The sequence below is a fragment of the Thalia democratica genome, chromosome 3, assembly GCF_965202585.1.
Source record: "Thalia democratica chromosome 3, ktThaDemo2.hap1.1, whole genome shotgun sequence".
Lineage (NCBI taxonomy): Eukaryota > Metazoa > Chordata > Thaliacea > Salpida > Salpidae > Thalia > Thalia democratica.
The window spans coordinates 49,087,918-49,160,006 of NC_139167.1; the positions used below are offsets into that span (position 1 = coordinate 49,087,918).

The 72,089-nt window shown below is 24.8% G+C and overlaps 3 protein-coding genes across 7 annotated transcripts in view; 2 read left to right on the forward strand and 1 right to left on the reverse strand.

Moving 5' to 3' along the window:
- The first annotated feature begins 3,538 nt into the window (after positions 1 to 3,538).
- LOC145831979 (heme-binding protein 1-like) lies at positions 3,539 to 5,214 on the forward strand. Its single transcript, XM_082939336.1, has 4 exons — positions 3,539 to 3,665; positions 4,158 to 4,293; positions 4,472 to 4,655; positions 4,891 to 5,214. The coding sequence occupies exons 1-4, from the start codon at positions 3,561 to 3,563 to the stop codon at positions 5,078 to 5,080; spliced, it is 615 nt and encodes a 204-aa protein (XP_082795462.1). The 5' UTR covers positions 3,539 to 3,560; the 3' UTR covers positions 5,081 to 5,214.
- A 5,264-nt stretch (positions 5,215 to 10,478) lies between these two features.
- Positions 10,479 to 20,449, reverse strand: LOC145831663 (acyltransferase PGAP2-like). The gene is made up of 5 exons (XM_082938975.1): positions 20,257 to 20,449; positions 16,908 to 17,066; positions 13,757 to 13,862; positions 11,158 to 11,358; positions 10,479 to 10,819 (listed from the first exon to the last, which is right to left on the reverse strand). Exons 1-5 carry the CDS (start codon positions 20,419 to 20,421, stop codon positions 10,689 to 10,691), a joined length of 762 nt encoding a protein of 253 aa, XP_082795101.1. The 5' UTR covers positions 20,422 to 20,449; the 3' UTR covers positions 10,479 to 10,688.
- A 27,764-nt stretch (positions 20,450 to 48,213) lies between these two features.
- LOC145831288 (terminal uridylyltransferase 4-like) overlaps positions 48,214 to 72,089 on the forward strand; it is a 29,505-nt gene continuing 5,629 nt past the window's right edge. For 3 of the 5 annotated variants that reach the window (XM_082938479.1, XM_082938481.1, XM_082938482.1), the window contains exons 1-27: positions 48,214 to 48,374; positions 48,803 to 48,843; positions 51,960 to 52,008; positions 52,575 to 52,594; positions 53,103 to 53,186; positions 55,098 to 55,163; positions 56,056 to 56,222; positions 57,648 to 57,752; positions 58,610 to 58,784; positions 58,988 to 59,134; positions 59,407 to 59,573; positions 59,823 to 59,960; positions 60,841 to 61,000; positions 62,134 to 62,312; positions 62,794 to 62,946; positions 63,472 to 63,619; positions 64,217 to 64,274; positions 64,339 to 64,372; positions 64,728 to 64,768; positions 65,412 to 65,620; positions 65,833 to 66,047; positions 66,206 to 66,358; positions 66,716 to 66,919; positions 67,828 to 67,923; positions 70,493 to 70,639; positions 70,986 to 71,156; positions 71,789 to 71,903. In XM_082938479.1, the coding sequence (XP_082794605.1) occupies positions 48,223 to 48,374; positions 48,803 to 48,843; positions 51,960 to 52,008; positions 52,575 to 52,594; positions 53,103 to 53,186; positions 55,098 to 55,163; positions 56,056 to 56,222; positions 57,648 to 57,752; positions 58,610 to 58,784; positions 58,988 to 59,134; positions 59,407 to 59,573; positions 59,823 to 59,960; positions 60,841 to 61,000; positions 62,134 to 62,312; positions 62,794 to 62,946; positions 63,472 to 63,619; positions 64,217 to 64,274; positions 64,339 to 64,372; positions 64,728 to 64,768; positions 65,412 to 65,620; positions 65,833 to 66,047; positions 66,206 to 66,358; positions 66,716 to 66,919; positions 67,828 to 67,923; positions 70,493 to 70,639; positions 70,986 to 71,156; positions 71,789 to 71,903 (3,394 nt within the window). In that variant the 5' untranslated portion in view covers positions 48,214 to 48,222. The remainder of the gene's footprint in view (positions 48,375 to 48,802; positions 48,844 to 51,959; positions 52,009 to 52,574; positions 52,595 to 53,102; positions 53,187 to 55,097; positions 55,164 to 56,055; positions 56,223 to 57,647; positions 57,753 to 58,609; positions 58,785 to 58,987; positions 59,135 to 59,406; positions 59,574 to 59,822; positions 59,961 to 60,840; positions 61,001 to 62,133; positions 62,313 to 62,793; positions 62,947 to 63,471; positions 63,620 to 64,216; positions 64,275 to 64,338; positions 64,373 to 64,727; positions 64,769 to 65,411; positions 65,621 to 65,832; positions 66,048 to 66,205; positions 66,359 to 66,715; positions 66,920 to 67,827; positions 67,924 to 70,492; positions 70,640 to 70,985; positions 71,157 to 71,788; positions 71,904 to 72,089) is intronic. The other 2 variants (XM_082938480.1, XM_082938483.1) reach the window with 2 other exon arrangements.

Sequence of the window (72,089 nt, forward strand, 5' to 3'; positions counted from 1 at the left end):
TTGAAATAGTCTTTATTTAAATTCGTAATCTATTTTTTAATGGTTATGTGTTATCTATAAACACCTAGTAGTTTATTTGTCCTTTCAATTAAGGTACGAAACTGTTAGGAAAAAATAATCTTAGTAATATACATAGTTTCAATAATTTGAATAAGAATAGAATTCTATTTGAATAAGATTTTAAACAACTGAAGATCTCGTCTTAAAACGAGTGAAACATTGTTTTGTTTAATAAAATTGAAAATTTATCATTGATCAATCTCCTTTTATTTTATTTAAGTTGAGAACTTTAATTGCCACCTTTAAAGTATGAAGTACGAAATATATATATTTTATTGAAAGACAAAAAAAGACGCTCAAAATGATTGGTCCTAGGACCTGGTGAACGAAAAAACCTTTCGGTTATCGAGTTGCACACCACGGATACCTTTTAACGTCTTGTCCAAAAAGACAATAAAAAATACAATAACGTTTTTTAGATAACATTGTAAATTAACTTAATTAGAATAACATTAAAAAGTTACTTTGCGTCTATACATAAAGTTGATTAAAATAGTATTAATATAAAAAGTTACTCACTATTGGTATAAGATTTTTCTCTCTTAAAATAAAAAGCCTAAAGTGTAAAATCAATGTCTGACGCTTACTAAGAGCTAATATTCTATACCCCATACAAATAAAACGGACCAAAGGTATAGTTTTTTTTTCAAGCAGTTCAATTTTATCTTATTTCTTATTGCTTTAGAGCAGTGTTTCCCAAACTTTTTTGCAAATGGCCCCCTTTAAAGAAATTGAAAAAGCAATGGCCCCCTTTAACAAGATTATTCATAAACTACGATAAAAAACACCGAAGACCTTTTTTTTTTTTTTGATCTCCAACTGCAACTCGAGAATATCTAGTGTAAGTTTCTAAACTAACATAAAATACACATAAAACTTTTTTTTTTTGCTCTTCATCTGCAACTCGAGAATATCTAGTGTAAGTTTCAAGTTATGGCCTCATGGCCCCCCCTCTTCCCCCTTTGCTGCTCTTGGCCCCCTGAGTATCTGTCATGGCCCACTTTGGGAAACCCTGCTTTAGAGTGAGTTACTACTAAAAAAGTAATTTTTTAATAAAACTTAGTTTTTGTTAAAAAGTTAGTAAAACTTGACGTTTTCTAGTTTGATTGAATTTTTCGTAGCTAAATTTTTATAAGTTAATTTAATTAAAAGAACTTAGGTTACCCAGTTTATTTAAATGAAAATTTATATAACGGGTTTTTTATTGATTTTGATATTAGGGCTGTGTTGAACAAATCTAAAAACAGTTAGGTATTACTTTTCTATTTATTTAATTTTTATTTAATTAAAGATAACTTTTTCTGTAATCAGAAAAACACTTTTTTTTCACATTCGAACAGATATTTCTTTTAATGATTTGTTTCATTTTAAGTTTTTGGACTGCGTCGGGCTAGTAGGATGAATTTTTTTAATGATATTTATTTTAGAAAAATATATATTTTGCATATATTTTTACTGCAATCTAAAAAAAAAATTAATTTAATTATTAGCCGAAAAGTACTTTTATAAATAAACTTTTGTATTATATTATGTTTTAAGATAGATAAACTTTTAAATAAAAACCATAATTTTTTCACCATATAGCTGTAAATCTGTATACTTTTTGTTTTAAAAAGTTTTATAGTTGAAACTTATTTTAGTTGTACCTACTGAAATAAAATCTGCTGAAATAAGCCCTAATGATAAAAACTAAGTTTTGTTATGTTACGTCAGTATCGTTACACAGTAAACAATCGAAGTTAAATGACAATATGAGACACAAACAACTATCTATTTGTTTCTAGTTTAAATTTTTTCCTTAGTTCCTAAAAGCAGCCTAATGTTCCCTAGTAAGTTTACATAATATACCTCGTCTAAAACAAACTCTTTACACTTTTAAAAAGTATGGAAGTAATTGATTTTGCTTTTTCTTATTATGTTAAATTAAATTTAAGTGTTTATATTTTGTATGTCCCATAAAACAGTTAAAAATTTTAGAAGAGAACTATTGTTCACTCGTGCAAAATATCGAATATGTATTGTTTTAAATGTTTTATAAGTTTGTAGTATAGAAAAATAACTATATAAGAAAAACTTTATATTTATATTTTAACATAAGCTAATAACGCTTTAAAAGTTATATTTCAGTTTCAGTTAAAATAAGTAGTATAAAAGTTACTTAATATAACAATAATAATTTTAATTCAAGTTTTTTTTACTACCTTACCACAAACACTTAGGTCATCAAAAGTATTTTAAAGCTATTTACTTTTAGGGTAGCGTAGACACAAAGAGAAAGCTTTAGAACGTAAACCTAGTTTACAAAAAAAATTTGTTAAAATTTTTCATAAATATTATACGTATTTACAGTAAGGAAGGGAAACGTTACTAGTCAGCGGATAAGATTTACCAGGAAAAGTTGTTCGAGGGCCGGAAATGATAAAAAATTATTTGTGGGCTGAGTAATTTAAATAAGCTATATAACATATAAAAAACTATTTAGAAGCAAAATTACAATAAAAATAGTCATACTTTAACCTTTACAGTGCGCTGAAAATAAAATTAAAAGAGCATTTTAAATAGTTGTATAAAAAGCTAAAATATTTTGATTTTTTTTCTAAACTGGTTTTAAGCCCGCAGGCCTTACAGTACCCTCCCCTAAAATAATCAAAAACAAGTTATCATAAAAGTAACTATGTTATAATTGATTAGGAAAAAAATATTATCTATTGATTTTCTTCTTAGACGACTATTTTTTGCTCTTATTAGTTTCCAAGCAAATTTTTTTTAAATAGTTTCATATAAAGTATTTTGATACTTAATAAGGTTTTGTGGTCTTCAGTAACTGACTTTTTAAGTTTATGTAATAAGTAAAACTATTTATAATGTACTAGGTGATTCAACCATACAAACTCCGACTAAAATATCTTAAGCAATTATGCGTGAAGAAAATAACTAAAAAAAAGTTATTTTTTGTTTAACATATGATTTTACAAAGTTCTACATATGACTTAGTAGTCCTGTAGAAAATTAAATTACAATTTAAAGATTAAATTATAATTACCAATACTTAATTTTAAAAGCTAGTTTGTAGAACATGACTTTTGATTGAAAGTTTATTTGTATCTTTTTTATTTGTCATTTTTACTTTGCAATCGGTCACAAATTTCAATAGATGACATTGCATCAGTGATACGAAAGTTACAACAACATCGCCTTGTCTGAGGATAGGCTTATAAAAATATAAAGATGAACGAATTAGACGACAAGTAGAAACAACAAGCATTACAAAACAAGCTTTATCTACTTTGTTAAAAACTTTTAACAGACAAAAGTTGCAACACCTTATGCAACAACAATATAAAAAATTCTTTTGTTACAATCTTAAAACGCGAACCCTTACAATAACAGTGGCGTTTTTTGAAACGTGATTTTTCCACTAAAATTTACTATATATACCGATGAAGCTTTTTGAACAAAGTATCACTTTACAGTATAGTTCAAGACAACTTGAAGATATCATGAAAGTGACTGCAATTTGTCTCTTGCTGGGTTTAACCACCCTCGCAAACGCTGCATCTACTTACAATGGATTGGAGACTCCATCTTATGAAGTATTAGAAACTGTGAGTTAATAAACCGAAAAATTAGTACCCATATTCATTACTATAATAAAAAGTAAATTTATAACTATTTTTTAATATAATCGTACAAATACTTTATTGAGGTCAATTACAGTAAAAAACATATACGCTACTATTTCGAATTTAAAAAAAACTAAAGGTAAATTTTATTAAAAAGTGATTTTATATTATACAAATAAAAAACATCACTTACTTTCACCTTTAACTCTCACCTACTAATTCAACAATAACAAAGAACCAAAGGTTTTATTTTGGTATATGATGCTGACATGAAACAATGTATCAATTTTAAATGTATCTGCTTACTACCATCGAGCTAAAAAGTCTATGGGTTTTATTAAGTGTCTAATTGTAGCTATTAGAAATTATTATGTCAAAACAATTTCGTTTTTTTAAAACTAACTTAGCACGCTTGCTTGAAGCAGTTATTTAGACAAATGCGTATTTAATGTTCAGTAATTGGTAAATAAAAAGGGGGCTGGATATGAGTTGAGGAGATATCAAGCTGTAACTTTAGCTAGAGTTAAAATGAACGGAACAACATATGAAGAAGTTGAAGCAACAATGTTTCAAAAACTGTTCGGCTACTTATCAATGGGAAATGATAGAGGTTAGTTTAATATAATGTTTTTTAATGACAATTTTAAACTGTTTAAAAAAATTTATTTTAATAAAACATACTTACTTTTTATTTCAAATTAAGGTTCCTTTTATAATTAAAATTCTATTTTTTAAGACCAACGTAGTTATTCCAAACCAGAAGAAAAAATATTTAAAAACATCTTTAGGTGAGAAAATTGAGATGACAACTCCGGTTGTGTCTGCTTTCAACACAAGGGAATGTGCAGTTTGCGAAAATCTTTACGAAATGAACTTCCTTATTCCTTCAGATTTTATGGCGAATCCTCCAATGCCTTTTCTTGGATCTGGAATTGAAATTGTCAACCAGCCAAGTTACGATGTTTACGTACGGTGAGTTTAAAATCGATTAAGTTGTATATTAAAAAAACTACATAAGCAAAATATTTTTTAACCTTATTCATCTGTTTTTGTTTGTAATACCAAAAAATCTTGTACATTTTTTTTACATTTCTAGCCTTAACAAGTTACACAGTGTTACTATCAAAGCAGCTTAACTTTTGGGTAAATTAAACTTGTCAGCCTAAGTAAATGAAAAAAAAGCTCACACAATTTTATAAACCAACAGACAGTTTCAATCTTTCATCTTCTTCGATGAACAGTGGATAAGGGAAGGAGTCAAATTGCACACATACCTGATGAACGCAGGCGTCGATCGCACCACTCTCGAGACTTCGCAGTTGCTTGCTGCCACCTACGACGGACCTGGAGTCTGGTTCGGACGCAGGAACGAGGTGTGGATCATCAAGAAGCCCTAAGCATTTTGTAAATCAACTTTTTGTATTAAAACCTGACTGAGTTATTTTTATGAACAAAGCACTAAAAGTAGTGTTAGTGTTTCTTTATACCGCAATTACTTACAGGTTTCAAAACTTAATTTGCATACCAAATAATAAATTATATATAGAAAATGTTTGTTTTTTGTACTTTACTTAATAATACAATAAAAGTTCAAACTTTGTAGTACTTAATTTTTTAGCTGAGATTCTTTTAAAGTACTAATAACCTTAAATTCTAAACAGAATTGCATCTAAGTTCTTTGACTGCTTTATTATAGTTTATAAAAAGTATATAACATTTTTATTAAAAAAAAACATATCAAACCTCGCCCATAAGTTTTTGATTAGCTTTTGTCAAAAGTAAAAGTTATTTTTTTGCTTTACGTATGTTTTATTTTGTTTTTAGTTCATGGTTATAGCGCTCAGCAACATATTAAAAAGCTAGTATTTAATCTACAGCTTTATAATTTATTAAGCAAGATATAATAGAAGAACTTATAAATTAGTTTTAAGTTTGTTTACATAAAATAAATTAAATATATGTTGCTAAAACATATAAAAAAAATTCAAAAAGATTATATTTTATTCTTTCTAATAAAAACAACAGCAAAAAAATTAAAACCAGTTAAATTTAAAATTTATTGGTAAGTTACGTTACAGTTTTATAAAACTGTAGTAGTGTAAATTACATTTAAGATTAGAAAATAAAAACTTAAATAGGTTTTTCTTCAGTTATGTATAAATTATTTTAAATGTAAAATCTTTAATAGAGTAAAAAATTGTCATAACTAAAAATCTATTTTACAGAAATCCAACGCTTATTTATGAATTTCAAAACTTGCATAAATAAATAGTTATTTTGAATGCACGATTTAAGATTATTAAAAGATAAAAATTTCAATTTTAAATTAATAAAAAAAAACAGTTTACACAGGATGATGGTTTGGATTACCATTTTATAATTGACAAAATAACACCACTATGTATTATTTTGATTTCGGTTGCAATTCATATTTATTTTACTTACTTTAAAAAAATGATAAGCTATATCGTTTAGACTACTTTGTTAATTTTAATTATTCACGTGGTTAAACAGCTCAAGCTATTTATAGCTTCTACATGTAAGTTTTTTGTTAGCTCTAACAGAAACTTTTATATTTTTTTGAGTTAACAAACTTTCATTTTTATTAAGTAAGTTTGTATAGTTAGTTTGTATGCGTCTACAAAATGACTTAAAAAAGGTGATGGAAGGTTATAAGCGACTTCATAGTATAATAAGTTTATTAAAATATTATTAATACATAAATTAATAAACATTTTTTACATCTTTTTAGTCGGTAACTATTTTATTTTTCATAAGGATGTATTTCGATAAATTTATTCAATGTATTTATTTTTATAATTTTTTCTAACAAAATGTTTTGTTTACTATACGTATTTCAAAACTGGCTTAACCTGACGCACTGGAAAAAAATATTTTTAAAGTATAGGTCTCAAAATAGTCATTACCAATAGCTTTAAATACTAATTATGCAAACTGTATTAAAAACCGTTACTAAATCACTAGGTTTCAGTAGAATTATATTTATTATCTATTAAAACTTGATAACTTTAAAAATACGAGTGATACTAAAAAGAAGCATCGGTTATTTAAACAATATTCGCCTAAAAAAATTATTAAAACTTATTCTAAATTTCTGACGACTTTCTTGAAACAAGCAATCATCATATTAACAACTCGTCTTAGCTTTTTAACATTTCATAGAATATTACAAACTAACACTTAAGACAACGTTTGCGCAAAAGCATAACTACAATTACTAGCGTAATAAATATTATGTACAACTAATGAGTATATAACTTAAAAATATATGTATGATTACATTCAACCTTAAAGTTTAAAACATCAAAATTAAAAATGTTAGATTAAAATAAACTGCTTATTTATTGCTCTTAGATTTTTGCTAAGCAATCTTAATTCAATAATTTCGTAAGGTATGTAAGATAAGTTAATTTTACAGGAAATTAAATATTTTTTAAAGACGAAAACTTTAAACAAAAATGCGGATGAAAATTCAAAGACACCAAAAAAGATCAAGCACAGTTCTTAAAGCTAAAACTATATTTAAATTATAAGTCTATCCTAATGATTTTATAAGGAATAGCTTGACTCGCGATTTTTTATATTATTAATTAAAGAAAGCATCAAATTTTAAATCATCATAAGAAACTAGTCTGACTTTCTTATACTCAATGACTAAAGTGTGTTAAGGTTTAACTACATTGCAAATAGTTTACTTTTGATTTAAAATAACAATTCTGGTTTTTTACTAGTGATCTAACAAATCCAAAATCTTAACCCGGTTGTTTTAAAGGAGTATCATTCATATTTTATGTTTCTTCTATGTTTCAATAAAGCAATCACACTAAGTTTTAAGCAAAAATTCATTGAAAAGAACCAAGTAAATAATCAAGCATAAACAAATCTACAGTGTTGTATTAAATTAGAATTTAGCTATACTGTTAAGTTACAATATTGACAAATCTCTTCTTGTTGGTACAAAAGCTACACGAGTTTTTAATTAAAAACAAAAATGTTAAGTTTTTACTTGGACTTAATTGGCATATGTTTACCTTAGTTAGATCAACAAACGAACATTGATTGATTGATTTATGGTGTTTTCATCCATTATTTTCGACACACCAATATATTTATGTGAAGTATTTAAAATTTTAAACACATTTTATAATTACTTATTAAATTGCTGTTTATGTAGTTGTTTTCAATAAGCTACAACAAATTGGGCACCCTCTCAATCCGGTAGGCGAGATGTGGTAGTATTTTGTACGTAATAGACCGAATTTTTTGATATAGACTTTTGTTGGACGCTTTAATTTTAAAAACTAAGAAGCTTTATAAAGTAAGTTATGTCTACAAAGAGAGCGCTAATGATAGAAATCAAAGGATATCAAAGTAAAATGTCACACTTGTTACTTTTTATAACACATATTAATTAATTCAAACTAGGCAAGGTTTACAAATAAGAAAAGCTCTAGAGTTAAGAAAGTAAAAAAGACAAAATTGTATTGTACATAAAACTAATAATAAAAATAAACGTTATATTTATCATTACTTATTCCTATTTTAAAATTATATTTTTTAATGTTATTGTTCAGAATTTTTTAAACTTAGTGAATTCAATATTTTTAAAGATAAGAATGTGAAAAACTCAATAAAAAATGTATAAATAAGTTGCATAAAAAAATTGATAACAAAGATCTTCAGTGATAATAGAGTAAATTTCTTCAATATTGAATCACTAAAAACCAATATTAGGAAAAACTTTTAAAAATTAGTGAATGAACATGTCCCCAAAACTGGTCCCTTAAAAAACTTCCCTAAAGCATAAACATTCTAAATTATTTTTTAATGTCGAAAAATATATAGATGTAACCGCTGTAGAACTAATCATCATTTTTATTTAAATTTTAAGAAATCTTCTTCGTTAAAATTTTTATTAAAATTGTTGATTTCAAGAAATTTTTTGAAACCAAAAATTTGCATCTCGTAGAAAACTACCTTTGCACAGTTAATTAACAGCTAAAATAAGAAAAATTATAGTTTAGTTTTATAAACAATACAATTTTAAAGTAAACGTTGCAAAGTTATCTTAAATCATAACTAAGTTTACAGTTTAACTTTTAAAAAACCTGATACAAGTATTTGAAGAATTTTTATTGTATATGATATTCTATAATTGTTAAAACATTAAACACTTGTAAAGGTGGAAAAACTTATTTACTCAATTGACTTTGAAGTCAAAATAATGAAAAAATCAGACAAGCTTAAAGCAAAATTTCTTCTATTTAAAAAGCTATTTTTTTAAATTTAAACGCAACAAGTATTCAAGTTTAAACGATTACGAGCTTATTACTGAGTAATTAAAAATTAAATTTCCTTTAATTACTATACAACAAAGTTATAACTAACAAATTTATATTTCTTACTATTAAATTTATCATATTCTTGATTAACCTCAATTCATACATTAATACTTTTTATGTAAAAAAAAATGATCAAAAACTTTTTATTTAGTTATGATTAGCCTGAATCCTACTTTAAATAAGAATTTAGTTGTTTATGAAAAAAAAATATACACATATATAAGACTATAACTAATTTTTTTTGAAACACTTTTTTTGACAGTTTCATTTGTAAAAATAAAACTAAATATGAAATTCTTGCTCTATTATCTACCAAAACTCAAAAAGATCTTTCAGGCCCTTTTTAAAACTAAGATCCGGTATATGAATAGTAAAATCTAAGAACAATTAAACCATGTTTGACTTATTTACTATTCTCTCTAAATGTTATAAATGATTAATTTATAATTTGTTCGTGTTTAAGCCATTAAAAAAACTAAAGTAATTTGATTAAAGCTATATTAATTCCTTTAATTTTCAAACGGTTATAAAGTTTTTATTAACATAAAGCTATTATTGATTTGTAGTGGTTAAGTGTGATTAGTTTACTTATTTATTAAATATAATATATTTCACTAATGTTTACAATTCATATTTTGTTGTATATTTTTTTATTTTTGAACGCTTAAAAGTATATTAAAATATAAGTTACTACGTAAATATATATTACCAACATTTCATTTGACAGTGATATAGGTACGTACAAGTTTAATTTCTTAATAAATATTTATCGGATATTATCAAACTATAAAATTTATAAAAATGTTTCTTAAAAAAGTTTAAATAAAAAATAATTAAAGCAACAACTTATATTTCATTTAAAGCGTTTTAATAGAATAAAATACTTTATAATATACTATTTTTAAAACTATAAACTTTGTTTAATTTGAAACTTAAAAAAAAATTTAAACTTTTTATCTTAAGTTAAATCATAAAACAATTGAAGTAGCTTTGTTAAATACATTCTATTTATAATAACTATATATTATTCATTTTAAAGTGTTTGTTGTAAGAAAGCAATTATGTTACAGTGTTTTTTAACTTTAACAAACACTTGTCTGTTGACAATTTAATTAGTAAGAAAGATGATCAGAACATATAAAAGGTTTCTAATAAACCTAAATAAAAAACTTTAATGTCACTATAAAAACATACTTTTATATATATGATTTTCCAAATTATTACAGGTAAGGTCAAAACTAAATTATCTAAAATACGAACAATTTAACTATAATAAAGACATTTAAATAAGATTAAATCTACATTTAATTTGATATTATAGACAAAACAGAAAGCAAAACCTAAATGGAACTGTTTAAATAAATTTCTATCATTAATACTTTATATTTAGTTTGCTTCGTTATGCTAGAAATTTATAGTAATCTAAAGAAGATATAAATGTATTATGTAAGCATTATATATGAAAAGCAAATAAATTATAGATTTTAAAACATTATCGTATAATACATATGATCAAGTAGTATACTCCTTTTAACATGTTAATTCGTATTAAAAACTTTAAAATGCTTTGTATATTTTTTCCAATAAAAAAATTCTTTTAAATAATTTCCTATTCTTCAATGTTTTAAAATAAACATATATTTCAATCCGTTTTAAACTCTTCATTGTCACAAATAACAAGCCTGAAATCTTCTATTTCATCAATAAATGTTGTATGGAACTCTACATTTGATAATATGATAATGTATTCACATAAAGCGAAAAATGTGTACACTGTAGAAAAAATATAAGAGAGTTGTATCAAAAACTTTTAGTATAACTGTAAAAATTAAGTGCTCATTCTTATAACTATTTATCAAATAAGATGCTTCACAAAAACTTGTAACATAGCTATCTAATCGTTTTTTAACAAATATTTTTGCTTCAGTGAAGTTCTTCAATAATTAACATTATCTATATGAAAAACAAAATTAAACAAGTTTCTTAGTATAAGAATTTTTTGAGGTTATAATATAACACCAATAAAATGAGAAATCTTTTTATTTAGGCATCAAGAAATATTTAACTATAATTTAGAAAACTTTATAACCTACAAATATTTTAAAACTTACCATATGGCTCGCAATACTTGTTGTGCCTATAAAAGAACCCCAATGCTGCTACAAACGAAATAATATGGACAGCGACAGTTAGTTTTCGTTTTCTTATTATTTTGGAATGCTTAAAGTCATTGTATCTGGAAAGAAGGCAAGTCAGTATCATGTGAGTCACACCACCTATCATGAAAATCGCAAATCCAAACTTGTGAATTTCTGTTAAAAATAAATAAAATATGTGTTTATGTGCAGAGTTTGAAGTTTGAAAGATGAATAATTCCACAAAAAGTAACCCTTTTTTAATAATAATAATCTAGTTAGGCCGTAACACATTTTAATTTTCAAAGTTTAGTTAATTTCAAATAGTAAAATAGGTTTTCAATTTCACTTATACATAAAATTAGTAAATAACTTAATATAATTTTTTTTTTGGTTTTTAAGGGACTAATAAATATTTTCTAAAGATCGTTAAATAAAGAGTAAACTAAAAATATAATATCGATAAAGATGAATGATTTATAATGCTCTTTATCTATACACTAAGTAAAATTTTGTTTACTAATTGTATAAATATCTTAATATTCCCTAAAAGAACTGATTAGAACAACAATTATTTTGTTTTATCAAAAAAAAATCGAAAACATGTCTATTTAAAATTTAATATGGTAACCAAGTATGTTTGGATTAATCAAGTTCGTAGCAGTTTTGTGCGTTTCGATTGTATGATCTAACTTATGTCTTATTTTACAATTTTTAATATTTAAAATTAATTACACTTTTTTTTAAACTTACAAAGATAACAATCCGCTAAAAGCGAAAATGTGTTAAGAACTTTTAGATTACCTTACAGTTGCTTTATACAAAATAATAAAACCAAATTAAAAAAAAAAACGTAGATGCATTTTTTTATTATTCTAAAGTTACTATAAAAGTTCATCATTTAATCATATTTAAACTAAATATCATAAAATTGAGAAGCTGTTTACAATGGAATGAATAAAATCATTAATTACTATTTAACTTAACTTTTTTTGAGAATTTATCTATTTTCTATCCGACAAAACTTGTACTGAATTATGTATGCTTTTCTAATTGATATTTAATACTTACAACTATATATACTACAATTTCGAAAAACTAAAAAATCTAAATATTTTATGTTTTAAATGAAATTATCGCAATTGTTAAATATTAACTTAAACTTCCAAAATAAAATAAAGCAATCAAAACACAATCTTTTTAATACTAATCAATACTTTACAGTGTAATGTAGTAGAATTTTGTTGAAATAATAAAATATTACAGGGTTCTTACTAGATTTCTTAAAATAAAATTTCCAACGTTCCCCAACTTAAGTGAAATTTGAATAAAAATCAATAACAATATAAGAGGCATCAAGTACTTCTAACCTGTTGAAAGGGCATAATAGAGAAAATTAAGAAGATTTTTTATTAAAATTTTGAAATTTAAAAAGTTATTATACATACCTCAATTCTTATTTTTAAATGACTTTTATATACGAAGTAAAGAAATAACTTATCAATACTAAAATATTTTTATACTTTTAGATAAATTAACTTGTTTTATGATATACCGACTTTACTTTTACTTTTGACTTAAATAGAAAATATTCATAATAAAATTAAAACTTTATTCTTTGTTAATCGCGAACTATTTTACTTAGTTTATAAGCCTAAACGATAAAGTTATACAAAAATTTTCAATCATTTTCAATAGCTAATGATGCTTGTTAAAAAACATATGAATACAATAAGTTAGTAGGAATATAATATTTCCAAAAACTTGTTAAGTATTTAATTTGCTGTCAAACATTTTTTTGTTGAACTAATAACAGAAATCCGAGGATTTTTTTATTGTGTATCTTGGAGTTTTTAGTAATTAAACCTGCATCATGAAAACCCGAGGAACTGTGTAATTAGTTTAACACAGAGAAATAAGCGCCAGTTCAATAAATAAAGTACTTTGCAAAAATTTCAAGTTTTATAGCGTACACAAAAGGTAAAAAAAAATTGCTAAAATTTTGCACTGGTAAAAATTAATATACACTGAATTTACAAAACAAGAACTATGTTATTGCTTGTTATTATAAGTTTAAACAAAAAAATGTTAGTAAAATTGTGTTAAGTTAGAACAGTCATAAAAGTGAAGAATCTAGCTGATAAAAAGGGTTAACAGTCAAATATGTCTAAAAACATCAAATTTAATTAATTACTAACATTTTTAAAAGTTTATACATAGTTTAAATATGTTACATTATGTGACAACTCTTAAAATGTGAAATATTCATTTTCATAGCAAAACTTTATACTAATAGTCTTTATCTAAAAGAGTTTTTTAATAAAAGCTGTCAAAACTATTTTTGAATTAATTACATGTTAATTTTACAACTAGTTTTGCAATATTGATATATTCAAATACTAACTTAACTTTTTGTGATCATAGTAACTGAACTAGAAACATAAAATTAATCATTTAAACCTTAAACTTAAATCAGTTACATAAAAGTTACTGAAATTTTCATAAAACTATTGAAAAAACAGCTTTAAAAATTTAATATATATTTAAATATCAAACAGTTAAATATTCAACATACTATTGTTCTCTTTTGAAGAAACTATTGTAAGTAGTAGTAATCCTGTAATTTCAAGGACATTTGAAAAAGTAGAAATGTTGACTAGCAATTTTTTCCATTCTGCTACCTGTACAAATAAACTATCTTTAAGTAAAAATATAAGTCTTTTATAGTGTAGATTTAAAAGTTCAGTTAGAAAATTTTAAAATCTTTTAGTACCTAACATATTACAGTACTTATTTCACAAACTAGTTTTCAATATAGAAAAAGTATTTACTTTTAGATAGAACTTTTTTAACACAAAAACTTTTAAGCTAATAATTATTTATTTTATTTCAAATTAAGATTTTTGAATAAATTTTTGAAACTAAAATAAAAATCTTAATTAAATCAAAATACACAAGAGTTCTTCTTAAATTTTAGAAAATCAGTACATAATACATTAACCAGTCACTCTTTAAGGTAAAAAGCTAGCCTGAGTGACCAAAAACAAGCATAAGTTAAACTTTTCTAGCTAGAGTTGGCCTGATTTATAAAAAAAAATATGAAAAATAGTATAAGTCAAAAATAATAATAAAAACTATCAATAAAGCTTAAATAACTGGATATATTAAGTTATTAAAAAAAGGATTCAATAAAAACATAATTTAAAAAAAATATATAATTTTAAGTAATAAAAACTAGCCTGAGATTTATAAAAATATCTAAACTAGTCTACGTTTTGCAAAAAAATTAAAGAAGCATGAATCAACCTAAGTTTTTCAAAAACTTTAAACAAGCCTGAGTGTTTGGCCTGAAGATCACTTATTTCGAAGTATAAGATTGATATATAATATTGTATATGTTTACTTAGTTATATAACAAAAAACAGTTTTTTACAAATGATTTATTTATGCTTTTGCATATAATCCTTAGAAAAACTTTTATTTATTAGAATTTTCTTTAGAATTCTAGAACTGAAATATTATAGATATTATGACGTAGAAATTATGTTTAAAATTTTAGTACAGTTAGCTGAAATTAAATAATGTTTTTTGTACTGTTGCGAATTTTCGAGCACTGCTGATCAAAACTTTGTAATAAAACTACAATAATTGCTCAGATCAAATTGAAAGACGAAGCCTCTAAAAATAATAAATGGTCGAAAATATTTTGAACATCTATACTACGTCATAATACCTGATCATTCGCAAAGTTTTATAAAAATAAGGTAAACATAAATAAAAATTGTTTTTTTATAAAATTACTAATAAAAATGTTTTCTTAAATTAAATTATGTAAAAAACTGTGTTAAGTTGTATAACTAAACAAATATTTAGCTAAAATTTTTAGTCAAGCACTATTGACCAAAACATTATAATAAAACTACAAAAAAATGTATATATATAACTTGATTTATTCTTATTTTGGCTAATTTATGTGTACTGTAGAAGTAAACTAGTAATCAGCAGTGATAAATAAAATTTTTAAGAGTATTTTTAAACATAAATCTAGAAAAGTGGTTTCAATTAATCAATGTATATTTAGCACATCTCTTAAAAGTTTTATGTAATTTAACAAAAAATTACTTAAAAGCTTTCTGGCAAAAATAACTTACATAAATTGTAAACCTGTTTACTTTTAACAACTTTTTTGTGAAAACTAAGATATATTTTAAAATGTATTAGATTATGTTTTTACAGATAAATTTTCCCTTTCTAAAGCTTTGAATAATAAATTCTAATAGCTAAAACTCGATAACTTATGTCTCTCTCTAAGGTTTAAAACAACTGATTTTTAAGCAAAAATTATTCAATTAAATCTATATATATAATAAAAATATATTTAATTATATAATAAACGACAGTTTTTTACAACTGTTTCATATGTGAGGTAGAAATATCTTACATAATCCTCAGAAAAGCTTTAGTTTATTGGACTTAAGTTAAAAACTTCAAATGTATACAAATATATAAATTCTAAAATAGATTTAAAACCATTCATCCGAGCTTAAAGTACCACCTTAATAATAAATCTTAAATTATTAAAACATTTTAGCCTAAATAAAGAAAAGATAAATGATTTTTTTCTCAAAAAATTTATAACGCAAACTAGCCTAAATTGGCGTGAAGTATAAAATTTAAACTAACCTAAACTGAATATAGTAGCAAGAAAGAGTTGCAACTGAGTTTTTAGAAAAAAAAAGCACAAAATGTAAAAACTATGTAACAAAATGTTTAATGTATTAGACAAAATAAATTGCAACAAAAATCTTTTTAAATTGATGAAATTTTACTAAGAAAAGTTCATATTATAAAAAACTGTATAATCTTAAAATATGATGTATAATTATAAAAATTAAGTCATAAATTTAATATATTGTATTTGTTATGCGTAGTTTCTTATTCATTATTATTTTGATTACATATTTTTTATTACCTACTTAATAAAACCTTTTAAAATAATTATAATTTTTATAAGTATAAAATACAAAAATATTGGTTAGGTTTTCGAATGTTAAAAAAAACGTATAGACTTTAAATAAAAATCAAATTACTTGTCTGATACACTTATTAAACTGTGAATTTTATATTCAAGTTTAGTTGATTGACAAACCAAATAATTTGTACTAATTATAGTATTGTGAAGTTTTTAATTTGTAGACTACAATAAAAGTTTTTGACTTAATAACAAGGAGAATAATATCACTTAAAATTTTAAAATTTAATTGTCAAAACAATGTTTTACTCGTTTGAAATAATCTAACAAGATCCTCAGTTGAATAAAATAAAAATTGTTATTTTTTTTAAAGTAGTGTAGTTCATTTTAGTGTAATAGTTACAAGAGTTTTATCAGTCAACTAATTGTAAGTATGTTTATTTATCTTTACTTTATAATATTATTAAGTAGCTTATGTTTTTTTAACCTTAGAATGAATTCACCTGTTAATATTATGATTTTGCTATATTTACAGTTTTAAATTATAAGTTGTAATTTGTTTGTTTGTTACATATAATTGCCAGCTTTATTTCAAGTTTAACCAAAAATTTAATTTCATGTTTAAATAATAATAAAAATACAGATTGTATTATTCAACTGAGGAAATTGTTTGAATTATTTCTCACGAGTGAAACATTGTTTTAACAATAAAATTTATTACTTGAAGTGCTTATTATAGTATAAAAATATTAACTCTAGAGTTTCTTGGAGTACGGATAGAACTGTATTTTTTCCAGTAAGCAAAAGCAATCATATATCTAGCTGGTGCATGAAGAGTAATGCATAATCTCCAAACGTATGAGCCTGGAGAATAACCAATCGCTGCACTCACTGAAGGCAGGTAATTGACCACCTAAAACAATTTTGTGTTTATTTTAAGTCAATAAGTAGTTATTTAAACTAGCTATCTAATTACCAAATTGTCATTAAAAGTTATTCAAGTTAAAAAAATATCTACAAAGTAACACAACATGTTATCATTTCATGTTATAACAATAGTTGTTTCGTTTGTAGGTAACAAAAAGGAAATTAATAAATAATTGGTCAAGTTTATAGAGACTGTTTATTCATGTTTAAACTTTGAAGTTTTACCCAAGTTTTAATTTTTATAACTGGTACTTAAATAAGACTTGAAACAATATTAAACTAGAAATAAAACAAGTCTTCTACACTATATTCTTAAATATATTGAAGTTTAAAAGTTTAAATATTTTGTAATTAAACTTATAACTTTTTAGTTACTAAAGGCAGACTTTATTAAAAATTACTCCAAATAGTTAAAAAATGGATTATACCACAATGTCTTTTACATTTTGAATTGGTTAATAAAAAATTTCAGAGTTTTAAATTATTTTTTTAAATACTATTAAGTTATTGATCAAAATAATTTTTTATTTTAAAAACTTTAAGATTATATTTTTGATTTAATTGGTCATTATTTTAAATTATATTTTGTGATTTTTTAAGTATGTTTTTAAAATGACTTGAACTTCGTTAGTACACTGTTATAATTTTTAAGATAATATTTGAATTTTGTCTTATGTACAGCATATCAGTGATATAGCCTAAGTCAAGCTCCACACTATTAAAATATCTGTAATCACCAGTGTTACTCGACAGTAATTCATAGACCAAAGAATTTGAAGTGAAAAGAAATTTTAATCTCTCTAATTCAGTGTTTCCCAAATTATTTTCAAATGGCCCCCTGTAATTAAAAAAGCAATGACACCCTCCAACAAGATTACTCAAAAAACTACTATTGAAAACACCTAAGACCTTTTTATTTTTTTTTCTTCATCAGCAACTCCAGAATATCTAGTGTAAGTTTCAAAACTACCATTAAAAACACCTCAGACTTTTTTTTTTGCTCTTCATCAGCAACTTGAGAATATCTAGTGAAAGTTTCAAATTATGACCTTATGGCCCCCTGTTGCTTCTTTACTTCTCATGCCCCCCTTTGGCCCTTTGCTGCTCATAGCCCCCTGAATATCTGTCATGGCCCACTTTGGGAAAATCTGATATAATTGTAAGTCATAAAAGCTTGGCTATACTACCAGTCCAATCTTTGTATAACTTAACCATTCTTAAAAGAAAAACATTATATAGTTTAACTAAATAAACTTTATAAGCTTGCCTAACTCAGCACATAGACAGTAGGCACAATTGTTGCACCATGACAAAAAGAGATATTATGCACCTTTAATATTTTACTACCATAGCTTGAATCAGAAACTATTTTATTAGCTAAGTTTCTTTTTTTTCATAACAGTTGTCATTAGAAGTTAAAAGAAACATTACTTAAATTTTTATAAATATTTACAAATAACATCACATGAAATTTGACAAGCTGTAACGTTCAATAATGTTAAATCAAAAAAATAATGATGAGTTGATTGTAGCTGGTGAAAAAAAGCTAAATAATTGTCTGTATTTGGCAAAAGATTATATAAATGTTAAGGGCATAGGGGGATAACCACCATTTTCACAATTTAGTCTTGTTTAATTGAGTTTTAACTAGGCTACAAGTTGCTTCTTACAGTTTTTTAAAACTCAAATTAAATTTTGAGATATAGCTGGTCAAAGTCGGAGACTACAATATGTTCCTTTTAGGAGGCACAAACTAAAACTGCAAATAGCTAGAAATCACTAAAAACCTATCTCCTACGTTTTTTGAGATAAATACCTCAAACTTTCAGGAAATGTTCCTTACAGTATTTAGAAAATTCTGTCCGAACAAAACTAAAAATAATTAAAATAATAAAGTTTATGACCAAAACAAAAATTTTTATTTTTTTATTTCAAAAAAACTTCTTGCGACAGAGCTTTATAAATATTTCAAGGAACGTTTGCTGAAAGTGTGAGGTATTTATCTCAAAATTGTAGGAGGAGATAGATTATTAGTGAAATAGTCTTTTTTTGCCGTTATAGTTAGCTCCTCCCTATGCCCTTAATCATAATAAACTTTTTTAATAACTATAAAATTTTAATTTAAAAGACTCAATATTAAATTTACTTGGAAGCTGTTTAAAAAATAGAAGTCAATTAAATGTGATAAATAGTTTGTATATGAGTATGAAGTTAAAAATTTTTGATTACCCCAGGATTCTTGTTTAGAATCATTGTTGTTTCTTGAGTTTAAAATGACATATTTTCAGCAACATATGTTAATGTGAGACTATTTACTGATGATATCTGCTTAAGTTTGCAACATAGTGATCCTGAACATGTAGATAGAATCATAGAGGTTTTTAAATTGATGAATTTTGAATGATAAGAGTCTGTGAACTATTCTAGAATAAAAAAAAACCATCTTAAATCAAACTTCAAAAAAGTGTTATTTTAGTGTAATGAATAGGTTGTTATTGATCAGAGAGAAATTATGAAGTATCTGAGTATTGTTTTAAATTTAAAACTAATTAGAGGTCCCATTTAAGGTGCCTCAAATTAGAGCTTTTTCAAATATTTTTTGTCTAAAATAAAATACTTTTTGAATATAATAATTTAAAAATAGGTCTATTATAGTTTGTTTTATCCTTACGTTTATCAATCTGCTTTGGGATTACTATTGTCTGGAGTAAACAAAAATGAATGTTGAATATGTTTGTAGTATGTGTGCTTCAAACCTCAACAAACCCCTTTGTATATAAAGAGTTATCTGCTAAAACTGAATGAGCTGTTTGATTTACAAGTCTGTGTAAAGCAGCAGTGAGGTTATGGACAGTAAGTTGCTTAAGTTAAAATGGAATGATAGTTCAATAGATTTAAAAGGACTTGAAATTTAAAAAAATTACATAAATGATAAAAATATACAACTCTGAAAAGTGGACAAGAATCTGCGGTTATTAATTGATGTTAAAAAAGACATCAAATGTAATATAATTTTAGCTTATTATTGGTGCAACAAAGTAATTACCAAATCTGCTTCAGAATAATTAAAATTACAAAATTGAAAAACAAAAATTATTCAAATTTGTAGATTTTGTTTCAATATTCTTTAAAATACTTATAAAATATTAAAATATAGTAGTATGAACAAAATATACCCCGCAGTGTGTTTGTGTAGCCTTAGTCCAGTTGAATACAGTTGCCCAAAAAACTCCAAAAAAAAGTGCAAAGTTTGGTAAAAATACTATAAGCTTTTTTAGCTTTTTAATTTCTAAATTAAAGAGCATATTTGGAACTGCACCTGACAGCAATCCTAAATCCATTTTGATTTAATCTATATCTGAAACTTTAAAACTTTCTCATTACTTACAAAATTTTTATAATAAAACTATCAATAATAAGATTTTGTAGTAGGGGAATTACAAACCTTACAACTACTACAGCCAACCTTTTAGTGTAAGCCTTACACTGTAAGGGATAGTTTCAAAAACCTACAACGAATTTGCGTAATTGCTGAGTAAGCTAATTATTTTATTTTTATATTATTTTCAGTTTCAATTATTAAAACTTTTTTGATTTATTTTTAAAAGTTTAGGGAAGGTGGCTTAAGGATAAGTTTAAAGATTGTTTAAAAATAGAAAAATAAATAAAATGAAAATTATTGACTTGCAAATTTGCAAGTTAGTTGCAGGTTTTTGAAGCTACCCAGTGTAAGAACTTAAAATAATTTTTTATATTATCGATATTTGTGCGTATCAATATAGTGAACTACGTGTTTATGTACTATATACCAGGGGCGTGTCTAGACTCTTTTCAGTGGGGTTGCACAAATGTTTTGTTCAATATAAAAGTATTTTGTGCAGTTGCTTTTATTGATAGTTTTTAGAAAACTACTTAAATTTCTGAATTTTCTCAGGTACATTTAAATGTTTAAACTTTACACAATTTTAAAAAATACCAGTAAATCAGCACAATAGTCTTAATAAGTAATCGAGTTTCTTAACTTTTATTAAAATAGTTTAAGTCACTTCAAAATATTTTAATTTTTTTTTGTAAAAACAATGTTTTACTCGTTTGAAATAATTCAAACAAGACCCTTAGTTGAATGATAAGATTTTATTCAAATATATCAAAATCAGTAAAACATTGTTTAGACAATAAAATTATTAAATTTGAAATGATTATTCTCCTTCTTATTAAGTCAAGAACTTTTATTGTAATCCCTAAAGTGAAAACACAAAACGATTTTAAAAAAAAACCTAAGTTTTGTTATTATTAATAATGTGAAAATCTTGCCTTACATTGTAAAGCTAACATTTATAACGAAATTATTATACATAAGTAATTAAAAACGAAGTCTGTACTAATCATAATTTGTGAGTAACTAGCATTGATAATAGAAAAATGTATTTAGTGATAAGTTAAATAAATATTTAGTCAAGCAGTTGTAGCTTAAAATTATTTAGCTAAAAACCAAATTTAATTAAGAACAAACTAAAAACAGACGTGATTAGTTAGACAATTAGTTTACGACTTTATCAAAACAGTGTTAAAACAAAAACAATATATGAAGTAGTCAAAACTTTTTTAATTAGAAAATTAAATCTTTGGACCTTGGTGTTGTAAAATCATTAAAAAATGTTTTTTTGACATTTTTGATTGGCTAATTTTGATTATAAAGCTCATTTTGTAAAATGTGCAACTTTCATAGTTATAAAGTTTTTATATAGTATATACTTTTTATCTACAAAAAAAATAAATTTAATTTTTCTTGATATCAAAAAGTTTACATATATATATGACTTTTTAGCATAGTATTTTAAAAGAAAACCATACTCATATCAATACTATATTACGTTTATTCCAGTTTTTTCAGGGGTCGCTCAAGAAAGTAGTCAAAACACGCCTATGCTATACAAAATCAAACTAAAATAAGGGAAACATTTGGAAAGTTTTCTAACCTATTTTGGTTCAACACATATCTATCTGTTTATTCTTTGTTCTTTAAAATTATTTCTGCATAGTCTTAAAGCTTAAAAAATTCGTGTCTTATTTTTGATTTAGGGTTCATTAGGTCGTTGCTAAAGTTTATGGTGAAAAAGAGAAAAATTTATTTCTTTTATTTTAGTAGCATATCTCCAAAACACATACCATTTTTATCATTTTTTTATGTTGCTGGATCTAAAAATATTTAAAGAAAATTGAAAATCACTTTGCAGTTAATATTTTTTGTTTAACATGTTAAAATAGAAAAATAAAGTGTAATTCTACACTTTTAAAAATATGCTACAATAGCTAAGAAAAATCTATAGACCCTTTTGAAACTTCTGTGTTTTAGTAGCAATTTTTTTAAATAGTTATTGATAAAACCTAAAATAAACAATTTCCCAAACTTTTTTAAACTTTTATATAAAAAGTACAACACGAATCAAAAAGTTCAACAACTCAAGAATATTTTAATAAAAATTTATGGGAATTTTTTTTTGAGACATGCAACAAAAATTTTTAAATTATACTTTTTTTTGGCTCTGGACCGACCCGATAAACCCTAATTTAAAAAACTAAAGATTTTGTGTAACTAATTTAGCTATAACATTCTTATCGAATATGATTTAAAAAAAAAAGAAATACTTATGCGTTAAAGTTCTAAATTAAAAATAATTTCAATATTTCTTTTCTTTTAGAATTATTGTTTTATAGTATACTTTATAATGTAGCAGAGTTCCAAATAAAACTGTTGTTGTTATTGTATGTTTCAACAAACTCATTTTCTTAAGATCTTTATTAGCAAACTATTAGCAACGAATTTTGAACATCTAGTGTTTTTAGTAAATCGTATATAAAAATATTAACAGTTTTTTTAAGTAAACTAGTTAGTAAGTGAGACTAAAGAGTAATTACAACAAAAAAAATAGTATATAAACACAATTTACTTAAGTTTGACTATAGTATTATGTTTTTAATTTAATAGAACATCAAAGAATTTCTTACATTAAAACATTTGGTACCAAAAATAAAAAGAAAATATTTATACCTAGAAGAGTTCTACAAAGTTTATATTTATAATGTCTTAAGTACTAAACAGTTTAAAAATAATTTTGTTTAAAGCTTATATTAACTATAAAAACAGTACTTAACAATATAACATCAAATAGATAAAATGATACTATGAAGTTCAATTACTTTAAAATAATCCAAATATAAGCTCTTTTACCTTGGATTAGCAGTTTCATCTGATTTATTTAAATTAATTTTAAATATGATAAGCTAGTTACTTAGTGCTTTTAATTTAAACCACTTTTTATAATCAATTTTTTGTTTCTATAATCAGTTATAACGCTATAGTATAATTTTATCTATTAGCGTTAGTATATCTCAATTATCGTCAACATTAAGTGCATCAATTTTCTTAATGTATTTGATATATTTACTACAGTTTTTTTTCTAAACATAAAAAAGTTAACACAACTAATAAAAAATAAAAAACATGTAATTTAATTTAAAACTGATTTTTGTGTTAGCAGTTTGATTAGAATTAATTTATTAAAACAATTATCAGTTGTTAAGTTGTTTACTTACACATATAGTTTATATCTGTACTTTTAAGAAAATTTTGTTTATCTTCTAATCTTTAAAGTACAAATTTTTTTGAACTCCGTAGAGCTGTGCTAGTTCTAGCACAAAAAAAAGCTATATTTTAACTTTGTTAAATGTCTAAAGTTTTAAATGAATATGAAGAAATTATGTTTTGGTTCCTTTTTTAATTTAAACCGTGCTTTCTACGCTTATAAAGTTTTTGAACATTATTACTTTGAACTAATATTTAAGAGCAACGAAAAAACTGACATTCATAATTAAACTCGATGAACTTAGTGTGGAAAAGAAAATATCAGTCATCAAGCTAAGCACCACTAATTAATTTTAATTGTTTGAACTACTTACGTTAAAAAAGCAGTACGAATCTTACACCTAGAAAAACTTAAATTTTAAAATCAAGCAAAAAAGAGTAACAATTAAAAAAACTTGGGGTTAAAAAAAAACAACAAAAAAATTCCAAAGATATAATTTTAAACATACCTTTTGCTTTAATTTATAAAAAAATAAACAGACAAAATGATAGTTAAATGTTTAGTGCATCAGTTATTTAATAAATAAATTGCAGGCTTCTAGTTAATGAATTAAAAATCTAAAATTTTTTCTATAACAATTTAAACATAAAGTTTGATCATGCCACTTTGATCGTCAGATTACAAGCTTTCAGTAGACAAAGACACGGGTTCAGTATTTATTAAAGCTCGTCAGTCAGTCACATCCGAAAATGCCTTTAGTCATCAATTCACAAACGGTTAAACATATTTCATTATACCATTTGCCAGTATGATTAATGACATCAGTAATCTTATAAATGCCGTACAACTTTTAATATATTATACATTTGGAAATACAGCTAGTAAGCTCGTTTTGTAATGCGATAAAAAAAAACATCGGAAAAAATCTATTAAAACCAAAGCATAAACTTAATAGTTTCGTGAGATGTATGATCAAAACTTTATGCCAATTTGAGCTTGTCTAGCATTTACATAAAGTGTGTTTTAGTTTCTGTATTAAATTTATTTATGTATTAGATATATTCACTACGAACTGATTTCTTTTAACATGAACTGTGTATGAATTTTTTTTATAAAATTAAAACATATCTTGATACTTCAAATTTAAAACTAAATTTAGTAAAAGCAGTATTTTTTATAAACTTAAAGTTACTTTCGGTAAATAAATGATTAATGTAAATAAGTTAAGAACGTAAGTTATTAAGTAATAGCCATAAAAAAATATATTCAAAAGAATATAATCTACAAACTATAAGTTTCCAAAGTAGGCAAACTTTTAACCAAAAGTTATGTTATATAATTTTCAAGATAACGCTACAATATTAATTAACATCTTGAAGAAGAATTAGTTGAACTCTTTTTTAACATTTTAAAAAATCTGAAACTAATTTTCAAGTTTTTTATAAATTTACAACTATAAACAAATCGATTGTGTTGGCGGCTAACAAACGACAACTTACTTTAAAACTATATGATATAAAATACAATTGTAGATAAAGGTAACTCATATCCTTCACGTAGATGATTGCTGCGAAACGCCAGGTAATTCGTCTAATTAGATCACAAAATTGTACACAATTTATCTCTAAATGTTAGCTGTGGAAGTTGTAACATAGTCACATTCTACTTTTAACTTCGTAATAAGAAGCTTTTTTTTTAATTAGTTTAGTCCTTTTTTCTCAATACAAAAACTTTAAAGTTATAGCCATGATAGCATAAAAAGCTTAGTTTTAAGATGGTTTATTTCAAAAAAAAAGTTAATTTGGTTTCTTGAAGTTTAAGTTCTATAGCTACCTTTTTAAATGAAAAGAAGTCACTTTTGCACGGAGAGTAACTTTTTAGGTTAGGATCAGAGTTAGAGTCAGGATTAGGGCTACGGCTAAGATAAGAGTCAGTGTTAGGGTCAGGATAACTCCGTGCATAAAAGACTGCTTAAGCTAAAGTGACGTGACGGTTCATGCAAAAGTAACTTCGGTGCAAAAGTGATGCCGTTTTTAAGTGATAACTCGTTAAAAATGACAACTCATAAAAAGTGACGCCGTGCAAAAGTTACTACTCATGCAAAATAAACGGCAGTGAAAATAAGACACTTTGTGCAAAAAATACGCTTTGTATAAAAGCGACGCTCCGCGCAAAAGTGACACCCAAACCACCCTTACAAAACATCTAATAAAAGTAATATTAACATGTTTCGCATTCGCTTAGGTCAGGGTTCGGCAGCCTTATGTAACTCGCGGGCCAATTTTCTTAAGAAAAGTTGCTCAAGGGCCGCACTATTTAGAAAAAAAGCTTTGATTGCCAAATTAAAAAAAAAAATTTTTTAGGAATCAGTAGGAAAATATTAATTGAGATCGAAAAAGGATAAATTAAGCAATATTAGAGCACTAATAAAGAGTATTTATTGAATTAAGAGCGAGCCTAACTATAAGTTTTTATCACAAAATTTTAAATTTTCATTGTTTTCGAAATGTATATTTTTGGCTGCAAAGGAGTTCGCGGGCCGCGGATTTTGTCTTCGAGGGCTGCACTTTGCAGACCCCTGGCTTAGGTACAAGTAAATTAAGTTGTTTTAGCACTACTCCAAAATATCCCCAAAAAGCATTGGTGATTAGAAACTTAATTTATTGTACAACAATCAGCATGCATATTACAAAACAACCAACTTTAATGTGAAATATACATCTTATTTTACATTACTAACTGATTTGTTTGGGATCTTCATGGATAATATAAACGATGAAGACGAGTTTTTGATAAGAAATAAATATATAAGAAGGGGTTCAACTAAAAACATTTGGAATCCAAGACCCCTTATTCCACTTTCTAACATTTCAAGATGGGCAAAGCTTTTCAAGAGACAACTTGAAGAATGGGATAAATCTCATCCAACAAGTGGTAAGTAAATTTAAATTTGCATTAATGTGTCTTAACAGAAAAGACTAACTACTTTTCTAATTTAATTAAAGAAAAACCTTTATCCACTCAACTTTTAATTTAATTTTGTTTTTACAAAACTAAGGCCTTTAGTTATTTTACTTAGGCTGCTTGCTATTGGATAAAAATTTAAAAATAGATAACAAATCCAAAAATAATCGTGTATGTAAAATCTTAAAACAATAAAAAGTTCATAAGAAACAATTTGTTGAACAAAACTTCAAACAAATCTAAGACCTTAAAAAAAATAATCAGTGATTTCAAACTACTATTCATAGTAAAACTAAGATTCAACTTACAATAAAATTAAAACCACCTACTGTTACTGATAAATGACAAAAAGAGTAGTTAAGTTAAAGGGCAAAAATTTATAAGCATATCATTTTATAATTAAAATAAAATTTTATTATAAAAAACATAACTTCATTCTGTTTTCAACATCCAATGAGTTATAGGATAAATCAAACTTGTCTTTAACTGTAGTTTTGTTCGGTTCTTATTAACCTTAAAATAAATGTTGACATTTAGTTATTAATATTTTCATTTTAATTACTTGAATTAGGATGTTGATTTATTATACATAAAAGCTACAGAATAAATTTTATATAGTTTTGATATTCTTAAGACCTGTTTGATCAACTATTTACCATTAGTTAAACAATTTTTTTAACTCATTAACTTAACTAGATTTTAGCGTTTTTAAACAAATTCATGCAAATTTATTGTATATAAAATAAAGCAAAACTAATGGGCATTAGTTTGTTAAGGGCACAGGGTAGTCTATTTTAACTTTTACAAGGTGCTGTTATATTTTTACTTTTAATTTCGCTTTTAAGTAAACTAACTACAGTAATTGCAAGCTATTTCAGAGATATAAAGAATCAAAGTGGATGAGTTTAATAGGACTTTAAAATGATGCAAACTAAATAGACTAAAAGTTACTATTTCACTTAATGTGTTTAACCTCCTTCATTTTAAACTAATATTTTTTAAATTTACGCAGTAAGTCTATTCCTTACTTCAACAATTTAAATGCTGGAAGTATTTTAGATTTGAAACAGTAGAATTTTTTAACGATACCCAATTTTTTTTCTTAAATGTTTTATTTTTAGTCATTTGTAATTGTTAAACTGGATATAATTTTTCTGAAAATTTAAAGCTTTAGCCGCAAAACAAAAAAGGAAACAAACTTTATGTTCTTGAATTTTTAATGAAAATAGTTATGGTAAAATTGTGATCAATACATATGTTTTGGAAACTTTTTACATGTAAAAATATCTCATGAAAAAAAAATGATGAAAACTGGTTTATAGTTTATACTTGAAACTATTATATAAGAGTCAACGTTGAAATTTTTAGAAAAAATCTCTAACCCCCTTATGCCTTTGAAACATGAAAATTGTTACTTTGTATTTAAACTTAATGATTAAAATTATATTTCAATGCTAACAATTTTTTAAAACAAAATCTCAAGAGAAAATACACAATATATTCTACCATAAGCTTAAAAGAGAAACATTCTATGTTGTACTTAAGTTTTTTAATATCGAATACATTTTTTATACTTAACAAAATACTTAACAAAATACTTAGATGGACAACCAACTGCTTTTAAAGTAAAGCTTTGCAAAGACACAACATTTATGTATTTTTACAAATTTATAAGCTTAAAAAACTATGTTACATTTTTGATTTTCTTTGATAAATAATATACCAAATTTCAATAGCAGGAGAGAAAAATACCCTTTAAACAATAACTACCTAGCAAAAATATAATCTACTGAGCTACTATAAAAACAAACAACGTAACAAAATTTTATGTGGGTTCATCAAGCACAACATTCAAAATTAGATACAGCAATCATAAGGCAAGCTTTAACAATAAATAAAAACGACATTATACTCAGTTATCAAACTACATATGGGAGTTAAAAGACGCAAACAAAGACTATAATTTAAAATAAAAAATACTCTGCAGAACTAAATCATAATCGAAAAACAACAAAACATGCAATTTATGTAGCCTAAAAAAGTATGAAATCGAAAAAATTAAAAAAGAGCTATCACTAAATAAAAGAAAAGAAAAACAGCAACCCTGTCTTCACAATCAAAAAATGTATTTAAAAAAAAACGCTAATCAATAACAAAACTAACAACAAAACTAAACTAAACATATGAACAAACGAAGCAAAACAAAACATAAGTTAATCTTCACATAAGTTGTTTTTAGGGTTAGATAACTAAAATTATTCAATTTCATTTGAACTGTCATGATGTGTTTTTTTGTGATTCTTTAAAAAAATCTGCTACTTGCTATATATTGCTCTGATGAAACGTGTAAAACATTGAAACTTAGATAAAAAATACGAACATAAGTTGTTTTTTTGTAAAATAAATATCAAATATATTAAGTATGTGACTTAAGTGTACCAAAACCTTGATATTTAAGCTTTTATTTAAGTTTAGCAAAAAATACACTTTAAATGTGATTAAAACTTAAATTTGAAAAAGAATACTTTAAATATTAAAAAGTTGCATTATATGGTAAATTATTTAAAAACAAGTAGAGTTTCATTAATAAAGTTTAGGTATTCCAAAAAAGCTTTATTATAGTTGATAAAATCAGTACAAAGGTCATAGTTATTTTAAAAGTCTTGCAAAGTAATTATGAATTTATTAAATAATATTTAAATGTTGCTTGTTTTACAATAAAATACATGCCTTATAAACAAAAGTTTAATCTTTTATTTAAACGTTTATTTATTTTACTAGTTGTGCAAGGAAGCTCATCATTGGGAAAGGAGGCAAAATTGGTGAAAAGTTCATCTAATGGCAAGCACTGTGAAAAGGTTGGTGACCTTATGATGCAGAGCACTGTCCATCATGAGATTCCAAAGCTGAACTCTTATGCAGCCTGTGTTTGTTTTTCTTACTATAGAAAAATAAGTTAAAATTTAAGTTTAAATAATCAGAAAACCAATATTTTATAAAGTAAAAATTAAAAACAAGTTAAAATGTTAGTTAATGTGTCCGAGTATATTTTTATGAATAAATTTTAATTTATTGTACTATTATATACCATAATTATTTCAAAATAAGTTTATTAACACTAAAAATCTCATATACAAAGCTTAAATATCAATGTCTAGTTGTTGAGCTTTTGTTTTTCTGAAAATCAAGTGGTAAGGTAGTTTATAGCAGATATAGTTTTTATTTTATTTTTTATCTAAACTTCATTTTAAAATATTTTGATATTAATATGTTATTAATAAATTTAATAAGTTTAATTAATAAATAAATTTTAACAAAAGATCCTAGTGAAACAAGTTCACTGGAATATAAAATAAAAACAAATTATACAGTAATTTTTCTTTATTGTATAATTTGTTTTTATTATATATATATATATATATATATATTATTTTGTATTAAAACAGTTTTTCAAAAATCACTTAATTTTTTAAAGGTTTCACGAAGTAAAGTAGTTCAGAACATTTTAAAATTGAGCTGTATCATTTATAGATATAATTTTCTAAATATGATATGTATAAACAAAACTAAAAAAAAAGTTTTTTAATAGCAGACTATTAATGTCATTAAAGACTTATTTGATGGTTACAAATTAAAAGGTTTATTTAACACACTACTATTCCATCATAAGTCTGTTAAAATTATAATCTGAAACTTCCTTGAAGTTTAGCAAGTATTCGTTATCAATGAAAGTAATACAGATATTAATATAATAGCTTTGATTGAAATATATACTAAGCAGTTTAAAGGGGTAGATTCAATACTTAAGAGACACTAAAATAGGCTTTTTATGTAATGTTTTTTAAACTAAAATAAATGTTCTAAATTTTATACTTCAATTTGTATAAATTGTTTCTTTTATTTTTCTAAACAATTCAAGTAATTAAAACATCAATTGCTTAGGCTAATGAGGAACTTCCTTGTACAAGTAAGCTCCCACAGTTGTTGCCTACATCTGTTGCCTCCAAGCGTATCTGCAGCGTACCTGCTCCAACTATTGAGATAATTCCTCATAAGCGTCCAAGACAATCTTTGGATAAAATAAATAGGGTAAGTTATTTAATTTTTTCTAAGAGATATATACAAATAACAAGTAGTATATTAGTTAGTTATACTAGTATTTATCTTTATAAGTCCTAAATTAGTCATCTTTTTCTATACAGTAGGATATTTAGATAAAAAAACAAATTAGTCGAAGTTGAAAGAAATATGAATTTATATTTAAAAAAAATCAAAAATTTAATTTAAGAAACACTTGAATAGTTCGAGGAATAGCATGTTATTTAACTTTCAAATTACCACGTTTTAAATTTAATAGTTTTTAAATGGACTATTTGAATGTATAAGGACAAAAATATTACAACTATAAAAGCAAAAGTATGATATTGAATATTAGTAGTAGCTTTATTTCATTCTTCAATGTTAAACTTCAAACGTCTGTTGTTTTTTATGGTTATTATTTTTCGAGTTCATTAATTTTTAATAATTATTTGAAATAAGTAAAAATAAATGTTTGCTTTTAAAAGACAAAAGCCGGTTTTAAATATTAATGTTTTTTGTACAATTTTTGACATATAACTAAATATAATTTTTTTTAAATTTATTGTTAATAGGTTACTATTCTTCTACTTTTACGTTTAAAATTTATAACAAAGCACTACACACTTTGCAAACAGAAGTGGAAGTGCATTCATTGTGACAACAGGTACACTTCCAAGGACAACGTGAGGAGGCATGCATCTACAGCCCACAACCTTGAAAAGGGCTCTCATCAGTACTTAGTTGGTTTCAGTTTAAAAATCATCTTAAGCTTTTAAAACATAAGCAAATAGTTTTACCGTTTTTTGGAGTTTATGCTTATGATGTAAAGAAGAGCTGTTTAACTTTGTAAAAAAAACAAACATGTAAGAAACTTCGTTTGTTGTAGCTTGGTATAATACTTACTTTTATTTTTGTGAGCACTACTAAAATGCTTTTTTAAAACGTTTAAAGTTAAGTCTGAAGATATTTTTTACAGTTTTAACAACAAATAACTTAAAATTAAGATATTTTTTAAATTATTTAGAAATATTTTTAATTAAAAACGATTGTTTACATATGCAGCTGTTGTTTTTGAGCATACATCTTAATTTAATAACACTTTATTTTACATAAATATTTTAATTTTTACTTTGAAATGTAATATAAGATACAGTTTTCTTATGCAAGTAACTAAATAACTCAACTTAGTTAATGTTAAAATTTTTTTAAATTTTGTTCATATTGTAGTTATACAAATGTTTTATTTGAATTTTTATAAACTAGTTCTAGTAACAGAAAACAGCACTGAAAACATAGTAATATAAATAATTGTTTAGGATAAGTTTTAATTTTAAAGTTACTTGAACAAAAAAAACTTATTCAATAATTCACTAGTGAAATTTAAAAAGTTTTATAATAAAGAAGAGCAAATGGTAAGCAGCTGTAAAAAAGATTAATTTAGATTTCTTAATTGTTTATTTTTAACATTATTGCCTTTTACTTTTAACAAGTTAATTAACATTGTACAAATAATCTAAACCATTTTAATGTTCAGAATATTTTGACCATAAATTATTTTTTTTTTAATTTTAGTTTTTACTTTTTGCTCAAATTATTTGGTCCTAGGACCTAGTGCATGAAGAACCTTTCTGTTATCGAGTATCACACCACGAATCCCTTTTACTGTCTTTTCCAGGACAGTTAATCGCTCTTTATTATTTTTTTAAGCTTTTTTGTTTCTGATGAGCTGCGCTGCAGTGAAACGGCGTAATACAAATAAAGTAAAACAAAAAAACTAGTGTTATTAACATTTAAACTAAAGATGTTTTTCGGCTGAGTTGAAAAATATTGTTTTCTATTTATTGCTCTAAAGAGCCTATAACAAAAAGTGTGTAAAAACGATGTAAAAATTCTTTTTAAATGCAATCGCACTTTGGTGAGTCAGAACTTTGTTTTTTATTTTAAATACAAATGAAATAAATAAAACAGGACTGTGTTATTGAAGTCACAGATGAGGACATAAACTCTTATAATCAGAATGAGTTGTCAAAACACCATGGCTCGTTGACAAGTTCTAATGTCGTGAAGGAAAGTTCAAAACTTTATAAGGTTGGCGGTCGTTTGCGTAGTAAACAAGTTAAATAAATAGAATTAAAAAGCTTTTCCTTATAAAATAAAGTGTGAAAATGTTATGCATTAAGTAAAAAAAAAACAATTTTAAACTGAAAAATAAGTAGTTTAAGTAAAGTTAATATGAATATATTTTTAATTGTTTAAATTATTTTACAATTAATTTTGAAAAAATAAAACAATTAAGCATAAATCTGTAACTTGGAATATGAGTAAAGTAGTGATAGTTTATTTAATATATAAACTTACCTAACATAAAAGTTTATTTAAGATATAGTTTGATCTGCAAAAATGTAATAATAATAAAATAAATATTAGGCATCATAAGTAGAGAACTACAATTAAGATTTTCATAGGTTTAATGTATAGTTATAAATCAGTATAAGTTACTTCTGCACAAATTTAAAATATTATCATAGATAAATACAATTGTCAAGTGTAGGGTAGGCACTTAAACTAACTTGTTACCAAAATAATACTTAAAAAGTTTCTAAAATAATGCATACATAATAACTATAGTTAGAGATATGCTTTTATATTTCAAAAACTATGCATTAGCTGAGTAAGTATATGATTACAGGGCAGGTATAGATGTTGTATATGTTTAAAGAAGTATTCCAGTAAAGGGAATGTGCGAAAACATGCTTTGAAAGCTCATGAACTGAATATTAAAAGCAAAAAATATCAGGTAAGCAGTTAATCAAAAAAACAAATAACAAAACTGCTACATTAATTTAATTCGAATATATCTGTAAGTTAAAAGTAGTTTTTTGTGGATTGGACTAACAAGAAAATTGGCATATTTAGCATGGTATAAAGTGTAAAATTAAAATAATAAGAAGAATTAGTGTGAAACTGGATGTCATGCCCTAAAGTCTTATAAAGTGATAAAACGAATTAATTGGAGACATTCTTTCAAGTTGAAAAACTATCGCTTTATCAGAATCAATTAAAATTATCACATTTTCTAATAAATGATTAGACTTTTAAATATTAAACAAAAACCTAATTAAAAATGTCATTTATTTTGTTATGTTTTAACTTAAAATTAAAGTAAAATATCGATAAAAAATGTACACGTAATTAAGGAAAATAATTTAATAAAATTAAAATATAATTAAGCAATTATTTTTTAACTTTTTGTTTCCTATAAGTTAAAATTAAATTTCGATAGGTTATTATTTATAGGATATATTAACAAAAAAACTAAGTGGTGTTAAAATTAAAATGTTACATTAAAACTAAGTTATAGGATATAATTAAATAAATTTTATTTACAAACTGTTTGAGTTCATTTTTTTCTTAGTGTCAAGGTCCTTGTTTCAAACTTTCTTGTACTTTTTTAATATTTAAACAGAAAATTTAATTAATTTAAAAAATCTTCATTGTTTATAAAATATTTCAGCTTTTAAATTTCAATATAAGAAAGGCTACATAAAATATACTTCTGGATGTTAAAATAAGTTGTGCCATCTTCTTTCTACACTACTATGCAGCAAAAAATATAAAGTATATCTTTACCTCTCACTGAATCTATTTTAATCTAGATTATAAGTATACTTTTTGCTAATATCAATAGATTGTAACTAAATTTTTTTAGGAAGTTGCAGAAACAGAGTCTGAGGGGGAAGAGCGCAGCAATGAAGCTCAGCCCTCACAACTTCAAAAAACTCCTGCTAAAAGTTCTGTTAATAAATTTGTAAGTTAACTTTATTATAGGATGAACAAAAATTAATATTTAATTTTAAACTCAAATCAATATGGTTGAGCATTTTGAATATTTTCTAAAACTTGAATTATCATAACAACCTCTTACACTTATAAAATGTGATGTAATTTAATTGTCTTTATTTCGTAATTAACACTTGAATACTAAGAACAATTAGATAAAAAAAACAACCGTAAAAAGTCTAATTAGTATAAAAATTGATAAAAGTAAAAACTTAAATGATTTTTTTTTGTAAACCAAGTATATTCTTGTCGAATCAGTTAACTTTTTAAGTGTAACTTAAAAAGCTGATTTAAAATAATAAAAAATTTTATAAAAAGAATTAAACTCCTATAAAAGCACATTACGTAGTCTACCTTTTTTAAATGCTATATTATATCATCTACAACAAGTAAAAAGTAATGAGTATGAGGATCAATAAATCTTGAAATTATAACACAAACCAGGTAGAGTACAAATGCATATTGTGCGATAAGACGTATGCGAACCATTACAACGTGAAAAGGCACTACAATAACACCCATGGAAAGCTGCCTGGCAACTGTGATAAAGTTAGTTTTTAACCTTCAATAAAATAACTTTAAACTATCCATTTAGATTAGCTATCCTGCTTCTTGCATTTTTTTGATACTTTTCGTCTTACAATCTTTAATAGTTGAAGTTATTAATTACCCAATCAACTAAGCATTACAAAAAAGATTACAAACAGTCTCTGTACCTGGACCTGAAATCAAACGTAAACGAAGATAATAAAACAGATGAAGAAAATGACGTAAATAGCGAAGTTACGGATGACGTCATAGATAATAAAACCAGTGACGTATCTGAGGAAAGAAGCGATGAGGATGAGGATCTTTCTGGTATAATCATTCTATACTTTTTTACTTAAAAATATCTGTATGACAGCTAAACAATTTTTTAGAAATTAAAAGTTTTTAGTTTAAGTTTTTAGAATGCTAACATTAAAGTTTGAAACAAAGTGCGAACAGATTAAAGTCACTTCTATATGTTGTCATATAACATTTGCTAAAGCCTATAACTTTTTAATGTCAGTTTTATTTTTAAGAACACCAGCTCTTAAAATTTTAACAATTTAAAGTAGTTGGTGATTACCGAAGAAGTAATTGAAATTATGATAAAAATAATTTATATAAATTTTATTCTTCATAAAGCTCAGAACAAACTCAAGTTTTGATATCTTCCGCTTATAATGTTATTATTGGTATGCAAATAAATGAGCTTATTTAAACCAATGCTATAATTAAAGAAAATTAAATTTAGTCTTGATTAACAAAATAGACTAAATAATAAAGTGTTTGTCTTTACCACCAGGCAGTGAAGACAGCAAGGAAATCAGTCAGTTGGAAAGTTGTTATTCCGAAAACTCTGCAAATGAAGATGATGAAGAAAGTAAAGACGATCAAGATGATAGCGAAGATCATACGAGCGATGATGGAAGTAGCGAAGGTGAAAAAAACGAAAAAGATGATGATAAAAACAGTTAGTAATTTTGTTATTTGACACTAAGTTGCCAACAGTTGACCGATAAAATATATTTTATTTCGGTTATAAATTCATTAAATAGAACTGGGTAAATGTTAACCAAACAATGAAACAACTTCATAGATATTCGCTTTTAATTATATTATCTGCACTCCTGGTAATTTAGTAGATATTAGTTTTCATAGTTACTGTTAAAAATGTAATTGAAATTTTAATCAATAATTATATTAATCTGATAAGAAAATATTTAACATATGCTTCCCTAGTAAATCACTTATCGTTCGTTCTTATTGCAGTTTTTTTTTTCTTTTGATTTATTGTGTAAGAGAAAATACAACTTAATACTTCAAGAGAATGAATGCATACATTTTTTACTTAAATATTAATATGTAAACAAATTACATTATTTAATACAAACTACATGCTAGAAAATATAAATTTTAAAACTAATGCAAAACCATGTAGGTACGGGTCTCTGTGAAGATAAAATTGTAGCAATAGAGGAGACTTCTAAGGAGGAGAAAAATGAAACTGAAGAAGTAGAAATGAAAGAAGCTGGAGACATTAAGGAAAATGATGACCGTGCAGAAGTTACTGAAGGCGTGAAAAACGATCAGATGGGGGTAACTGATTTGAAGGTAAACATTTTAAAGTTTGATAAACAAAAATAAAGTTTTTAATTAAACTTCAAAAAGGAACTATTTGTTTAAATCTTTTTTTATCCAACAACTTTTCTTTGTAAGTTTAATGAAAAATGTTTAAATACATAGTCCTTAAGTTTAGCCGTAAAGAAAAAAAGCTTAAGTTATGATAAAACAGTTTAAATGAAAGTTGTAAAACATTATATCCTAGTCTTTTTAAATCACTTTTTGAATCAAAGGTTAAAAGAATTAATAACTAGCTACCTAGTTAAAATTGTTAACTTCAGCAGTAAATAGCTACTAATTTTTCAGAATTGGGAACAAAAATCTGCAAAAGAAATAGAGTAACGTTATCATGTGAATGCAAATACCTCCGCCTGAGTTAATTTTGTACCTTTGTTTTTATAACCTTTTTAAAATTGTTTCGTTTGTTTTTTGTTTTAAGCTGCCATCTGTGTTTAGCTATATTTTGTGTTATAAATTAACTCTAATTAGTTATTATCGAGTAAATTGAGCATTATATTTTGCCATTTCTTTTCCGCTCTATTGTCTAATAATTTCTATCAATAAATTAATCGTAAGAAGTTTTCTTTTTATAAAAAGTATATGTAAAATGTTTTTTAGATACTAAAAATGGTAGATAAATTTATATAAAGCAAAGTATATTGCACAATAGTAATCATGAGTTGTGCAACGTATATTTACAGTTCTACTGTGCTGTTGGTGAATTTTGAGTTAAACATAACAGTATAACAATTAAAAAAAAGTTTAAAAAGCCAGTTATTTTTAAGGTTTCTGAAGAGATTCTCGCCAGTGTTGAGTAACTCGGGTTTTTTTTTTGCTCAAGGAGTCTGGAGAATTTTTTTATCAGTTTTTTATTTAAATAAAACAATTAAGATACAAAGTATGTAAGTTCAAGTTTATTTTTACCCCTAAAAAATTTTAGAATCTGCATTTCCTGTAAAAAAATAATTTAAATATGTTAGTGCTTAAATTGTAATTTATAAGAAAAACTAAAAAATAAGAATCATATAAAATCACGTTTTAAAAATAATTCCAATAAGTTTTTAGTTAAACAAACAAAATAATAACTTTTTTACAAAGGTAAGAAAAAATTAAAACAAGTATCAACAAACGTTTTATACCTCTAAAAAGAAGCATTGTATTTGTTGCGTTAAAACAGCGGTTCTAACCTTTTTTACGTTTTTTACCCCTTTTTAAGAGATTATTACCAAATTTACCTCAAAAATACAGAATAATGATTAATTTACGGAAAAGTAATAAATTTTTTGAGCTTGAAGCTTATCAAATATAAAGATGGTAAAATTTAATGAGTCTATTTAATCTAAGACCAATTAAAAACATTGATATACATAACTTGTAATAAAGAAAATTTACTCCTTAGTTTTAGAGCATAAAATAAGGTAATTTACTCCAGGTTGAGAATTGCTGTATTAAAACGATAAACAAATTGACGCTCAAAGATATAGTGTAAAACAAAGCGGTTACATGACAATCTAAATTCGGACAATTCAAATTCTAAAAAATAAATTTAAAGCACTATATCTCAATAAATATATACAAATTTGCAAAAAAAATCTAAAATAAATATGTAGATCTTGATAAAATCTACAAGCCACTTTTTTATCTTTGGTAAATTCTTAAATATTTTTCGAAATATTTTAAAATTACTAATAATAATTTTATTTAATTATTAATTTTTACTTTAAAAGCAATATCTCAAAATATGTTTCACGTATTGCAAATAAAATGTATTTTTTATATTTGATTAATATACATCACTTTTTTATTTGTGGTCCTTTCAATTTTTTTAATTTGAACTGAAGGATTTTGAATAGTCGTGCACCCTAACAAAGCGATCCTGTCTTCAACTATATACCAATTTAAAAAATTAACTAATTTGAGCAAAAAATAAAATTCTAAGTTAGAAAAATTATTTTTGAAAACATGCAATTAATTATAAAAACTTTGGATTTTTTTTAGAATGATTTATGAGGAAAGTATAAAAATTTAAATACTTTTTTTAGATAACCTTTTTATGAATTAATTTGATTTAAATTCTAACTAATACGTTAAATCTTAAATATAAGTGCTTTATTATCTTATTATTTTACATACTAAGAAGCAATAATCGTTATGTAAGTGTAAATTACATCAAAACCTACAAATCTCAGAGAAAAAAAAAACACTTGAAATGAACACTATTTTTGTTTATAAATAAAATGAAAGTTTACATTAAATATTGAGGTTTTACCATAAATATATTTTAGCAGTTTTATTAGTTAGTTTTACTATCAAATTATTCTCTTAAAAGATTAAATCAAGATTTTTTTAGACTTATTTATGCAAATAAAAAATTCTTAATAGTCTTAAAGAGCTGTTTTCACGGGGTGTTATTTTGGTTAAAAAAAGCAATTGATGTTTTGTTTATTCAAACAATTACAAACTTTGATGTATATTAAAACATGTAATCTACTGGATCGTGCTATTTTTCCTAAAGATCTGCACCCGGCCGAATCCTAAATTTCAAACCAGATTTGGATCTAGTCTGATTTTGATTTAAAAATAAGAGCTATATTTTATTTTTTATTGAAAATTTTAAGTAAAAATAAAATAGCTCAACTAAATTTATATCAAAATTTTTTTGAAAAGTACAAATATAACAGCTAAAACACAGTATTTAAACTTTTATAAATAGCAACTGATTTATACTAAAGGTATAAAAATGTTATAAACATCTCGTTGTTATGAACAGAGGTTAGCAAACTGCTGTCTACGAACTGCTTGTAATTCTGGCCCAAAAAATTAGGAAGCTTTTAAAAGTAAACTCGATATTCTGCGATTTGTAATGAACAATGAAATAGTAAAAAAATAAATGTATTTGATTCGCATACTAAGCTGGATTCGGTAGTTTACCAATAAGTTCATTCAATAAGTTATTGTGTTCTTTAGTAACAATTCGTAAGTTTTATAGTAAAGTTTTAGTGTGCACGCTGTTTATTTTTATTTAGTTAACTGTGTACAATTTTTAAGTTTAAAGACAACTGATATAAAAAAAAGTTCTACAATCGCAAATGGTACAATTTAAACGGGGAGAAATACAAACATTATTACAATTTTAAGTTTTATATATTTTATTTACTTAATGAATACAAACGTAAACTAGAAATTTTAAAATACATAAAGTTGGACCTTCAACTTTAATTAATCAAATTTTTGCGTAGTTTTAAACAAAACAAAAATATAGTTTTTATTATTATTTTGTTACTGTAAATAGATTTATTACTCTAAGCTTACCAAAAAGTAAAAAAAAATGTTCACAACAAACATACTTTTTAGTTTTGTTTGAAACTGTGCAAGTTACTTATTAGATGAAGCATTAAAGCGATATTTAAATTAAATGCAATCATATTGTTTTCTTATTTATATAAAAAAAGATAAAGATTGGTAAACGTACAAAGGGTTAGAATCCGTTCTATTTAAACTGGATCAATGCAACTAGCATCAAATCAACTTTTTTATAAAGTACTATTATTACTGTTTAAATATTAAGTAGTTGTCAGTATATTCTTAAAATATATAACTTTAATGCAACCTACTTATACTTTGTTGATTTCGTTGAGCTTTTTGAAAAACAAATCTTTACTTATGCCTATATTATACATTGTTGACAATGTTTTATTTTTTTGACAGTTTATGGCTGTTAATAACAAGTCTAAAAAAGTTTTTTTGTAAATAAATCTATAAAAAAGACTTATAGTTAACAATTAAACTTTTTTTTGCGATTTGCCTATAAATAAACGGTTTAAAAATATCTCATACGGTTCCTTTATTTTTGAAAGTAAACGTTTTTAACAGTGTTATACCACAAAGTAATAGATTATTCCAACACAGCAAATTTAAAAAAGTAGTTTGTGTTTCACAAACTCCCTTTTAAAATTTGCTGTATGGTGATATTTTGTTCGTGATATGTTTGTAATATTTTGCTGTGTATGTGATATTTTTGAACCAAGACTAATTTTATAAAGTAGTCAACAAATTTTTTTTAAAGTAATTTAGTTCAGTAGAGTAAATAAAAAAAAAACTCAAGAATTTGTTTGCAAAACTAAAACAAAAACACTCATAGTTCTATATAGAATCAAGTTGAGTCCTTATAAGAGTATTTGTCAATAATTTTTTAAGAAAAATTTGTTTAAATTGCTCAGACGTCATTGTGAAACAAAAGTGAAATTTAAAACTAAACGACTAATTATAAAAACCGTAAAATTAAGAGCTCTTATATTTTTTTATTTCAAAATTATTTTCTATAAAAGTAATTTGGTAATTAAATTCATATAACACAAGACAAATACAAAGTATTGCTGGTGATTTTTTTTTTTAATTTCAAAGTTTTAAAGATTGTCAAAAAAACTAGATAGTTTCAGTATCGGGGATTACAAAGAAGAATAATATTTTCAAATTTTATTTGTAATACATAAATGAAGAGAAAAAAGTGATGGCATAAAACTAATATTGAAAAATGTGATCAGAAAGACTTTTCAGCAATCAAGCTATTCCTATGTAATTTTTATTGGATTTAAAAAAAGCAAAAAACTGACTATAGTTCAACATAAACAAATATATAAAAATCATAACAGTTAAAACAGAGAATTGTAAAAACATCACTTGTAATATGATTTTTTCTAACTTAAAACATGGTAAGCACTCCACTAGTGTATTATTAAGCTTCATTTTCTTAACTTGATATTTAAATATCAGCTCATACCATTTGATAACTAATACATACAGTTTTTTGTACTTTTTTAGCCTTTTTTAATAGAAACAATCAAATTTCTAAAACTTGAATCCAGGGAGTTATATACAAGTTTATTTATAATTCTAAAACTTGTTATTAAACAATTTTTCACTTCGTTAATCAATTAAAATAAAGATCTATATGAGGTTCTTGTTAATCTCATGGATTAATATAAAAACCTTCTCTAAGTGTAAACAAAAATTGTAAACTGAACTTTTTTATAATAAATTAATAAAACTTTGCAGACATTTTGTTCAATGTACTACTATAGTTTTTATTTTCAGTCTTAACTTATGTATTTCTAAATTTAAGAAGATTCAAACTTTAAGTAGGAACCTTTTAAGTAGGAACCTCAAAAATTGTAACCCAAAGAATCACCAATTATGCACTGTTTACTGTCAATGTTGACCATCTAAGTCAGGGTTTCCCAAAGTGGGCCAAGTGGCCCCCTTGGGGGCCATGACAGATATTCAGGGTGCCAGGAGTACCAAAGGTGTCTGAGGAGGGCCATGAAGTAATAATTTGAAATAATCACTAGGTATTCTTGAATTTTAGATGAAGAGCAAAGAAAAAAATGTCTAGGTGTTTTTATAGAAGTTCTTAAGTAATGTTGCTGAAGGGAGTCATGCTTTTTAAAAATCTTTTGAGGGGGCCATTTAACAAAAAGTTTGGGAAACCCTGATCTAAGTCATAGTATACTGTTAATAAGATAAGAAATAAGAAAACTTGCAAAGAATATATGCCACTGTATAAACACTAATAATTTGTAATAAAAATTAAAGATCTACCAGATCCACAAAATAAGCATTCAAATATTTTAAAAATATAGATTCTGTTCTTTGATATTTTTATCAAAATAAAGTTTGGCTTGAACCTGATCCAGTCAATTAAAAGTTTTCAAAATTTTCAATGTGTTGAACTAGTGGTCTTCAGGATAGTTTAAATTTGTGCACTCAGAACTAGAATATTGAAATTCTGTGCACCCTAAGCTCAATACTCCTTACAAGAATGAAGAAGACTTTTTTTTACTTTTCATTTAACTCCAGAATGTCTAGTGCATTAGTTCTTAACCTTTGTTTTCATATTTTACTCTTTAATGGTAGGTAATTACAAAATTTACACCCCAATAAAAAAAAGGAATGGGAAAAAAAGATTTTTTGAATGTTAGCCTATTGAATATAAAAACGAATTAGGAATTAAAAAGTTTATTTTACCAAGAAGAAAAAAAAAACAATTAATTACTAATTTATAAATGTTAAAGACAATTAATAAGCATTAGTTTACATAACTTGTGGTCAAGAAAATTTATCCCAGGTTTAGAATTGCTTGTCTAGTGTAAGTAAGATTCAAAAGGAGTTTTGTGCACCACAACATAAATTTTGTGCACACTGATCTATATGAGTTGTGTTATTTTTGCCAACATATGTATAAAGTTTTCCAAAATAAGTAAACTACCAGATACACAAAATAAGGGTCTCAATATATTTTTTAAATTTTGAATCTGCTGGATTTGGATTCATTTTGAAAATTATGATCCAGATCTAAGTGTGTATCCGATAGACCACTATTAAAAATAGTCTGAAGTTTTCAATGCGAATATTGTAGCTTCTATTCAGAAAATTTTTAGAGAAATTTTTTATAATGCAAAATGTTCAAGAAATAAATAAATAAAATAAATGACAGATAAAGTATGTTAAATACAAGAATAGTTTAAATATTTTTTGTTAATTAAGAACTAAAAAAAAACTTTTTCAATTGGATTTTTTTTTGCATTATAAGTTAATGAATTTTTCAACTTAAGTAGAAAATTCAACTTGTCTTTTTTTTCTGGAAAAGTAGTTGCCTTAAAACCAAATTTTGAAAAAATAAAGCAAAATAAAAACAATATTAAGTAGTTAACTTAGTAAAACTAAGATTTTTTATATTTAATTAAATGTGAGAATTTGGAACAAAAACATTTTATAAACAATTTTAAGTTCATAAATTGAGTTTAAAAGAGCTTAAGGCCATAGGGGGGGGGGGGGGGGTCCAACATTTTTTTTACTAAAATTAACTTTGGCTTTTATATGAAAGCTTAAAGTACAAACTATAAGCCAGTTTTTATAGAATTAAAAAATATCATTTAACTTTTAAGATATTTAATTTTTTGTAAAAATTTTCCAATATAAACGTATGGACCGCAAATTTTTTGGGGTCAACTTTCTCGGAATTTTTAAAATTCACTAAAAATCTATCTCCTCCTTCATTTTTCAAGCAATCTTCTTCAAATTTTCAGGATACGTTCCTTATAATAAAAGGAAAAAACGTTACTTTAGAATTTTAGTAATTTAAAAAAATAAAAATTTTATCACAAAAAATAAAAAAATATGTTTTTTTTCAAAAAAAACATATTTTTACAATTTTTTTTTAAATTCCAAAGTAACATTTTTTTGTTATTATATAAAGATTAGACTGTGAAAGTTTGAAGAAGATTGCTTGAAAAATGTAGGAGGAGATAGATTTTAAATGAAATAGTCTATCTTCGCTGTTTTAGTTTTCCCTTCCCATAGGGAACCTATTATGCGGCCCGACTTTGACTGGTCTAATCTCAAAAAATAATTTGAATTTTTTAAAACAATAAAAATCATCTTGAAGCTTAGAAAAAACTCTATAAAATAAGATCAACTTGTAAAAAATATGGTTTACCCCCCCCCCCCCCCCCTATTGCGTTAATTTATTGTCTACACCAGTGATTGAGAAACTGCAGCCCTTAATTTAAAGCTAAAATCTGCAGCCCTCAAGGACTTTTCAGCTAAAAGCGCACTTTTTAAAACAATAAATAAAAAGTTTTTGTAGTTAAAACTTATGATTAGGCTTTAAATTTAAAAACAACTCTTTACTAGTTATCTTTTGTTGCATAATTTGCAGTATTATTAGTTTGTTATAGTGTTTATATATATATATTGATTATTACAACTATTTGTACAACTGAGTCCCAAAAGACTTTTTTCTATAAAGAGTGGCCTGGAAGCAAATTTCTCTGAAAAGTAGACCAGCAACTTTTAAAAAGGTACCCCTTTTCTACCTTTATGTTATCAACTTGACAAGTTTCAAAATAAATTTTTAAACTACAATTTTCAAACAAATAGATAAATGTTTGATGAATTAAAGATATAGCTGTAAAGAAAAGCTTTGAAGATCGGTAAAAAAAGTTATATGAATAAATTCAACTCAAGTTTCATTTTTTCCTTAAGAAGTTGATGAATTTTTTAACTCCTTAGTCTACTGCTAAACATGAACAATAATGACAAAACTATTTAGAACCTAAATTTAATATAAGTTTGACTACAGGGTTTCCACACACTCAGGATACTCGGGACCAGACCTGGTATAAATGAAAAATCACTAATTACAACTGTTTTGTTTCTACACATGCTGTTAGCACTGTATTAAATAAAGAGAGAGTTAGAAAAAATATAAGAAACTAATAAGAGTAAGTTACTCTATTCATTGTACAGAATGTTCTTTCATAATTAATTTAAAACCTTCTGCTGGGATTTTTTAACACTAAACACAGTGCTTTTTACAAAACTTGCTCAGGAGAGTCAGGATATTTTGAAGTTTCTTAAAATCTCAGGCTAACTCAAAATAGTTTGAATTTTGTTTTAAAAATAAGGCTGACTCAGTTTAGTTTTTTTATTGAAAAACTCATGATAGTTTTAGGTTTTTAATAATCTCTGGAGATTTAATTGATTTAGTTTCAACATTTTGCTATGAATGATATAACAAAGTTTGTTAAGAGTTTGGTTTGTATCAAATTTGAAAAGTTAAAATTTTTTTTTTTTAAGATTTGAAAAAACTTAGGAAAGTAAATTAAGGTCACTCAAGGTCAAGACAGTTAATCACATGCTGTTTGTTAGATACGAAATTACTTAGTGTAATTAAAACATACCTATTAAAAATTAACTTAAAACTAAACTTATATAAAGTTCTTAAGAAAGTTGCCTCCTGGCTAGTTACTAGAACGCTTGAGTATTTAATTGTCATTTTAATTGCCAGGTTGCCAAAAATTAATCAAGCATGAAATTTTAGACATGAAATAACTTGGAATTTGAAAATTTAGGTAAAAAATCTTAGAAAAACATGGAGTTATGAACAAAAATCATTTAAAAATCTGGAAATACCTTTAATTTAAATAGTTTTTATAATGATGAAATTTATATTATATACAAAGTATTTATTTTATACATTAAAATCTTCTAATGTTTCTATATTAAAATCTTTTAATGTTTTTATACCATTTAAAACAGTTTTTTACCTTATATTTAAATTTATACTAAAAATGAATAACCAAACTTATACTTAAAAAACCTGGAAGAAAATGAAGAGCCCAGAAGGACTTTTTAACAAACTATTGACCACCCTGTTTTAAATTAAAAACTAACTAACAAAGGTCTATTCAGTACTCAGAACTCTTTATTTCCCAAATTCTGGCATCCCTGTTTCACATTAGTAAAGTAAGGTCACAGTAAGGGGAGTAAGAAATTATTTTTTGCAGTGTTATTTCTATATTTCAAAACAAGTTAGAAACTACTTTCTACCTTTTTCATAGCTCAAATTAATTTTTCTGTTATCGGCTAAAATGTTGAAGATTTAAACAATCTCCTAGTTCAAGATTCAAACTAATAAAATAGAAATTTTTTTTATATCAATTAAAAATCAGTAAACACCTTTTAAAGTGCTTGTAAAAAATAAAATTTAATATAATTATTTTGTTGAAATACATTTGGGTAAGAAGAAGTAGTGTAAGAGTTAGAGTGAAGGTTTTGAAAATTTAAGTATGTATATAAAAAAGGAAAAAAATAACATAAAAAAAAGTACAGTTGTGAACTTTTTTTATGATCTTACAATTAATAAATTATCAAAGTTTATTTTAAATTTGTATAAGTAAATTTATCAATAAAGCATTAAAAAAAAATCTGCAGTAATTTTTAATAAGTGTGCAATTTTTTACAGTTAAGCTATTTACTCAAGTTTTAGTTTGATTTTATGATTAATAAATTAATCTTTATGAGAAGAAAAATTGATCTTTAAAAAGTCAACAATATAGTATACAAATTTTTCTAACTGTATATTTAGTACTTTTGCCAAAATCTAATCAGAAGTTAATCCTAAAATTTTGATGGTTTTCAATTTTTCAACAATCAAGTATTTTATAAACTAATAAATGAGTTCTTGGCCGGATCTTAAAATTTTTTAACATATACTATAAAAAGAATCATCAAGGACATTTAAAATTTTTTGTTGTAATTTTTTTCTTATTAATAAATTATTTATGCTTGCTATTGAGAATTCTTAAAATTTGTGAAGTATGTTTCAATTTTAAGGTCCGAATTAAAAAATTTTTAAAGCAACTATATTTTCGTATGTTTAAATATTAAGAATTTTGAAGAGTTGCCTAATAGTATTTTAAATTAACCTAAATTGGAGTTAATTTTTTTTTTAATAGATTTTTTGAAATAATAAGAAAAACAATCATTTGTTTTTAACACTTAGTTGAAATAACCAGTTTTTTATACACAGTGGAAATAGTGTTTTTATTTTATTTTGTTATTTATTTTTGTAATTTATTAAAATGTGATCCTGTTGGTACAGATTACTAGATGTTTTTGGGAAATTTATTTATAAATTATGGCTTGTGAATCTATGCTAGACTACAGTAACATTTTTAGTAAATTGAAGTTTTACTGGTTTTTGCTCTACAGTTATATTTTTAGCCTTTTTCTAATTAATGATCAAAGTTTATTTATTTTATAGCTATAAATAGGTACTTACTACACATTTAAAATGATTAATATTAACTAGCTGTAACATTTTAAATACTTTCAGGCTTTTATAAATATATTTATATTTACTCATAATTAACCAAATCTTTATACTTTACAAACTTTTTATATGTAGAACTCACAAAGAATGAAAAATGTTGATTTTTCAAGTTAAAAATAACAAAATCATGTTATAGCTATTTACCTACAGCAGTTTTATTTAGATTCCTCTTGAGCTTGTAAGACTTGTTTAAAAAGTAAAAACTGATCCTTCTAATCAAATTGTAAATTGAGTCTAAGTTAGCTCTATACAAAATGCGCATGGAATAGTTATAAGAGTTGAAACAGTAAAAATTAGAAAACATCTAGCTTAGGGTTCAGCAAATTACTTATTGTTGGTATTATACCACCTGCAACATGTTTTATAGATTGAAAACAACTTAACAACCAGAGTTGAGACTATTTATAGATATGTTTATAAATGTGCACTTGAATTGATAATGAGTAATTTTAATTTTATTTTAAAGTATAACTTTAAAAAATCACTGATAAGATATTTATAAAGACTTTCCTCTTAGAATTTCAGTCTCAAAAGATTTTTTTTTAATAGAAATCTGGCTTGTTATTTATAAAACTAGCTCGACTGATAAAGACTATTTAAATTAGAATTTGTTTGGAATATTTTCAAGTAATTTTAAACGTAAGTGCTGGTTATTTAAAATAAGATCTATTGGTTGTATTTTTAGTAAAATTTACTTGCATTTATTACTGATGAAATAACACTAATATTTAGCATAACATTTAAAAAATACTTATATCAGTTTTGATTTATTTTAATTTTTCACATAGATTTATGTTGATTTTCTATTGTCTTTTAATTTTAAAATTTCACAGGCAAACTAGTAAGTTATGAATAATTCTAATAAAACTGTTAAAAATGATGATCCCAGTGTCTTGAGAAGTAAATCTTCAAAAACTTTTGATAATATTAATATAAGAATTGATAAGAAAGCAACTAAAGACTTGAAAGCCATGCTTAATATTAACTCAAATAATCCAAGGTAAATAATTTTTTTAGTACACAAATGAAATTAGAGTTCTTAACATTGTATGAAGTAAAGTAATATAAAGCATAAATAATTTAAAAAAATAGTTAACTGTTTTAAAATATGAACATGTCATACCCAACTTATTGCAATTTTTTAACAATAAATACTAGAATGACCACTTAAACTTAAAGAAACTGTTCTAAGGTATATCTAGGAATTTTATTTTTTTACATTAATGTCTAATCAATTTTTTTTTAAACAATTTTTTAAGTAATTTAATTTTATAAGAAAGTTGTACCAGTTGTAACAATACTTTTTGTTTTGTAAACGAGTATTTTAAAAACATTACACGACAATTAATGAAGTTAAATTTTGTCAGTATCTTTTTAATTAGTTTATTTCTTAAACTTTATTTTTCCAACCATTAATTTCTTTTGCAGAATAAGCAATAGTAGGAATGGACAAAGTTCGAGTATTTCAGGTAATATTTTATTGTATTTATGTTAAAAAACTTTCTTAAAGTTAATGATTAAAAGAAGCTTGTTTTGTTAAATTAAACAGTTTTTTAAAAGTCTTCCATGCATATAAATTTTGATATACCTAAAATTCAATGTACTGTTATAAAGTTTTTTAGGTAAAAATGTTAATTTTCTAAGTTTTTTTATTTATTTTGATTTATACACTTAATTTTTTATTGTTTTTTATAATATTTTTCAAAATATAATGAAAAACTAGTTTTGTTAACAAATCTCTTTTGCATGGAGGGTCACTTTTGCACGGCGACTCTTTTGCATGAGAGTCATTTTAGCATGAGGGGACACTTTTGCACGGCTTAATTTTGCACGAGAGGACACTTTTGAACGGAGGGTCACTTTTGCACAAGGGAACACTTTTGCACTGCAAATCTGTAACAAAAAAAAAAAAACTGAAAATGAAAATTTTATAACAGACACATATTAAAGACATTATATCAAAGATTTAAAATTTAAACAGTAAAAATTAATGTTATAAACCAAAAATAATTAAAAGTTAAAAAAACATATTTTAAAAAGATTCATGCCAGGGAAAAAAAAATTTGAAACTAAGATAAAAGACTAAAAGTGTAAGGTAAATTATTCTAGTTTGTTATGAATTCTAACTTATTAAATAACAACTATGTCTTTTTATATTTTTTTCTTTACTATTACAAGTTTATTGTCCATATGATGGACCTAGCCACTTAAACTGAAAGACACATAAAGAGTAAAAAAATAAAACAAAAAATTTACTTATGAAAACAAAGATAAAAACATAATTTTTATAGAAGTTATAGATTAGCATAAAAAGCAAAGTTTTTAACCACAAACTATTACTTGTTTACACTTTGATGTAGAACGATCAACATCAAGTATTTAAATGCATTGACTAACAACAAAAATAAAAAAGGACATTAACAATAGACTGGCCAGATAAATAATCATTAAACACATTGAAAAAGGACTCATCATTAATAGAGTAAAGGTGCTGGTAATAAAATTGAACTATATAAACTAAGCTAAATCTTGAAATTAAATCAATAGTTGATAAAAATTACTTATTAAATTTACTAAGAAAAATTTAACTCAAATCAAACCTTTTTAACTTTAATTAAAATTGTTTAACTTTTTAGCAAGAAACTAATTTATTTTAAGTTTGTTCCATATCTCAACTACCCGATTAAAAAATAAATTACTCCAAGCCTCAATATTAAAATGATGTTTGCATGTATTTTTTTGCTGTTTTTTCTCAGTTAATAATTAGTTCTATAATGTTCAGAAATTTATTGTATATTAGTTTTAGTTTCACCGTTAACTAGTTTAAAACAAGTAATGAGGTCAAATTCATATCTCCTGTACTCTGTTGCGTACTTTTTGCTTTAAAGGTTGCAATCAAAGTTCTCGACTTAAAAATGAGAATGATTTAATGATAATTTTTTGAAATTTTATTACAATACAATGTTTCACTCGTTTAAAGAAACGAGATCTTCAGTTGTTTAAAATCTTATTCAAATAGAATTCTATTTTAATAAGAATTTAAACAACTGAAGATCTCGTTTCTTTAAACGAGTGAAACATTGTATTGTAATAAAATTTCAAAAAATTATCATTGAATCATTCTCCTTTTTAAGTCGAGAACTTTGATTGCAACCTTTAAAGCAAAAAGTACGCAACAGAGTACAGGAGATATGAATTTGACCTCATTACTCATTCACTCGTTTAAAGAAACGAGATCTTCAGTTGTTTAAATTCTTATTCAAATAGAATTCTATTTGAATAAGATTTTAAACAACTGAAGATCTCGTTTCTTTAAACGAGTGAAACATTGTATTTAATAAAATTTCAAAAATTTATCTCCTGTACTCTAATGATTTAATATTAAGTTTTGTTAGTCTAACAAGGTAAGACATATAAGAAATATTGCAGCATATCTCTTGATACTTTTGATGAACATAAGTTCAAACTTCCAAATGTTACTCTCTCATTGGCTTATTTCATAATCATGCAACATTATAGTAATGAAATGATCCAAGTTTAAGTCATGAATAATGCGCTCTTTTTATTGCTCTTTTTATTCTCACCCAAAGTTAAAAAAAACTTTTCATAAAACTAAAAAATAACCATCAAATAAAACTTTAAATACCTTAACACCTCATAAATTAACTAAATCTTTTTTATTTATTTAACAATTGTTTAAAATTAAAACAACTTAAAAATATTTTTTTAAATAACTATTTAATGCTAATCTAAACATCAAGAAAATATAAGTAAAAAATCAGTCTCAAGGTTTGGTTTTAAAGCTCTACATTATTAAGTTTATATTTCTTATTACATTTAAGAAAATTCTGTTTATCTTTATTTAAAGTATTCAAATTGTTTTAATTAAAAAAACTGTACTTATCTAGTTAATTTAAATCAAGATTATAAATATGATTAAAGTGAGTTGTAGTACATTATTATATTGTTCTAGGTAAAACTTCAAAAAAAAGCTTTATATTAAAATTTCATTAAAAAACTATCACACTTTATTATTCAAAATGATATGCGTTTAAAATCAAATTTTATTTAAATTGATGAAAATAAATTTATATTTAATTCATTAAAATTTTTATATAATAAAATAAAAATTTGTAGCGTGCCAAAGTGATGCTTTGCAAAAATGTTGCCATGCAAATGTAACGTCTTGCAATAAGTGACACAATGCAAAATATTTGACTAAAATGTAAAAATGTTGCTGAGCAAAAGTGCAAAAATGTCCCTGCGTGCAAAAGAGTTGCCGTTTAAAAATGTCCCTTGTGCTAAAGTGACGCTCGTGAAACAGTGTCCACTCATGCAAAAGTGACGCCGTGCAAAAGTGTTTCCTTGTGCAAAAAAGTTGCCGTGCAAAAGTGTCCTTTTGTGCAAAAGAATTGCCGTGAAATAATGTCTCCTAGTGTAAAAGAGTTGCCTTGCAAAAGTGTCCCTCGTGCAAAAGTGACACCCACCCAGACTACACATACCTTTTAATTTTTGTAAAATATCAGTAGATTTGTTAAATAATATCTGTTTTAAATTTATTTAATAAGTTATACCTTTTTTGCAGAAAATATTCAGGGTAACAGCTTTGCCACGGATAACAACATTGTTCAAAAGTAAGCTAATAGTTATGATACTATCAAAAGTTAACAAAAGTAGTTTTTATACTTTTTGCTGGGATTAAAACATGTTTAATATTTTTTTATTTCAAACAGGAATTTTATTTTGTGAATATTCTTCAAAATTTATAACATTTATATAATAAAAAATGTAAGCAATTTTATCATAAATTGAAAAGCAAATGAAATTTTGTTCAATTTTAAATAAAATATTTAGTAAAGAAAAAAAAAATGCATATTTACTTTTACTACAAATGCTCAAAAATGATTTCGTTGAATAGATATAAACAGTTTAATTTGATTTGTTACAGTTAGAAAAACAAAAATCAATTGCAAATATCTTGAAATTTAGTAATTTGATAGTGTTGTTGCTTTATAGTTCTGTTTACTTTTAAAAACTTGTAAATATTTTCTATATAGATGAATTTATTTTGTAATGTCATCGAATAATATAAGTTGTTTAGTAAAACAAAAAAGTCCTTTAAGTGTAACTTATTTTAGAATAAAATTTTCTGAAAATAAGCAGTTAAAATAATTTTTAGCTTAATTTAATTTTTTAACAGAGATGAAGTCAAAGCAAACAGTGAGTTTTTAAATTCTATATTGTTTTTTTTTGAGCTAAATGATCATATTGTAAGAAAAATAGTTATTGTTAATTTTTTCAATTAATACCATATAAGAAAACAAAAATATAATGTTAAACAGTGTGTCAAAAAAGCAATAATGATTAACGCCTTTTGGTTTTTTATGTTTCTTATTTTATAACCTTTCTAAAAACAGCTTTTTAAAAACTTCTACCACTAGTAATTTTTTTGTTTTATACTTTTTAAGTAATATTTGTAACTTATTTTACAAAGTGCTTTTATTTGTTCAATGTCATATAGTTTTAATTATTCATAATTTTGTTAATTATTTTTTGTAAAAACCAACAAATATGTTAAAATTTAATCCTCTTTTCACATTTTAAAACTTTAAAACACCTAAAACAAGCGTTTTTCACTCAAACTATAACAAAATTTAATAAGAAAATTTAAGGATAGAAAGTTATTGTTTTAGGCATGCAATTTGTTTTTAAGTGTTAACTGTTATAGAAAAAACAAAAAAGCGTCGAGATCAGAGAAGAAACAAAAAACAAAAAGAACTACAAAGTTCTCACGAGCGAAATTGTTCAGCAAGTAAATATGTTTTTTGAGATAAATTTATCAATAATGTTTATTTTACTGATTACATTGCAGTTTATACATTTTTTAGTAGCAACCAGTTTCTTTTACTTTGGTTTCTATATATGTATATGTTTTTTTTCAAAGAAACGTATAAATATTCGATTTATATAGATTTAGTTTATGTTTGTTTAAATATTTTTATATTATTTATACTCTGGTGCAGTATTATAGTAATGGTTAATACTTTACCGATCAAAATATTTGAATTTTTATTAGTGAGACTTATTAATCAATATACATCGTATTGTTCATATGAAATACTTAAAAGGTAAACTTTTGAAACTAATTAATTCTTTAAATAAAGTATTATATAACCTTAAGTTAGTTTTTTGTTATGTTCTTGATGACACAAGTAAATACAACATACGATAAAAACAAAGTTAGTTACCAGTTATCATTTCAAATTGTAGCACTACATGACCATCATTTAATTAAGATTTAGTCCTGTTTAACTTTGATTTAGGTACTTTGCTCACTCTTAAAAACATATCTTAAAAAACAGTTTAATTTTTTGTAGGTTTTTAAATATTGTCATTAGTAACTTGAATAACTAAAAACTTTTTAAAGTTTTTTTATGTGAAGTATTATAAATCATTATTGTTTTTTTTATTAGATTTTTTTTTTAATATACAGCAAGCACTTTAATTTATTAGTTTCCTCCTGATGCCAGCGGGCGCATAAGTGTTAGAGCACCGCTTTCTTACATTTTTTGTATGAAATATTTTGTTACATTAAAAAAAATCATCAATTTTAAATGATGTTTAACTGAAATTAGATGATTAAAAGCTTTTCTATTTTTTTATTAGAGGCATTTGTTAACTTATCTACCTATGTTTTAAGCATGTTCTATAAAAGTTTAAATCCTAAAGTTTAAATTGTTATAATTAAATTCATCAGTTTATTAAGAAACTTTTTATTTAAAAACATGTTAATTAGGTTTTGTATCTAGGAAATATGGGTGTACCTTTTACCAATAACTTTTAAAGACGAAAGAACTTTATTTTTGTGCTGTTTCTTTTTTAGATATGTTTAATATACAGGATACTTGTTTTGACTAAAAATTATTGTAAGCAACTTATTTTAATAGACATTTAAAATATACAGTGTTCCCACTTCCTTGGATTTCCCTTAATAAAATTGAAAAAATCTTAAAAATGATGAATTTTCTTTGATTTTGCTTTTTTTCCTAGTGCTTGAAAAACCTTTTTTATATATACAATTGACTATGATTGTTTTAATAAAATTTTCAGTGATGAGAATTTAGTTTAACCTTTTTAAAAGCATTTCAGGAGGCTTATGAAGTTTAAATTTGATAAGATGACCTACTTAAATGCAGATACTTAACTTAGTTTAAAAAAGTTATTAGCAATTATAATACAAAAAATTGGATTTTTGAAGTAAATAAAAGATGAAAATTGATCATTAATTAATTGCTTTTTTTATTGTTATTTCTAATTGTATTTTTACCAAGTTAAATAAAGTCTAATGATATATTTTAAAAGATGATGATAATAAATAGAGATTAATAATATGTTCTTATAAAAATTAGGGCCTTCCTCGAAGTTAATTAATCTTTTTATAAAAACTGCTCCGGTTTACAAAAGAATATTAACACACTTATTTTTTCTATATAATATTTTTTTTACAACTAAAGCAACAAACAAGCTGTTTTTGTTTAATTTTGCTTAACATTTATTTTTAGACACTGTTCATTTAATTACCTCTTAAATGTTTTTATGTTCATAAATTATAAACTTTTGACAATTAAGAAATATGCTGAAATTGAAAATTACTACTTTTTCCAAACTCTAAATTATCATTTGTTGCATTAGATATTTTTTCACAAAATTTTATATTGTTTAGCAAACAACTCAACTAGAAATGACAGTTGGAAAGAACAGTTGCCTGTTCTCATGAAAAGAGAGTTTTGTATGTTTAATTTTTTTTTTAAATTTTGTTAAGTATAATTATTAACTGTATATCAACACAATAATTTTAAACTTTATTCGCATAAAAAATTATTATTTTTTGATTTCATTATATGTTCACGCTGAAATTTGCACAATTTTGTTTAAGTTTAAAATTTTTATGCTTAACTAATAAAAAACGATAAATTATTTGAATAAATAAACGGTTTAGTAACCTATTAGTTGCTGTACTTTTTTACTTATTTGTTTTATTTTAAATAAAAGTATAATCAAAATTAGTACTAAAATAATTTAATTAAATTTGTTGTAATTCACATTCTTATTAATTCTTTTTATCCTTTTATCAATTTTTTATCTAGGAAATGGCCAAGGCAAATGATAGTGTAATATACATCATTTTGCTTTGGGGCCAAATCGTTAAAAATATTAACATTATTTATAAAATAAACATCTAAGAGCTTAAATAACATGCAAACTAAGGAAAAAAAAAATTTTTGGTTTTAATACCATAATAATGAAAAAAAAAAAAAACCCTTTTTTTTTTGGAGGGACCCCATGAAATAATTCAAACCCCAAACCATTTTTTTTAATTAAAGACAAAGGTGCGTTCTCTAAAATAAAATAAAAAATTTAGATAGCTTTTAAGATAAGGAAAAAATTGACATTAAAGTTTTATGTTTTTTGAAAAATTTATAAATTTGCCTATAAAATTAACTTTATGCTAGTTTATAAAACCAGTGTTGTTGATGGTGGTTAAAATTTGAAGCCTGCATCATTATATACATAGTTTTATTTAAACAGTTTTGTTTTTGTAACTTTATTTTTCAATATTACCGACTATGCGTTTTTGCTTACTAATTTTAGTTATTTTAACACATAAAAAATATTTCCAGCTAACAATTCTGAGTCATCAAAAGCAGCATTTACCAAACAACCACAAATTTTGCTCAGACCCAGAAGTCAACAAAATAGCAACGGAAAAGAAACTGGAGGAGAAAGTAGAAGAACTCAACAAAGAATAAAAAAGTTCAAAAAGAACTTCATTTTTAGTACTGCAAATGTTGGTTTATATTTAAACTACAGTATTATTTTTAATGGTTTGCAAAAATGTTTGTCAACTTTTAGTAATGATTAATTTTTTTTATACAATATTAACCAGTATATACAGTAACACAGCGCAAAAGTGTGTACCTACAAAAATTAGTTTTATTTTACTGTATAAGCCACTAAAGTTTACAGTTAACGAAATTCCCATCTCATTTATAATGAAATTATTATATATTAATATTATAACATCTAGAGATTATATAATGTGTTTAAAATATTAACAATAATTATAATATAAACTTTTAAATTCTTTAAAAATTATGTTCAATCATGGGGTATGTAAATGTTAATTGCACTTTTCATTAACTTCGTTTGTTTAAATTTTGTATGATCTTTTGAAAATAGTTTTATTCCTATTCTTATAAACATCGGTTATATAAATTTAAATTGCACTATTCTTCATTTTCATTAAATAAATAAACTGTAATATACATTTTTAAAATATAAGATTTAATATACAAGTTGTAGTTTATAATTTTTTTTTTCAGTTTCCTTAGCTTTAATTTTAATCTAATACACTAAAATTTAAATTATCATATAGTAATTTTTTACTACTACTTTTAGGTATGTTTTTTATATTTAAAATTACATAGTGAACACAGTGTTTTTCGGCTAAAAAGTGCGTACCCAACCGGCAGTGCGTACCTAAGCAGCAGGTTACGGTACAGTGTTTTAAGTTTTGTAAAGACTTTTAGTTATTAATTGTATAGAAATTTTGTTCAATTTTTATTACTTGGTTATTTGTTTGTTTATTTATGCATGAGACTATATATCATTAGAATAATTTCACTTATTTGTTGACATCAGTTTATTACATTTATTTGTAACTAAAGTTTAAGCAATTATTTTAGCTTAAATTAGCTCATTTACTTACAACCAGCCATACAAATTTAAATTCAAACAAAAAGTAGTTTATTAAATACTCCATTTCGCTATAGATATCCTTAATTTTAAACTATTGATTAAAAACATTACTAACGATAGTGTAGTAACTTGACTATAATATTTAAACTTAGCTCTTGTTGTGCTTGAAACATCTTCAGTATTTTGAAGTAGTTATTATTAGTTTAATGTTTTAAAATGTTCTAGTTAAACAGTGGTATTATAACTAGTTAAATCAATTTAAGTTAAGTATACTTTTTTTTTCTCTTTCAAAAAAATTAACATCAAGTTTTGAAAATTAAGTGTACTACTTTTATCTCTAAAATGCTAATCAATAAAATGTACTATGTTTCAAAAAACTTAAATAATATTTTGTACATATGTATCTGTACAAATTCAAAATCAATTACTATCAACAGGTGTTGATGTTAGCAAAATATTTTAGTCTGAAGTATTAACTTATTAACAAGTTGTATAATAAAAAACCAATTAAAAGGGGTTCCGCTGTCAAGTGTGCAACGAATCATTTAAAGACGGCCAGGGTGCGTCGGAACACTTCAGTAAAAAGAACCACAAGCAGGTCCTATGCAGATTTAATTGTGTGAGTTTTTTTATTGGTTAAATCTGTATGTTGAAGTAATAATAATATTTTATTATAAGAATAAAAGCAAGCTACTAAGTCGTAAGTTTAGTCATTGTATTTTTGATTAAATACTACTTTGCCGAGGTCGTTGTTTCAGTTTCCAACACAACAACACTAAATGTATAGCAATTATGGTGCTTTTAAACAATCCTGAAATTACAAGTTCAAGTTATCTACAAAACTCAGTTCTAATAAACTACCAGATTTTGTTAGATAATAAACTTTTACAGAACTCTTTTTAACCTTAATTTTTTCTTTTGATTTGAAATAAATATATAAAAAATGCATTAATTATTTGAAATTTAAAAAAGTTTACCAACTTAAGAATAGCATTGACTATGACATCAGTTTTTTTTAATGAAGCATAGTTTTTACAAACGAATATGAGAACATGCTATGAGAAATGTTCAAATAGCAAAATTAGATATCACATAAAATCATAAAAGCATTAAAAACAAAAAACAATAATTGTAAACATGCAAGATGATAAAAGCAATAATGCTAAAAAGTTTCTCAAAAAGAATTTTTTTACACAAATTACATAGATGAGTATTTTATACAGTGCATGAGAAGCACTTTATAATTAAGTATCACATATAAAAGTGCCTTATATGAAGTTCTAAGAATTACTTTATTTTCTTCTACTGCATAAAATTGTACAGTTGTTTGTTTGATTTCAAATTCATCGAACAATGTCTGCTTTTTTCGTCGCGATTTGTTTTAAACTTTGCACTCAACAACGTGTTGACACAAACAGCTGTATCAGAGTTTTCTGAGGTCGACCCATTGACTTACATGTATTTGTTTTAACACAGGCAGAAACCCTGAGAAAAATTCCGCAACCGTGTGAAGACGATCTAGTTAAGCTCGATGAGGTTTTGAACGAGCAAATTGCGCACGGCGATGTTCTTACAAAAAAGATCAGAAAGGAACGTCAGTCGATTGTGGACAGAGTGGGTGTCTGTGTCAACAAGGACTTGAAAGATTCTGGTGAGATCGAAATTGTTATTAAGTTTTCTGATGAGCCTTGTTTAGGTGAAACAGTTTTAGCTTAGTGATAAATGGTTGAATAAAGTTATATAGTTTTCTTTGAAAGTTTTGTTTGGGCAACCAATGTAAAACTTTCTTTAAATAGTTTAAACTAGTTCAGATTTTGCTTATCTCAATTTAATGTTTCTATGTTTATTTTGCAGAAAAGTTGGATTTTATTATGTACGGATCCTCTTTACATCTTTGTGGGTTTAAACACAGTGATTTGAACATTTCCATTCAAATTGAAAAGTCTTCAATGAAAGTACCGGACTGTTTAACTTTTGTGAGAGAAGCTTTAAAAAATTCAGGTAAGTGTACATAAAATTAACACATTTATTTTATAGAGATTTTTTACTTTAAGTTACTGTTTGCTATATTCTAGTTTAATTGTAATGATACAAACGAAAACTACTTCAGAATTTTATTGTTTTTTTTTGTTTATTGTTGAAAATATTCAGTTGAGTTTTTTGTATTTAGATGATATGTGTAGTTATTATATAAATATCAACCAGATTGACAGTAATAATTAAACATAAGTTGCTATTTCGGACTACGTTAATGTTTCTTTGAACTTTTGCAGGAGAGTTTCACAACATTGAGTTTGATTTTAAAAGTTACTGCCAGTATATTAGTTGCCAACTAAAAGGAAACAAAACGAAAATAAAGCTGCAGATAACCACTAAGTGGCCGGTGTTCACCAGCAGACTTCTCTGTTTGTATTTTCATATAGACAGGCCTACTTACGAGGTTGCTGTTTAATTTTACTCTTAATGTAGTATTTATATATCCATCAATGTAGCTGTTTTTAACATATGTGAATTATATTTTCGTAATCATGTTTGACAATAATTCTATTTACTTTTTTTTAGAGAGAAATAACAGTTTATTTCATTTATCTTATTAGTATTATAGATATTTTCGGTATAAAACAATCAGTGCACGAAAAAAGTTAATTTATTAAAATTTAATAAACAAGTTTAATTAATCTGTCACCAGTTAGCGCTGTTGTTTCGAAAATGGGCAAAATTGTGCAGTTTGGACCAGCAAAATTTAGGATCGTGTCCACCCCACCAATTCGCCATCATGGCCATATATTTCATGCAGCAGAAACACAATTTGATAAATCTGCACAAAGTTTGTATGCCAATAAATACATTAATATCAAAATATCAGTTTTATGCTAAATGAGAAAAATACCACAAGATTGTTTTATTTGAAATATACACTTTATTGTTCTGTTTATAACAATTTAATTATTTTGGAGTTTTAGGTGGTCAATAAATTATGAAATAATGTGTTTATTACAATATTTATTTTTCTTAACCATAATCTATATAAATGGTCACTTCAGTTTTTAAAATAACTTCTGTACAGGGTTTCCACTTCACCTTGAAACCTGGAAAAACCTTGAAAAACCTTGAATTTGACAATTTAGGCAAAAATAACCTGGAAAAACCTGGAATTTGAGAAATTTTGAAAAAAAACATGGAAAAACCTGGAAATTTGATCATAAAACCTGGAAAAACCTGGTATTTTTAATAATTTTAACATTATCAGTAGTAAAATTTTGATTTGACACAAAAAATCTATCATATAAATAAGATTTTTTTGTCATCATCAAAAAATTTTTTTATTAAAAAACACAATTAAAGTAACTTCTCAGTATCTTTTCAATGTTTGTATACTATTTAATACAGTTTCTTATATAGAAATTAAGTTAAAACTAAAAATAAACCCAAAAATGTGTACTTTTAAAAACCTGGAAGAAATTTGGAAAACCTGGAAAAATTTTTTAAAAAACGAGTGGCAACCCTGTTCTGTAGCTTATTGACAATAAATAAGGTATCTAGTTCTATTGTGAAATTTTTTAGAATATATAAACTACAAACTTTAAAGTTTTTATTTTTTTTTGTAAAGTTAAACTTGTTTAAAAATGAATTCCCTCCTTGCTAGCATATTTTACAACAAACGTATAGATAATTACAAGAAAAAATAAGTTTGAATTTTAAAATAGGAAATTTACGAAGAAGATTTAGAGAAAATCATGCTGAATTTAGACTGTGGGTTGATTGGAGAAAACTCTAAGAACATCGTATATTATTACGCTGATGATTACAGGATAGATGAGTATGACACCAACGATAACCCTGATTATTATCCACTTCCTAGACCTTGTAAGTATAACAATTATGTTTTTTAAATGAATTCATTCAATTTAGTTATAATTGTATGATAAAATACTTCAATTTAGTTTTTTTTAGGACTAAATGAAGTGTATTTAATACTTATGCTTTTTAGTAGTAAATTTATCAGCGTTGCCACTCACTCAGGCTAGTTTTAGATTTAAGACACTTATCTATCTTCACTGAAAAGTTATTTATGTTTAGTGTCATGTACGTCTCTATTGTTGATTAATTATTTGATAAAATATTAATCACCATAAACTGCTTATGTTTTTTTTTTAGGTTTTAAACCATTTTTATTCAAATAATTTATTTAAGTGGTATGATGAGCTACAGCTTGTGAAGCTTGTTTATTTTAGATTTGTTTAAAAAGATTGAAAGTAAATTTGTCTAAGAAATACTTTAAAAATAAACGCAAACTTACGTATAGTTCAATATTTAAACAAACGTATATAATATGAATCTTGAGTTGTATAAAAGCAACTTAATAGAAAAAAGTATCTATATTTATTGTTAATACTTTTGACAGAGTAGCCACAAAACCTAGAAAATCTGGAAAAACCTAGAATTTGACAAATAATATTAAAATAAAACTGTAATTTTGAACAAAAATCATAAAAATCCTGGAAAAACCTGGAAATTAAAACAATTTTTACATGTTAAGTAGTATAATTTAGACTTGGCACAAATAAAAAATCTCATAAAGATTAAAAAAACATGTCATCATCAAAGTTTTTTTATTAAAAAACACATTTGAAGTAGCTTTACAATATCTTTTCAATGTTGTTATTCTTCTTAACGCAGTTATAAACCTTAAACTTAACTTTAAACTAAAAATAGACCCAAAAACGTGTATTTTTAATAACCTAGAAGAAATTCAGAAAACCAAGAAGAAATTTTTTCAAAAATCAATGTCGCCCTTTTTTGAACATAAACACTTGTTAACTCATTTTTAGAATTTTTTAGTCAAAATTGTAAAGTTATAAAAAGTTTTATTATTGTTTATATTTTATGTAAATTACAGTTTAGATAAAAAAGTCATTTTAGTGTTTTATATTACAAGCAATCTTTTACTGGCTAGTTAATTGATTGTTAACCAACTAAAACTAATGATTTTTTTAAAGTTTCTTCAAGTCTGGAAGCAAACTGGGTCGCAAATGACTTTGAAAGTCCTCCGCCACAGCGAGTGTACTTCATGAGAAAACACCTCTCACGTTTGAATGAAAATGTGGAAAAGAGAATTTCTATACTGTGGAGAGACATGCTGAAGTATTACGCATTTTCCTATGACATGGAAGTTTTTGTTAGTTTAACTTTTAAATCGATAAAAAAAGAATTACTTTTGAATTCGTTTTAATTTGTAAAATTTAATACAAGTTATACAAATAGATTGTTAACTTACTTTAATTTACGATTGACAAAATTTCGTTTTAATTTACAATATGAATTTAGTTTTCTCTTTGAGTAACCTAGAAGTAAATACTTTAATTAATGTGTGTTAAAGTTTTAATTATAAATTGTTAATTAGTAACATTGAAGCAAATAATTTTTTTTCAAAAGAACAAAGCTACTAGTGTAGATTAATTTTTGACAAAACTAATAGTTTAATAATGTCTAATTTTATTTACTTTAAAGATACTTTTTGTTTGTTTACCAATTTATTAGTTTTATGTCAATATTATATTAGTGAACGAAAGTATTTAGTTTTCACTAAACTTTTATTTATTACTTTTAAAAATTTTCGGCCTAGTCGTGTTTTATATTGATAATTACAACTTTTCCAGGTGGTCAATATAACAAGTGAACGGTTGGAAGATCGGCGCAAGTTGTACGGTTGGAACGCCAGAAGATGCGCTGTTTTGGACCCGTTTTGTAGCAAGCTTCAGGGAGGCGATCTTTCGGCAGTCAGCAGCCTGAACAAAAACTTGAAGAACGAGGTAATTAAATATTTATTGCAGTTTTGATGTTTTATTCATAAGGAAGAGTTAATAGGATACTAGGTTGAAAATGTAGGACCTTGAATTTTTGTAAAATTTTTCAGAAATTAAATTATACATTCGAAGATCTTCTTTTTAAAGTAAACAAATAGTTTTATAATAAAGTTTAAAAAATTATTTTAAATTAAAAATATATTTTATTTCTTATTTAATTAATACTTTTACTGCCATTTATAATTTTAAATTTTTAGCTTTTTTTATAGTTGCTAACTAGTCAAGAAAATTGTTTAAGCAATTATTTTTATTAAGTCTGAAACATAAATAAATAACTATTAAAAGATGTAAAAAGCTTAAACATACTCTTTTAAGTATGAATAAACTAGCTTTTTACTTATTATTTTTTAAGGTAGTTGTCTTCTATTAAAAGGTTATTAAATAAAAGAGGTTTATGTGTTATAAAATCTTATTGATTAGAAATGAGTAGTTTCCATAAAAATTGGTCTAAAATATAAATTTTTTCAACAGAAAATATGGTACTACATGCTCGCCAGGCTGCGAATCACCGCCCTCAATTACAACGGGCTTCCAACCAACATCAAAGTTCCCAACCGCAAGACTTCCAACCGTCAGTTCAAACTCGTTGCTGACAGCGCGGCGATTTTGAATGAAAACGGTGGGTTTAGAAATTAAAGTTGATTTTATTAGTTGTTATTTTGTTTGTTGTTTATGTGAAAAGACTTATGTAAATGACTGGCATGTTTTTTAGGAAAAAGTCTTTAGCCAATCGCATGAATTTAAAAATTATATACTTTGAGTAGATACTGTTGAAAAACAAAACTATAATGAAATATTTACTTAGGCACTGATCTATAGTTACGATCAAATTATCAGCATGTTTGTAAATTTATATTGTAAAAGGATTATTTTCGGATACTTTTTACAATTTAAATAAATTTTTGCATGGGTATTTCCGGTGATTAAAATTCCAATGTTTTACCTTTTTCATAAGTATTTATTTTTACAAATGTGTCCGCTAGAGATAATTTTCTGACAAAAACTCATAAAAAATTTCTCTTGTTATAAATCACAGTTTTCTGCTTCCTTGATTAAGTTATTATAATCAGTTGCAGATCACTAAATCTAATAACCGCCAAGTGGTTTTCGTAAAAATAATTTGCTTGTTCAAATTCAATATTCAATAACTTGCTTATTTCTTCTGCAGTCATGAGACTTATATGTAATTGCATATTTATTTTAATAACTGTTAAAGGTGAATCAGTGGTTGCAGAAGATGACAATCCCTCTGATAATGAGACAAAAAATGAGCTGTAAGTTTTGCCTTTGTTTTTGTAATGAACTTTATATATCAATATAATTATGATTATTTTTCAGAAATGTATCGATTGTATCGAATGAAGACGATGTGGTAATTAATTTTGTTGCTTTAAATTTATATAATGAGTTTTTAAGTTTATTTAAACTGTATGAATTCTAACTTTTAAATGACTTTAATTATTTTTTATTTATTAAAAAACTCGTTATATTTTTTAAATTTTTAGTTGCTTAAAGATACTTAAACTAAAAACAAACGTACAAATTTCCTCTTTTTTTTGTAATAAATGTTTGTGTAAATTTTTCTCAAAAACTAAACTTGAACTATTTTTTAGAATGTTTAGAATGTTATGGATTTATTATATTTTTTATAATATTATTTATTAAAAAAATTAAATATATATATTAGAATACAACTTTAATATTTTTAAAGATTTTATTTTTTTCAGGATTTGAATATGAGTGATATTTTGGATGCTTTACCAAACGAGTTAGTTATATTTTATTTACATTCTATTTGGTTTTAATAAAGTTTGATTGTAAATAATAAATTACTCTGTCAATTGTTAAGTTTTCAATTAAATTAGTTTGTTTTCTCGATGCTTTGTTTATTTGTTTTTGCACAAAAAGTCTTGAGTCACAATGATTCAAAATAAGTATTTGTTTTTCAACAGTTTATTGTTGCGACCTAATGCAAATTACATTCAATTTTTTTACTAATTAAATTACATAAGGTGTTACCTAAGTTAAAAAGGAACTTTATTATTTATAGTTCAAGTGCTATGATTGAGTTAAACAAATAAAATATATTATATGACTGTTTTAGTTTGCATAAAAATTTAAATGCAATGTGTTACTATTTTCCAAACTAATTAGTAATTATTTTAACTTTAGAATTCAAATATGTTTGCTCATAGCTAAAAATGCTGTTTTTTTATTTAGTGACTTCACAAAAAACGAATAGTTTTATTATACATCTTTTCATTTTTCACCCTTTATAAAGCTGTTTAAAGTTTAAAGTAAAGTTTATAAAGTTATAAAGTTTTACTTAAAGTATTTTTTATTTACATGTTACTTTAGTTTATAACCTACTGTTTTTTAAAATGTCAATAAAAGTTTGTCTTCGGTCGCAGCAACACGGAAAAACGAGGTTTGAGTTTCAAACTGGCGAACTTCGGCGGAAGCTCGAAAATACTCAAGCTTTGTTTCAAGTGCAACGAGCCTGAGTGCGGAGACCCGAAGAACTGCAAGTCGAGCGTCGGCTTGATTCCAGCGGACACCATCCCGCAGCTTAATGATAAAATGACTGATTTGTTGGACACGTTGTGTAAATTTAATCTAGGTTAGTTGCCCGTTTTAAGCTTGTTTTTTTAATGTTATTTGTAAGTTTCTGTTTTGTGTCTTTTTAATGGAGTATAAAAATAAACAGAGGTTGGAGTTAACAGTCAAGAAAATTTTAATCATATTTGTTTTTTCTTAATACTTTTTAGCTTATTTAATTTAAATTCGACTTGTGTAAAAAAATATTCGGTAATTTTTTCAATATTTTCAAAGAACTGTCTGCTCCCAGTGCATTTGAAGAAAATGAAAGAGATCAAGTAGTAGATTACATAGAACTTTGTATAATAAAGTTGGGAAATATTGATGGTATACCTTTTAATCAAGCTAAGTTGTCGCTATTTGGAAGTTCGAAAAATGGCTTTGGTCTTAAAAGCTCGGATCTCGACATTTGTATGGTCTTAGATGATGACATGTCTCAGCCAGAAAAAGTTTTAAATATTTTTTGTTGTACTTGATACAGACGATTTTTTGGTCTATTGTATGTTTTTTGGTTTTTAACAATAAAATATTAACTAACTTTAAAAATCTTTTACTTGTTGTGATTTATTTTAAAACTTTTTCTTTTTCAAATTGCCAGTTTTTTCAGGACCAAACAGTCGAAGTCATCAAATGTCTGGGTGCTCAATTGAGAAATTTTAATGGTTTCACCAACGTCATGTGGATACCAAACGCCAGGATTCCAATTGTAAAGTTGAATTTCCGAGGATACGATGCCGATATAAGCTTGTACAATCTGCTTGTAAGTTGATGTTGCCAATAAATTCAAAAATTTAAGTATTTAGTTGATATATTTTTTGCTTAATATGAAAAAAACTTAAATTTTTTGATTTTTTAAACAGTTCATTACTTAATATCTTAATAAAAGTAAAAATGACTTTTAACCAGAAAAAAAATCCTTTGTTTTATTTATAATTTAATATAACTGTTTGTATTGACTATAAAGTATTGCTCAAATTACTGAGTAAAGATCTTATTTGAACTTTAATAAAGAATTAGTTAAGTAATAATAAATTAATTTGATAAATAATTTGTAGCGCGTTTATTTTTTTTTTTTTGTAGAAAATATACATGCAAAACAGTCTAACTTGTTTTACAGGCAACGCACAACACCAACCTGCTGCGAGCATACTCGAAGATCGACGACAGATGCCGAATGCTGGGGTATGCCGTGAAGAAGATCGCCAAGACGCTGCACATCAACGACGCCTCCCAGCAGACCCTCTCCTCGTACGCCTACATCCTCTTGGTCATCTTCTTCTTGCAGAAGCGCGAACCCGCCGTCCTCCCGTGCTTGCAGGAAGTTTGTTGCTTGTTTGAATTTAGTTGTGTGAGCTTGGTTAGTTAAAGTTTAGTTGTGGTAAAAAAGTATTTTAATTACGTGAGTGAAAATATTTTGAGTTTTTTTAAGGATAATTGTAAAAATAAGAAATAAGTCTGTATATAAAAAAAAAGCTGATAGTTTTTGTTTTTTTACAAAACAGACGTTAATTTTTTGAAAGTTCGCAAATATAAAAACGCTCAGTTGTAACCGAGCCAATTTTTTAAACTCTCCATTTGAGTTCAGTTTTACTTTCGAAGTTTTGATATTAGTAGTTTGTTTGAAACAAACATACTGTTAGTTACTTTTCTACTCAATACGTGTTTTTTTACCGTATATAGATTCTCTTAGCTTTATTCATTGTGTGGTGTTCATCATTTTCATTTTATCTGCACTTGTTTTAGTTCGTGTTAATAAAACAGTATGTCTAAAAAAACAGAAATTTATTAAGTGCTTACTTCACAAGCAAGCGCGCGAAAAATCATCTCAGGCAGCAAATCATTTTTTAACCTCTTAAGCTCAATCTCTGCCATTATCTACTTAAAAAATAATGTACTTTTTGTCTTATTTTAATGTTTTATTTAATGGTTAATCATCGATGAATTTTTATTTCTTTTGTAAAGTTAAACTAAGAAGTATTTTAAGTTCAGATCAAAGATTGTTAAAGTTATAAAATATCACTTGAATAGCAACAAGAGCTATTTTTATACATATTTGTAATTTACTAAAAACTATTTCAGTAATTAAAAACTTTTTAACTAAATAAAGTATATATATTAACAAAATGTCGATCGGTGGTAATTTAAACTAATAATTTAGGCATATAAGTAGTAGTGGTTCAGTTAACTAAACATACGTATCCGCTAGAGAAGTTTCATATTTTCTAACAGATTTACAAAAAAGGGGATGAGTACAAAGAAGTTCTTGTTGAAGACCATGAAAAAAGAAGTCACAATGCCTACTTCTTTAATGATATCAAAAACTTGGTTAGTTTATGCTTTAAAACTAAGCATAAAAATATATCTTTTTAAATGATTAAATTATCCTTTAGAATAATTGTTATAATTAATTTTGTAACAATTCTTGTAAGTTTAAAACTTTATTTTTTAAAATATTAAAAGAGTTTATAAAAAGTTCTTGTCGATAGTGCTCTATAAATTGAATTGGAGCTAAATCAGCTGAAAACACTGCTAAATATTTAATTAAATTATTAAAATAAAACGGCTTTAAAATAACAATAGAATCCGGTTTATTCGATATTAAACTCAAATTACCAACCCTAAAACAAACCAAACTCACCAATTTAAACGTAAAGAACAACTCCAATCACCCCCGACAAATACTAAAACAACTACCCGAAACAACAAACAGAAGACTAATAAAACTATCTAACAATGAAAAAAAATTTGATTTTGTAAAAAGTGAATATCTAAAAGCATTAATTTCAGCCAATTACAAAGATACCTTAAAATACGCTAAAACCACTTTATCATAAAGAAATAAAGACAAAAAAAAAAGAGATATAATATTTTTCAACTCACCGTTTAGTCTAAATGTAAGTTCTAAAACAGGCAAACAATTTTTAAATCTGATTACCACATCCTTTGATGAAAACCATCCATATAATAAAATATTCAACCGCAGCACAATTAAAAAATCATACAGTAGTACAAGTAGTTTTAGAAGCAAAATGATAGCACATAACAATAAAATATCAAATAAAAACAATATAAACGATAAAAGCACTACAAAAGATAAACTTTGCAATTACCGCAAAAAACCATGCTCTTTAAAAAATCAATGATTAGTCTCAAACATAATATATAAAGCAACAATAAATCAAATAAAACAACCAAACAATACTTAGGATCTACAGGAAATACTTTCAAACAAAGATATAGAAACCACAAATTATTATTCAACAATAATAACAAAAGATATACAACAGAACTGGCAAACTACATTTGGAATTTAAAGATAACAATACAGGTTACAAAATTAAATGGGAAATATTAAACAGGACAAAATCAAAATTCAATACTAAATTCGGCTGCAAACTTTGCAACTTAGAAGAAATAGAAATTTATAAATCAGATAAAAACATAAAACTAAACAAGAAAAGCGAATGACAAAATATATGCACCCATTACCAAAATACTTTTTTAGCAAAATTAAAGCCAACTAAAAATCAAATCAAAGTAAAATTAATCCGCGAACACGATTAGTTTAAATCTTTTTTCTTATATATCTCAAAACATTTTTCTAATGCAGTTTTAAACGTTTGTTTAATACAACCTTTCCAAACTTTTCAAAATGCATAATTATCTAAACTAACAAAATCAGCGTATATTTTTAAACTTAAGTTACTGTACAATAAAACCTTCATTAACACTACATCATAATAATTATAATATTTTCAAATTCTAAATTTCTGTTTAACATTGTAAATAAACTTATGCTTACTGATTATTATATGTGGTTATACATCTCATATACGAAACGGTCGTATAAACCTATTGATTTTAATATAATCATATATATATATATATATATACTTCATTATACTTCAAATTTTTTTTTATATTATAAATATACTTCATTTTATATATACTTAATTTCGATTAAAATTTTTTTTATTGTTTTCATGAAATATATGTTCTGAAATTTTTAAACTCGAGTTTTTTCAATAAATAATTTAAAAAACTTTAAAGTGGGCTCTGTGGACGGTGATTTAGTTAATATAATCACATTATTTTATACTTTGTTCTATATATATTCTTTACATTTTGATTTATGTTTTAAGATGCTGTTGTAATAAGTTAACTGAAGAGATATTCTGTCTAACAGAACAGTGAAACATTTGTATTAGTAAAATGTAGTCTAGTATTAATATATATATAAATATATACAGGGTTGTCAAAAAACCTGGAATCTTGGAAAAACCTGGAAATCAATAATTTAGGTAAAAAACCTGTAGTTTAGAACAAAAATCACTGAAAAACCTGTTATTTTAAAGTTTTTTTTATTTTTAAATTAATAGAATGTTGGTTAGATACGATAAAATCTTTCATATTAAAATAAAGTTTTATCATTTAAATATTTAAAGTAGCTTTACAGTATCTTTTTATTTTGTTATTCTATTTAACACATGTTTTACCTTAAATTTAATTTTATACTAAAAGTTGACACAAAACTTGATATTAAAATAACCTGGAAGAAATCTCAAAAAATCTTTGGCAACCCTGTAAAAAGAAGCTAAAAAGAATCAGTTTGAGAATCTTGTTAAGTTTTGCTTACATTACTTACCATAAATACATTTCTATGAAGTAAGCTATTGTTTTAAGTTGGAAAAGAAAAATATCTCAAAGTTTTTAAGTTGACTCAACAACATTTATATCGTTATTTTTATCTCTAATTTTAAAAGAAACTTTATTCAAATTATACTGGTTTTCAATTATTTTTGTAACGTAAATCCGTTATCATAGTATTGAAAAGTGTACTTTTTATATGTATATGTAATAATTAAAAGGTACATTGATTTTGAATATGTTATAGGGTAAGTATTGGAAAGGAAGGGGTAAAAATAAAGAAAGCCATGGTGAACTCTTAAGAAACTTCTTTAAGTTCTATTCCTCTGAGTTTGACTTTAAAGAACAAGTAGTATCTATAAGAAAAAGCACTAAACTCACGGTATTTGAAAAGGTTAGTTTTAGTTTACAAGTTTATACAACGCTAAAGCTTTTAAAAACCATGAGCTATTTTGTTCTATAACTGTCTAACTATATTCACACAGTAATCCCGAAAAAGTAGACTATTACTATAGTTATTGTTTTAAAAGTTTTGTATTGGATTCGATAAAAAAAAGTAATTTAAGTTGATAGAACTTATAAAGATTTATTTATTTATTTATTATTAATTTTATTATAAATTATAAATAATAATTAAATTATAATTATTATTAATAATATTATTTATTATTAATTATTTATAATAATTTATTTTTATTTTAGTCATAATCTTCAATCTATACTCTGAGCATTTTTTACAGGAATGGCAGTCGAGTTCTGTATGCATTGAAGACCCTTTCATACTATCACATAATCTCGGTTCCGTTTTGAGAGTTAAAGTGGCAAAATACATTATGCAGCTCTTCCACAACACGGCTATTCGACTCTCACAAGTTCCAAAACAAAAGCTTTCAAATGATCAAGCTTTGCTCGTAAGTTTTTTACTTGATTAAAACTTAACTTCCACAAAAAAAGCTAATAATTAATGGTTTTTGTGTTTAGACAATTTATTTAGTTTAAAAAGTATATTTATAAATATATTCGACTTGGAGCTTAAGTTTTCATTGGTTCTTCTTAATTTATATGTTTTTTAAAACTTAAAATAATTACAAGCTAAACAAATTATTTGTAAGCATTAGAGTATTTATTAATCTATATTTTTAACGGGAACGGGTCAAATATGCACGAAGGGATATTTTTGCACAAAGACACTTTTGCACAGGAGTAAAAAAAATACACAAAGTTATAAAAAAATAAGAGAAAAAATTATAAAGACTTAAAGATAAATTAACTTATAAACATTAAAAAGCCAAAAAAAAGTTACCGATCGAGAGTAAGGGTTAGGGGTAACAGGGATAGTAAAAATAATGTTAATAGAGTATTATAATTAATAAAAAAATTAAAAGTAATAAAATATAAAATTAATTTAAAAACAATTTCAACCCGTGCAAAAGTGTCTTCGTGCAAAAGTGTCCCTTCGTGCATATTTGACACTTACCCATTTTAAACATCACAATTTCGTTCAATCTCTCTAATCATTTTTTATACGCAATTTATTTATAAGGATTATTTCATCGACGAAGACGGAATTAGAGGAAATCTCGAAATTCCTCAATCTACAGTCTGTCACCACTGTCATAAGGTCGGTCATCTTGCAAGAAACTGTGCTGAAAGAAACAGTAAGTTTTTAATATATATTTAGATGTGTGTGAAGTTTAATTATACAGACTTTCAGTACTGTTTGGAAAATTATAAAGTTTAAGTGTATATAAAATCATTAAAAGTTTTTTAAATCATAAATAATATTAGTTGTAAAAATTTTATTCTAATTAGTACTTGTAAATCAGATGAAGTGATATTTTTTT

Excerpts from the sequence above, each read along its gene's own strand:
- LOC145831663 (XM_082938975.1), bottom strand. The coding sequence starts at position 20,421 with ATGGATTTAGGATTGCTGTCAGGTGCAGTTCCAAATATGCTCTTTAAT. Across the intron at positions 13,863-16,907 it reads GTACTCCAAGAAACTCTAGA|GTAGCAGAATGGAAAAAATT; the intron begins GTTAATATTTTT and ends TTATTTGTACAG. Across the intron at positions 10,820-11,157 it reads CAAGTATTGCGAGCCATATG|TGTACACATTTTTCGCTTTA; the intron begins GTAAGTTTTAAA and ends TTTTTTCTACAG.
- LOC145831979 (XM_082939336.1), top strand. The coding sequence starts at position 3,561 with ATGAAAGTGACTGCAATTTGTCTCTTGCTGGGTTTAACCACCCTCGCA. Across the intron at positions 3,666-4,157 it reads CTTATGAAGTATTAGAAACT|GGGGCTGGATATGAGTTGAG; the intron begins GTGAGTTAATAA and ends GTAAATAAAAAG. Across the intron at positions 4,656-4,890 it reads AGTTACGATGTTTACGTACG|ACAGTTTCAATCTTTCATCT; the intron begins GTGAGTTTAAAA and ends ATAAACCAACAG.